The sequence below is a fragment of the Neltuma alba genome, unplaced genomic scaffold, assembly GCF_004799145.2.
Source record: "Neltuma alba isolate B1F8T4 unplaced genomic scaffold, ASM479914v2 tig00008230_pilon, whole genome shotgun sequence".
Lineage (NCBI taxonomy): Eukaryota > Viridiplantae > Streptophyta > Magnoliopsida > Fabales > Fabaceae > Neltuma > Neltuma alba.
Window position 1 is genome coordinate 1 of NW_021634974.1, and position 71,504 is coordinate 71,504.

Below are 71,504 nucleotides of genomic sequence, written 5' to 3' on the forward strand. Positions count from 1 at the left end.
TGTTCAAGAATGATCTCTTTGTAAGAACAATGCACTGAGTAGGGAATCGCTTGCATGCTTTTTCTTCTTCTTCTTCTCCACCACCATTCCACTTTCCTATAACCCACAATTGCATTAAACATTACTCATCATCATCCTTTTGAGAATGATGTTATTTCTTTGCATTTTAGATAACATATTGTCAGTTATTCATATATACATCAAGGTAGACACGGTTATTTTCTTCATGTGATTATATATAGAGGTCATATAAAATTTGTACTCTTGATAGGGATGGAATACGGATTCGTCATACCTGTGCAGATAATGCTGCTACTTCTGCTTGAACTTGTCGGTTGAAATTAGAAGACTTGTATGATTTCACAAGCATTTCTATTGCTTCTTCTGTAGGTTTCCTTTCAGATCAGGGAGCCCAATTCAATGTCCTGTTAAACCAGTAAGAATCTCAGTCAATTATGTCTGAGTTTAGTTGCATAATGGCTAACATGAAGCAGACCTGATCATCAAAATCCTTGTTTATAGTTTTCAAGAAATGATCGGATGGATTCTGGACAGCAGGACAGGGAAATCCATTTGAGGCAAAGAACTACAACATATAACAGCGTACATCAGTATATAATTGAAGCATAAGATCAGAACAAAGACATGCGGATCTAAACCCTGACCTCACTTGCTGCAGAAATAGTAGGACCAAAGAACACAGTTCTTCCGGAAGAAAGAAGACACAGATTATCAAAAAGCTGAAACACTTCAGTACTAGGTTGATGAATAGACGCAATAATGGTCCTCTGAATCCCATCCTTCCGATCAAGGCTGGCGATTCTGCTCATAACATAGTACGAGGCTGCACTGTCAAGTCCACTGGTTGGTTCATCAAGAAACAGAAGTCTTGGACGTGTCAGGATCTCTATACAAATACTCACTCTCCTCTTTTGGCCTCCACTGATTCCCTTACAACCCCAACCTCCAATTCTGGTGTTAATGGCGTCTTGAAGACCCATTTCTCTTATTGTGAACTCTGCTCTCTGCTTTTTCTCTTCCTTTGACATTGTGTCTGGTAATTGAAGCTGAGCTGAATAGTACACTGCTTCTCCAACTGTTAGGGTTGTGAGCAAAGCGTCATCTTGTGTCACATATGCCTGAAACAAACAGGTAGAAATAGATTATTAATTTTAAATCTTATAGGGTTAGCTCTAAATATTCTATCTTTCACATGTAACTTCTCTAGAATTGATATTAGGATTTAAGTATGAGCAAATTTGGCGTCAAGTGAGAAGTTTCACACGGAATGAGATTGGACTTAATAATATATAAGTGGAAGGATCTATAAACTCAACTTAGTTTTGTGTTAAAGTGGTGTCGAATTTGCCACTTATATTCTTCCTCTTGTCTCTCCTCTATCTATTTCGACTCCACTCATTTTATTCAATTCCGGTTGTATAATAATTGATACTCCTTTCAGTCCTTAATATGAGAGTTAGTTAAGTAATTTGAGTAAATTAAAAAAGATTGTTAATTTAGTGATTTTATAATAAATAAGTGTTATCTTCTTTAGAATATCCTTACTAATCATGTGTATTAACCAGAACTACCATTTGATGGAAGTTTTAATATGTGCAACTACTACATGAGATACTTTGAAAAAAAATAAATAAATATGAGAGACAAAATAAATTGGAGTTTGATATTAGAACCAACCTGAATATCAAACTAACTCTTATATTAAGAAGTAGAGGTAATAATATGCTTTTAACTATATTGATAGTCTTCTTCTTTGTTTTTTTAGGTCACTGAGCGTATGACTGTTTTATTAAGTTTACAGAGCACAAGTTGATATCATCAGAAGGATGTCTTTCAGTTTTCTAACCTTTTATTGTTATTTAACTAGATATTATCTTCTCCATTGTTCAATTATCTTCCAGAAGAGTTAGATATAGACAGAGATAAAGAAAGTGTTGAGATTTAATTACTATAATGTAGAGATTTACGTCTAAATTTTAGGGGAAATAATCGTACCAAGGATGAAATGATGAATTTAATCAAAGTGAAAATTATGCTCAATGACCAATTTAAAAAAATTAATTATTGAGAAGAAGCACAAATTTATAATTTTTTTTAAAGATCCTTGGCCCTTTTGTAATTAAAATTTAAAAAGTTGGGATAAAAAAATGCACCTTCAATGATTTAATGAACAAAAATTCTCTCATTCCTTACTTCGTTCTGTTGCCGATGATGGAAGCACCACCATCATTGGTGATTTTTCTGGCGTTGGTGCTGCCACCGGCAACTTCTTTGGTGATTTTAGGGTTAAGAGATGAAATTTTATACAAGTTTTTCTTTAAAAAAATTTACAAGTCAATCAAAGGAAATTTAATAATGACAGTGAGAGAATTTAACAGTCTCACAAAGCAAATTTTTATAGTGTACCCCTGGCAAAAACCATTTTATACACTGAAACTAAAGAATCTAACACATATAAAACACAAATTTACAAGTCAATGTTCGAGAATTTAGTACTCAGCGACTACAAATTTACATATACTTTTAAGAAAATGCAATAATCAGAGAACACAACTTTATACGTCCAAGTTCAAGAATTAAAGATAATAAATTTACAAGTTTAGCTAATTTCAAAAATTTATCAAACTTCTTTGTTTTCATGCGTAATAGTAACAAATTAAATTAAAACATAGAGAAATTGAAATAGAAAATGAGAGGAGGAAGCTAATTTTTCTTAATTAATGGATGAAAAAAAGTCGATGTACCGAGGTCCCATAGGCGAGTACTTGTTTGTGGCCGTTAATAAGAATCTCCCCTGCCTGCCTTGTTTTTGGACCTAATCTCCCTGCAAAATAAGTCATTCAAGTCATAATATTGTTCAGAGTTTAAATCCAGTAGTTTCTGGAAAAGACGACATCAAATTAAAATATTTTTGCACTCATACAGATCAAAACTTGAGATTTTGTGCTTAAACAATTATAACTCTTTTTTCTTATACGCAGAAGATATCTTACTATTGCACGTAATTCTCATTTTGATGAGTACGAGCTCCTTTGTTTTCAAGAAGATTTTTACTCCTATCTTTCTATTTTTCAAGAAGATTTTTACTCCTATCTTTCTATTTTCACATAGTAAATGTTATGGCCCTATCTATCATTTAACCGACCTTTAAAATTGGAGTTCCATCTAATCATGAGGTTAAGCATGCTTGGCATTTAGTTGAGTTTCTTAAGCATTTAGTCAGAAGTACGATCCACATCAGTGTGTGATAGTACGAGGGAATTGATCACTGTTACCGGTGATAGATATCGTGGGCTCAACCCAAAAAAAAAAAAATAGAGTGGCATCTTTTGGCTTTGTTTTCGTCATTTAGTTTCAGGGAGATAAAATTATGCACGCAAAAGGTAAATGAAAGAATATCACCTGCTAAAGTATCCAGAAGAGTGGACTTGCCACAGCCAGAAGGACCCATGATGGCCAAAAGCTGACCTGGTTTGGCATAACCAGTGAGACCTGCCAGTATTGTTCTGCTTCCATTAATCCCTTTCTTCTTCTTCTTCTTCTTCTTCTTCCCACTTGAAGAAGCTCTCACCCATACATCCTTCCACGTCAGCCATATCCCCTTCTCTTCTCCCCCATCAATAACGTCATCACTCTTCTTCTTCGGACCGCTTGATGCTTCTTCTTCATCTATCCTCGTCGTTTCAATCTCTAGCCCAGATGGGCATGGAGGATAATGAAGGGAAGCCATTGTTGGAAACTATGGAGAGAGCATAAGGGAGGGAGAAGGAGAGGGGGAGGAAGTAGTATAGTTGGATTTGGCTTATGCTGATTTAATTTATGTCCTTGAAGAACATGTATTTATAGAATGTTTAGCAACATTATAAACATGTTTCTCAGATTTCCCCTTTCGTATCCATGTGGTCTTCTTGGTAATAATTTTGTATGTTTCCATTATTATATTATATTGCAATAGTCCAACGAAGTTGACAGCTTAATCATCTATCTACTAACTTTCTAGAGCTTTCAGGGAATCTCGGTAAAATTAAAAATAAATAAATAAATAAAACAATATCTAAGCTGATGATTTTCTGCTAATGAACTCGTACATTCGTTTTTATCTCCCTATAAATTAACATGATTAAAAATAATATTCCAATTCCTAGCTAAAAAGAAGTGCAAATCAAAAAGCCTGCTAAACTAATAAAAAAGTTGTGTCAACTTAATCAGGGGTATATGTTGAATTCAAACTTTAGCTACGCACGTAATTGTGCTAAATACTTGGTGATAAAAGTTAATTATCACGTACTCTTGTGGTCCCACTTAGCTCAAAGTCTAATGTGTCCCTTGATCTCAGGTTCATTTGTGGTTATAGTTGAATTTGGACTCTAACTCCTTTTAACCAATATATATTTTAAATGTAGTGACTTGAGTTGATGTGGGGAATCTGATGTGAGATAAAACTGAGTTTGATAAGTGTTTGCGTGTGTATGTGTCAGAAAACATATCTTGTTTAAATCAAATTATGAAATCCTTATAACTAAGTCCAATCAAACATGGTCATCATCTTCAAGGATGAAAATGAGATATTTGTTTTTGTCCAACATTTGCTTCCAGAGAAAGCTCCCAATTGTGAAAAGACCAAAGGAATATGAAGACCTTAAAAAATTAGCTTCACTTTTAATATCTAAATTGTAATTAACATTTTGTTGGGAAAATGATTAAAAAGTGCCTTCCAAAATGCCAAATTATGGAGGCTGAGTTTCGAATACCAAAGTGGTGCAGTTGCACTAATTTGATACTTTGAAATGTTGCAAAATGATGTCCTTTGTCTTTTATTATTGACTACTTTTATTTTTAGAGTTTAAGTAATTATTCTTATTTAGTTATTAACTACTCCAGTTTCAATACTGACTACTTTTGTTTTTAAAGATCTAGTAACTACTTTAGTTTTGTTATTGGTTACTTTTATTTTAAAAATTAAAAAAAGCATATTAGCAGCTAATGAAGATTTAATTATTACTCTTAGTTATTTACCACTCTAATTTCTCTACTTATTACTTGTATTTCAAAATTTTGAAAAATGTATTAGGAGCCTCAGTATTACTTTTGAAGAACAAAAGTAGTCATTAGTAAAACTAGAATAATAAATAACTAAACACTTGTAACCACCGGAGCTCAGAAATAAAAAATAGTCAATATCAAAACTAAAATAGTAAATAACAAAATAAAAGTAATCACTAAAATTATCGGATATTGGTATCATTTCTCAACATTTGAAAATTTAAAAATAATATCGTAGCTTGATTTAATATTTTGAAATTTAGCCTCTTCATTTATCATTTAGTATTTTTGAAAAGGTAATTTTTTTTTGTCATCTTTCCGTTTTTACATTTATAATTGTTTAAATTAATTTTTTAAAATTTAAATATCGTTTTTCTAAAGGAAAAAAGTAGAAAAGCCAATTACTGTAAGATCACGAGCCGTTTTAGTCAAGTTCTTCAATCATGTCCAAATCAAATCATATTCCCTTCTGCTGATCAAGATGAGATTTCTTTTGTTTGTGTGGATCTAAAAAATAATGGGTTATTAGAGTAACGGAAACTTATGATTTCTTTCACTGACTACGGTGATTTTAAAAAAGAAAGAAAGAACCAATGTAACCAGTTTAGCTTATTCAATTGAAAATCGAGGAGCCGCTTTTTGTGAAATATTTTATAAATATTATTAAATTATTAATAAAATAATATAGATATTTTATTAAATTTACTGAAAAATTCAATCAATAGCACTTTTCGCAAATTTTTATAGGAAAGTTTTTGAAAAATCCCTTATTGTAAACTTTATTGCAAGAACCTGAAATTTATTTAAGTACTTCAGTGCAACTTATCTTTAATTATGTGTAACCTATTTTTAGGTATGTGCAAAATAAAAGACATCTGTATAATTATTAGTAATAAATCTTGAAAATAAAAAAAAAATAACAGAAAAATTGCCTTTCTCAATTCAGCTCTCCAATATCAAGCCAACTCTTTTGTGACTTAATGACAAAAAAATTCTTCTATAAATAACCTTAAATTGTTAGTGTGTTCTCTTGCCATGGAAAAAAGGGGTCTCCGTATCTGACTTGGCTTCTCTCCTACCGATCTCTCCACCTCAAATCGAAATTTTAATGGTATAGATTAAATGTTTTTTAAAACTATTTTAAAATATTTTTTATTGTAATTTTAAATCTTTATGAGTAAAGTTTAGCAATTTTGAATTTATTTATTTAGTTTTTAATAATTTGACATTTTATTAGTACATTAAAAAAATTTGGACCACTAGAGCTTTAATCTAAGAACGGAGAGATGGCCAGATGGGTAGTGAAGAGGAAGTGAATGGGAAGAGTAGAGAAGAGAAGGTAAATCGATGTCCTTATCTATTCACCCAAAGTGCAACCTGAAACAATATACTATTCCGTCTCTTATTATAAGATCTATTTTTTTAAATGAGTTTATCCCTTTTTACAATATCTTCTTTGAGTTTGTCTAAGTATTTAATACATTATTAACTATTTTATCCCTAATTTAATGTATTTAAGACATTCTCTTTCTTCATTTATCTGATTATTACTTTCTCACATTTACCTACTTATATATAGAGATATATTTAGAAATAAAACTCTATTTGTTACATATTAATTGTTTTTAACTAATTTTAATTATTTTTTTAAACCGTGTAATTTAATTAGAAATATATTATAATAAGGGACAAAGGGAGTACCTTTTTGTCCATAAATATAGTGCTTAATTTTTTTAAAGTCTTTCTCCTTTTTTTAACACATCAAGTGTTTGCCTCTTTTAACTATATATTGCTCAAAATTCGAAGAAAATTTTTTAAATGTAGTTTATATCTAGTATGTGTAATTTGAGAATTCAACATACTAGATATAAAAAATTTGATATAAGTATTTTACAAAAAATAAAACCAAACGGCAAAAACTAATAACACAATAACCTTTAAATCTGATAAAAATTTCTATATTAAGATAAATTATGAATATTATTGATGGATTTAATTTCATTGATCTGAATTTGAAATATATTTAAATGAAATTGTTGTTGTCATTTTTATATTATAATTATTTAATTATATATCTTTAGTAACCATTCATTAATAAAATTAAACTCTTAAAAATTTAATATTTAACTCCATAATCCGAGTTTACGCTCTTATCTTTAGTCTGTTTAAATTCATGAGTTTGATTGCCTTAGTCTAAATAATAATATTACGTAATAGATGTATAAATTATACTCCCCCTGTCTGCTGCTTTTGAAAGGTGTTATTGATACTTTTTATGAGGCATTTAATATAATTTCAAGGAGTATTAAATTTTTTTTTGTATATAACCATAGTTAATAAGGGCTGTGAGAGACAGTAAAAATTAACATAGGGTTAAAGTACAAAAATACTCACCAATTTTTCTCAAAAATACGTCTAATACTGTATACATTTCTTAGGTACAAATCTATTAATGCAAGTTCACAATAGGTGCAAAAATATCAACTCCGTCAAAACAACCTAACGGCTGTTTATTTTGATGGTAGGGTCCACATAATTTTTATGAAAGGACTAGAATGCCCTCAATTAAAAAAAAAAAAAAAAGGGAATCCCCTGCACCCTCTCCTTCCCCAACCTCTCGAATTCATCTAACTTTGGACACCTAGAAACCACACCCGGAAAGGAAATAATGATTGAAACGGGTACAATGACCCTTCAAAACTCATAAATGGGTTATCAATTGAGATTCCACATACGAAGATAAAGCATAGACACACGAAGGATCTTCAAAAAGTGAGCTGCACCACTCTTAGCCGTGAGAAGGGCGAAAGAACAAGTGAAGTACAAAGTTCACTAGGAGAAATAAAGAGATAGAAATGACATGGGAATCAACAAAACAACAATGTTTCTCCAGCCCATTTCGTGAACTCAACCTCTAGTTAAACCCTTCACCATTAAAGATTCAACCTTTGATATAAAAAAAAAAAAATTACTTGAACCCAATCCAAAATAATTCATTGATCGAGGGAAGGAGGAGAAGGAGAAGGTGGTAATTGTATCTCCAAAGAGAAGGAAGAGAAAGAGTTGGCACATGGAGGTAACAACTACACTATTGGGATGCAACAGAGGTAGTTATGCCATGGTTCTGCCGTCTTGATCTCACCGTCGTAGCCCGCATTCTATCATCTCAGATCTCGCTATCATCACCTACGGTATTCTGCCGTCTCAGACCTCGCCATTGTCGTCAGTGTTCTGTCGTCTCCGACCTCGCCTTGTCATCGACATTCTACTGTCTCAGACCTCACCGTCGTCATCGGCATTCTACCTTCTCAGACCTCACCGTCATCATCGTCATTCCGCCATCTCAGATCTCAATCAGAATGAGGCATAGTTGCTCTGAGATTAGAGATGTTGGAGACGAGATTCTGGCAAGTGAACCAGAGGTTGGAGATGAAATGAGAGGTTTTTTTTAGCTGGGGTATTATTGTGCTTTCATAAAAATATTGTCGGCCCACCATTCAAATAAACGGTTGTTAGCTTGTTTTAACGGTCTTGATATTTTTGCACCTATTTTAAACTTGTATTGTTAGATTTGTACCTTAGAAAAGTATAAGGTGTTATGCGCCCTTTTGACAAAAGCTAATAAGTATTTTTGCAACTTAACCCTATTAAATATTACTTGAATTTTATGACAAATTTAATGGTTTCAACTATATTTATTAATGCATATGAATTAAAAGAAAGTAACAGAAGTAGAGGGAGTACTAATTACATACTACTACTTCGTCTTTTATTATAAGATCCTTTTAATTAAATTGTACAGTTTAAGAAGACAGTTAAAATTAGTTAAAAGCAATTAATATGTAGCAAATGTAATTTTTTTCCAAATATACCCCTATATATAAATGGGTAGATGTGAGAGAATAATAGTGAGATAAATGAAGAAAGAAAATGCATTAAACTAAGGGTAAAATAGGTAATAATGCATTAAATGTTCAGATAAACTCAAAAGGGATCTTATAAAAAGAGACAAACCTATTCAAAAAATTAGATTCTATAATAAGTGACAAAGGGAGTAATATTTTAAGTAGAGTCCAGTACATTGATCGGAGGCATACGCATTGACCTCATTCTAATAACTCATTGGATTTAATTTATGCAAAGCCTTCTGTAAAGGTGTAGCATTTGGATTAGCCATGACCTGAATGCTTCTCTTAGGAGTTCCAGAAAGCAAAGAAGCAACTACAGGCTTCATCTTCTCAGTGCCCTTTATGATTATCAAGAACACAACTCTATACACAACGATCATCCCCAGAAGAACGGCAAGGTCAACCCACTTGGAATAGCTCATGTTGACTTGCAATTCGTTTCTCAGAATCTCTTCCCCAGAATGATTATCAAATCTGAGTCCTTCAAACTCGTTCTTGAACAGTCCTTGGTAAGCGTATCTATGGAAGGCGACATAGAAGAGAGGATACTTCCAGAAGATTCTGGGAAGATCATTGGGCAATCTGAAGAAGCCTCCTGCGAGGATCATGATGCCTTGAAGACCAGCACCGGTTATGATTCCCATGAGGAAGTTAGGGACGATGCTAGCCACTATCATCATCAGGCTTTCAACTAACATCAGACATGAAAATAGGACACTGCAGAAGAACATGAAGTGTTCAGCAGAATTTTGAAGGCCTGGGAGGTAATAGGCTATGGCCCCAGGAATGAGAGTCACGAGCACTAGGTATGGGATTGAAGATAATGTGTTTCCTATCACATAGGCTGTCACTCCATAGTGCCCATTTAGCCTTTCTCTTTGAAATACCTATATCAGTAAAATTGAAGGACTTGTCAGTAAAATATTTTAACTTAAAACCTTAAGGCTCGTATATGGATCATTTCAATGAAGGAGGATATATACCTTCATATCTTCTACAAATGAAGGGAATCCACCAATGGTCATGAAAGTTATGAAGGAAGACACAAACGCAAGAAGTGAAACTCTATCCTGAAACAAGGATAAACAAATGCAGACAAAATTGTTAATTAGTATTGTAAAGTGGATCACCTGCTTGCAATTAAGAATGTCACGAAGTCTCAAAGCACGCTCCAATAATATGTTATTCTTTCTTACTTGAATAGACGACCTTTTGCTCGTGCCCAAATCATAGAACACAGTGGCCAGACCTAGCGCCACGGCGACGTATATGACAAGGCGTAGCCAGTAATAGCCTACATCACGACGCATGTTCACAAATGATCTCTTTGTAAGAACAATGCACTGAGTATGGAAGCTTGCATGCCCTCTTTTCTCCTTCTTCTTCTCCACCATTCCAGTTTCCTGAAACGCACAATTGCATTATAGTTACATGTATATTGGTTATACATAGTTCATTATCTTAGCTTCTTCATTTGATATATATTTATATATATATGTATGTATAGTTCCTATAAAATTTATGCTCTTGATAAGGATGAAGTATGGATCTGACATATATACCTGTGGAGATAGCGCTGCTACTTCTGCTTCAACTTGTTGGTTCAAATTAGAAGACTTGTATGATTTCACAAGCATTTCTATTGCTTCTTCTGTAGTTTTTCTTTGAGTTCCAACGAAGCCCAGTTCAATGTCCTGCTAAACCAATGAGAATCTCAATCAATTGATGTCTGAGTTTAGCTACACAGTGGCTAATACAATGTTTAACTCTATATAGTGCATGAAGCAGACCTGATCATCAAAATCATTATTTATAGTTTTCAAGAAATGATCGGATGGATTCTGGAGAGCAGGACAAGGAAACCCATTTGAAGCAAAGAACTACAACATATAACAGCGTACATTAGTCTATAATTGAAACATGAGATCAGAACAAAGCCATGTGGATCCAAACCCTAACCTCACTTGCTGCAGAAACAGGACCAAAGAACACAGTTCTTCCATAAGAAAGAAGACACAGATTATCAAAAAGCTGAAACACTTCAGTACTAGGTTGATGAATGGATGCAATAATGGTCCTCTGGATCCCATCCTTTCGATCAAGGCTGGCGATTCTGCTCATGACGTAGTACGAGGCTGCACTGTCAAGTCCACTGGTTGGTTCATCAAGAAACAAAAGTCTTGGACGTGTCAGGATCTCTATGCAAATACTCACTCTCCTCTTTTGGCCTCCACTTATTCCCTTACAACCCCATCCGCCGATTCTGGTGTTAATGGCATCTTGCAGACCCATTTCTCTTATTGTGAACTCTGCCCTCTCCTTTTTCTCTTCCTTGGACATTGTGTCTGGTAATTGAAGCTCAGCTGAATAGTACACTGCTTCTCCAACTGTTAGGGTTGTGAGCAAAGTATCATCTTGGGTCACATACGCCTGAAAGAAACAATGTAGAAGTGCATCATTTTTTGAATCTTTTAGGGTTATTGACACTGACTATTTGCTTTACTATTTTCGCCTACTTACCCTAAAATTCATCAGAAAGTGGCTAGTTTTCCTGTGATGAAGAGTATGTTATTTAACATGATCTTTTTTTACTAAATTCTTATTTAACTGGACATGTGTCTTCTGCAGTCGTCCAGTCAACTCTAAGAAGGGAGATAAAGAAAATTTTGAGATCTAGTTATCTTGTGGCTTTTTTTTTTTTTAATCGATAGATGTCGTTTTTTTTAATTTCTTGAATATTCTCGGTACTCTCTCTCTCTCTCTCTCTCTCTCTCTCTATGTAAAATATTCCCTCCCATCCTTATTTGGTTAAGTCATTAACCTGGCAAACTTTTAAATGCATCCATATTTAATACCATGAATTACATTAAAAAAACAATCAAACTTTTAAATATTAAATAAGGGTTAATCTTAAATCAATATAATTAATACCATTTAGCAATTTATAACAGAAACAACCAATTTTCTTCTTCTCTACCAAGTCGAACCTCTGACTATTTGGTTGCATGCATAGTGCACACCAATTTTCTTAAAAAGATGTCTTGTAATAAAAACGAGTGGAGGTAAGTAGAAACATTTTGAAATTTTAAACACGCACACACATATTAAATTAAGCACATGCTTGATAATAAAATTATTCATTATCGTAACATTCCATCAATTGTCTCTCTTAAAGTTTCCCATAGAATGTGACCACGTAATAAAAAGTACCCATCTGACCTTTAATTTTCTCTCTTCTTCTTCTATTTGATTATTGTTGAGAAAATATCAATATGACTAATTTGAAAAAAAATTGTCTTGTATATAGGACTAACATCAACCCTCAAATTAGATTTTACATTAAGGACTGGGGGAATAACAAATTAAAACATGTAGAAAATTAAACATTATATCTGCGAGGAAGAAACAATTTCTTCTTAATGGATGAAAAAAATCTACGTACCGAGGTGCCATAAGCAAGTGCTTGTTTGTGGCCATTAATAAGAATTTCCCCTGCTTGCCTTGTGTTTGAACCCAATCTCCCTGTAATCATAATTCATTTGAAAGTTTTGGTCAAACACATCTTAAGAAAAGAAAAAATATATCAAAATCTTTCTCCCTAGCAAATTCCGATTTGAATTCTCTCTATTCATCATTTTATTAAAAAATGTATTGTATGTATTATACTCCCACGATTACTCATTATAAAACCTACTTTATCTAAATTTAGATACAATGGAAATTGGGGGAAAATGAAATTTAGTTGACGTGTAAATTTTTTTAAAATTATTTTCGCCCTTATTTGAATGCCATCATTTTTTCTAAACTTCAATTAAATGATATGAGAAGAAAAATATTATCCTAATTACGTTTCTAACTTTATAGTGGGATACTACCCTGATTCTTAATATAAGAGTTTTTTGGATATTGAATTTGATTATAAATATGAGATCTTTTCAATCTATTTTGTCTCTCAAATTTATAATTCATTATCTAAAGTATTCCTATTGATTATACATGTTAAGAGAGTTTTCATCCAAGGACAGTCATGATTTAAAAAGATACTTTAGGGAGATCAACCCATATTTGTTATAAATAACAAACTTAACTAATTTTTTTAACTTAATCAAATTACTTAAGTAAGTCTTGTATTTAGAACCAGAATAGTATAATTATTGACCCAGAGAGTATAATTATCTTGTTTTCTATTCAACTAACCCACCTAGTTGATCAAATTAATTTACAGTGTGAAACGAGCCCTAACGGAAGTTTCCCGTTTATTATCTACTTTGGGGGCAGTTTTGACTACTAGGAAACAACAGTCATATATATCTAATCAGTTTCTATATGATAGTTGCAGCTTTCAATATTATGAAACGATAAAGGAGGGTTCGTAGAAATTATGGTTTTAGACTTGTAGGGGTCTTTTATGAACCGCACAGATGTCTCCAAGCTGTAGACGCATCCATAACATCTGAAAGCGATATTTACAACCAAGTATGATAGGTACTCCTTGGTTTAAAATCATAAAGCATTTTTAACTAAATTACACCCAATCAATAAATTAGTTAATGTCATTAAAAATACATTCTTTTTTTATGTATATATCCTGATTTAATAGGGTGTCTCAATTAGTAATTAATTAACGGTTGATCCTTAAATTTTTATATTTACAGCTTAAAAACCAAAAAATGCCATATATATTTTTAAACATATTATTTGACGAAAAATACTTTATAATTTAAAAGGAATGAAATACTTTGGACCAGACAATAACGGTCACATATTTAATGAGATGTTTATATGCAGTTGTAGCTTTCAATGCTATGCAATAATAGAGGCCGGTTTGTGGAAAATATGGTTTCATGGGTCTTCTGTGAGCCACGCGTCTAACGTCTTCAAGTACTACAATAATTGCAAGTGGAAATCCATAATAATTTAAAGTGATATTTGTCCCAAACATAATTTTTTAGCCAAATTTGTACCCATAATGATATACTTAAGAATATATATATATATATATATATATTTGTGTGTGCGTGCGTAAGAATACGTAGTTCTACTAATCTTTTTGTGCATTATAAAGAAATTTTATTCATCCAAGATGCCTTTAACTCTGTAGACAAGAAAATTTTCACTAGCTATCTTCATTCATTGTTTAGTATGCATAATGGATGTGATACACATCAAAACAGACAATACAGAAGATCATTTTGATAGCATTAGTCATCATTTCACTTAAGGCAACAAATCATTTTGACAGAATTGGGATATATGCATGAAATCCAACTTACTACGTGAACTATATCAGTATATCGATATACTCCAGCCAATCCTATATATCTAAATGATTTACATAGATGAAGAAAATTGGCTAAGTTTATTATTTACAAAAAAAAATGTTGATTTTTTTAAACTATCCCCATGTGAAAACTGTCCTCATTGATTGTAGCCATTAGTGTATGTAATCAATGGAGGTGGTTTGGGAGGAAAATAATAAATCTGAGAGACAAATTGAGTCAAAGTTTTACATTTATAGTAAAAACTTACTTTTTAACTAGTTCTTATATTTAATACAGGTGGGAGTATCATCCTATATACGAGCAAAAAAGCATGTAGAAAGTGAAAGAAAATTAATTATTACCTGCTAAAGTATCAAGAAGAGTAGACTTGCCACAACCCGAAGGACCCATAATGGCCAAAAGCTGTCCTGGTTTTGCATAACCAGTGAGACCTTCCAGTATTTTTCTGCTTCCATTAACCCCTTTCTTCTTCTTCCCACTTGAAGAAGCTGTCACCCACACATCCTTCCACGTCAGCCATATCCCCTTCTCCTCTCCTCCATCAATATCATCCTTCTTCTTCTTCGTCTTTGTTGGACAACTTGATGCTTCTTTTACATCTAACGTCGTCGTTTCAATCTCTAGCCCAGATGGAAATGGAGGATAATGAAGGGAAGCCATTGTTGGAAACTATAGAGAGAGAATAATAAGAAAGGGAGAGGGGGGAGAGCAAGGGGAGTAGTTTAGTTGAATTTGGCTTAAGCTGATTTATGGCTTTGAAGAGGTAGTATTTAATAGAATGTTTGTGTGCCCTAGCTACATTATAAACACGTGTTTCAGAGTTTTCCTTTCATACACGTGGTCCTGCCAATAATCTTGTGTTTCCATTATACCACGCATTTAATATGAAAGCTAGTTGGAGATTTAATTTGTAATTGGTCCTAAATATAATAACTTAATCCACTTTATCTCTAATATTTATCCATTTCACTCTCAAGTAATCCCTATAATGATTGCACATGTTAAAAAATCTTATCAATTGGTTGTTTCAACGCATATAATTGATATAAGTATTTTAGAAAAGACAATATCTATTTATTATAAATAACTAATTTAATTAATTTTTTAATATTTATAAATTAGTTATCTAACTTTTATTAAAGATTGGAGGTAGTATCATATTGTAACAGTGCAAGGAAGCTGACAATTGATTATCTTTTTTTTTTTTTGGCCAAAGACAATTGATTATCTAGGTACTAACTTTTTACAGCTTTAAAGGAGTGTCCAAAAATCCCAAAAAAAAAAAAAACAATTATATCAATACGACGTGAGCTGACTGTCCAATGGAATCGTATATTCATTAACTTTCCTATACATTGCCGCGGTTAAAATAAGGATTCATACAATTTTTGTCTCTTAATATATGGTCGCATGATTCTATTTTTAGCATATTTTATACAGATTAAGAAAAATCTTAAATTTCATTAATTCTCATTTAAAATTTAACAACTTTTCAACACTATCCATATTTAATATATATTATATCTGATGTAAATAAAGTCAATACATTAATAAATAAGACCAATATTAATGAGGGGTAAAATTATACATTCATACAAAAAAAATTCTCTTAATGTCCTATAAATAGGACAAAAATATCTTCTCTCTCTACCGTGTAAATAAGACTAAAGGAATATATAATAATCAAATCAATAGCTTCTATGTCACCATTTAACTTAAAATTTTTGGCCTGATATAATGATGGATAATTTCCATACTTGTTTTTTTTATACTTAATTTCCATGCTTGTTAACACAACTATATTTATTCCGAAATCATTCGTGGTTCAAATGTTCCCCCAAAGTGGAACTCGGGCTCTTAGTCTAAGCTCGTTTTAATCAATAAACTCGTTTTAATCAATATGTACATGTTAGGATATCTAAGTATGGGTAGACTCGAGTTGATGTAAATAGTTCCACATTGAATATGTGTGTGTGTATAAATTGGAAAGATCCATTAATTTAAAGAAGTTCCAAGAAAGAAATTTACTTACCAACAAATCTTAATAACAAGTGACCAGTATGAACTTGCTGTCATTCCTTATTCAGGAACTTATCATTACGTGCTTTTCAGATATCAATAGACTTTAGGGTAATTAAATTCTTTTTTATAAGACCTAATTGTCATTCTCTCTCAATTTAAGTTTATGATTTTGAATTAAGAGTGGTCCTTTTCACTCTTCGTGGTCCATTATTTGTTCTCTCCCCCCATTCCATCCGGCTCTCACTTCTCAACAAGCGATGATGTCAAAATCATTTTTTTTCTGTTAGAGAATAATTCCAAACTGAGAAAAGATCAAAAGAATATGCGGCCCTAAAAAATCAGCATCTTGACTTTTGACAGCCACATAATTTCACGTATCATATATCATGTTCATTGTACGAATAAACGTGTTTTAGTCAAAAATTCCAAACAATATTTCCCTCCGATATGATGATGCATTGGAGATTCCCATTCAGTACGTATATTTCCATTATAAGCGAGAAAATTATATTATTAAAAAGCACAGTCATTCATAAGCCAAATTAATATATCTCACTTCCTTAATTTCTTTATGTAAGGGGAAATCTCATCTAAATCCAACCAAAATGCTCAAATCTCAAATTAGTCTATCAAATTCAACAAATCTCCAATTGTACCAGGAGAACAGATTTGGGATTTGAGTAATGTGTTTTTAAAACATTTTGTATCACTTTTTTTTTAAAAAAAAAAAAAAGCTAGCCCCCTCATTGGCCGAAGCTACTCTAACGTCGGTATTGGCAGTGACTTTGTGGGGGGAAAAATTGTTGTGAATAACTAATGGAGACTTGTGAATTGTTAAATTGAACTTTTCAATTTTATAGAGGGAGAATTATAATAAGATTTCAAGAAAGAAAAAAAATTACAAAACAAGTTCTAAAAATTATTATTTTTCACTCTAAAACTTGTCATTACAACCTATTTAAATTGTTATTAGGATCTTTTAATAAATATTTCTCTTTCTTAGGATTTGATTTTAATTCTCCCTTTCATATATCCATGTCTTATGGCTGAACAACAACAGAGATTTATTTAATGGTGCGACTTTTTTACAAAAGTCTTGTCATAAATAGCTAATGGGAACTTATGAATTTTAAATCACTATAACAAATAAGATTTTTAGTCGTGACTTTTAACGGGCTCTAGAAAATCGTAGCTGAAAGTATATCCTTCAGCGACGGCAAGTAAGTTGCCATTCAAAGTCTTTAATAGTGACAAGTAAGTTGCCACTCAAAATGAGACTTTTGGTGAGGACATGGCATCTGGCTTTTCTCCGGAGACACTTTCCGTTGAAAGTCTTTTTTGGGTAGTGAATCAAACTTGTTGATTTCTAAACTCAAGTTGTTAATGTCTAATCATATCTTGTGAATCACAATACTACACGCAAAATATATATATTTTTTCTAGGAAAATAACATCTCACAAAACAATAAATCATGAATAACATACTAAATAACTTATATTAAAAAAAAAATCTCTCTCCCTGGAACCTCAGAAGTAATGGTGTACAAATCTATTCATTCCCTTCGCTTGTGGGATATTTTAATCGTACATCTAGTTACCACAGGTTGTTGGTGCATGCCTTGATGCTAATTATATATATATATATATATATATATATATTTATGTTGTCATTTTATTGAGAGTTTCTCTTTGACCTACGTTTCTTTCATGCACGGTCACAATTCTAACAAACAAGAGGCGAAAATGCATTCACAAACCTTGCATGTGCAGTGCCCTTGATGAAGACGAACGAAAACGATGGAATGGAGGATGAGAACCACGAAAAAGATAGAAATCGAGATATCCTTTTTTGTAATTATTTATTATTGTTCACTTATAATATGTATTGAGGTCTGTTTATGTAAATACTACTTCTAGTTCTTAATATGAGAGCTAGTTGAAGATTCGATTTTATTTTAAATATAATACTCTAATCCACTTTATATCATATATTTATTTATTTTACCCCCAGGTAATCTCTATATTGATTGGAATAATTAATTGTTTCAATACATATTATTAATAAGAATATTTTAGAAGAGACGGTACTTATTTACTACAAATAACTAATTTAATTAATTTTTTTAATATTCATAAATATCTAACTTAACTAAAACTTTCTCAGACTACTTTTCAGCTAGAAAGGGAATTCGATAAACTCAAAAATTCTCAAAATGCCAACTTCATCGCACAATGCATATTTCTTCCAAGTCGTCTTCTTCTTGTATTCTTCTTCATGCTCTTTTTTTCTCTTGCCAACATTCTTCTTCTTGTTCTTGCTTCTTATATTCTTTTAATCTCACCGTTGAAACTTGATCTCTTGTAATTATTTACAATGACTTCTTTTCAGTTGATAAATCTGAATGAAATAAGTTAAAATTATTTGTGACCATCAAAACATTTTAATAATAGCGGATTGAAATCAAATAAGGTTTAATTCTAACATGCACGATGGACATTAAAAAAAACAAGTAAAATGAATGGGGAAGAAATAATATGAGCGTATGCCTTGCAATAAGCTTTGTGCCTCTTTTTTTTTCTCCTTATTATTCCCTAATTAATACAGATAGTAAGGTATAGGTGAAAGTCAAAATTTTAAGTCTTCCCAATATATTCTTCAATAAAATATAAACAAAAAAAAAAGAATAAGAAGAAGAAGATATTTTTGGATTAGAAAATTTATTTGGTATGTAGGAAGAAACTGTGCTTTATTTTTTATTTTTAACGTTGAAAGTTTGGTATGAAACAATAAAGAAATAAGTCGAAATAAGTCAAAATGCCAAAATGTCATAAATAATTAAATATATAGCAGTCATTAAAACACCGAACTTGAGTTTTTCAAAATTATGGACATTATCGCAGTATAAAAATACGGCGCTAATATTTTAAATAGAAATGACACTTAAATAGTTTATAAAAATAATCGCAATTATACATATTTATATAAATTAGTATTTATTTTGAAACATTTATAAATTAAAATATTTTAAATGAAAAGGGATAAAATAGATAAAATATTTTATAATCTATAGGACAAAATTAGCAAGGAATTTTTTGTTCGCCAGTTCTACGTGAATAAGTAGCTAATATATTAAGATAAGAAATTATCAGACCCTCCATTTCTTATTCTTGAAACTCGTTTTCTTCTTCTTCTGGCCAAGGTGAAGCTTGTTTTACTCACTCCAAACATCATCCAGTCCAACTGAATTCAGTCACATCAACATCATCTTAAAATGAGATTTTTCTTAGAAATTTGGTTTGATGGCAATTTTTAAATGGTGAAAAAGACTAATATCATGCCGGCTGACAAAATAAACGTACCAAACTTTACGAACCTGTAATTTTCGTGGCAAATAAACAATAGAACCACATATTTTTGGGAGAAGTGTTCAAAAAAACTCCTCATTGCAAAATTTCTTATCCAACGATATTTAGAGACTTAAGGTTTCGGTAATAAATTTTGGAATGACATGATCATATTCATTGTACTAGGGCGATAAAAAGTGATGCTAACATTATAACCACAATTCCATCCCCAAATTTGACCCGGCACGTACGGTTTCTATTCATTATGCACGACTTTGGACATCGTAGGTCCCAAAATTGAATGGGGCCAATAAATTATAAGCTTCCAACCAAATGGTTGTTACATTTACTTTTTTTCTTCGTATGAATTACAAATTTATGATTGAATCAATTAATCAATTAATTACAATTTTTTTAGAAAAAATATCCCATTAATCAGTTAATTGAATCTGGATTCATGAGTAGCATCAAATATCAAATAATTGTTGCATGAAAAAGGGTATCCAATCACGAAACGTGATCCCAATATCACATTGTGAAAAAATAACTTCCAGCTTAAATGAATGTTTGGGTATCATCCCAAACCATGGTTTAGAGACCCAAAACAAGGTTTACCCCTAAAAACATCCAAACACCCCTTTAATTTTTTAAAACCATGGTTTTGTCATGAAAGCATGCATGGTTTGCCCATCAAAACTGTGGTTTTGTGATAAGTGAAAATTTTTTGCTTTTGGAATGAAAGATGGACTGTGGACATTGCTAGTGAGGAGCCCCATCATTTCACACCTCACGTTTCTCCTTCTTTCTCCTCCCTAATTCTTTGTGTCTTTTGACCGGTCCTCTTGCTTTTAAAATAATATTTTTCTATTGAATTTTTTTAAAAAAAAAACATATTTATTCTTATATTTTATAAATATATGTAAAATTATTGACAATTAATTAATACACATATTAACAATTAATATATATTATTAATTATATTGGTAAAAAAATATTATTAACCATTTTATTTCTTCAAATTAAAATATATCATAAAATCTATCTTTTATGTAATTATCATATTAACTTATGTCTTTTTTAGTAATTTGTATATATAAAAAGTATTTCTAATAATAACTATCCAAACACTCTTATTTCTTAGAATCACTTTTTCACAAAATCTATTCTCCCCATAATCTATTCTCTAGAAGCTATTCTCCAAACCATGATTTGGTTTGACATCTAGAAAGATAAACTTATGATAGACTTCTGGACTAAAAGCTAAAAGCAATTTATAGGCCTATTTGTTAACATGATTGAAATTACTTATAAGCATATTTCATATAAGTCGAGGCAAAACCCCTCTCACAAATTTACCTTGTATTCTGTAAATCATGATTGAAAAACTATTTATAAGCTATTCCATAGTTGGTCTAGCCTTTGACTTCTTCATCTTCACTTCTTTTTCCCTGTGTTTTGAGTCTTCATCTAAATAAGCTTTTGTCAAACTGATTTTTGTACAAAAATTGTAAACATAAATCACATTACCCTATCTAATTACTTAATTTAATTTTTGTAAAAGTCAAATTAAAAAAAATTACTTCTACCATTGTTGATACGGACACATATTTAACATTTCACATTTGGTGCCAAAATCAAGACAGTTTTTGTGAGAGAGTGGAATGCATTATTTTTATTGAAAATACATTTGAAATATAATCCAAATGCAATCCGTCAATTGACTGAGTTTGATGTAACACGAAATTTTAACAGTTCAAATCTAATCATTACGGTTGACATCTTTTTTTTTTTTTTATGTTTTGCCAACTTTTTCCAGGGGAAAAAAAAATTGTACCTCTTATTCTAATCCTACGAAGAGACCGCCACTCGCACGCCCAAACTGAATAAATCCACACTTTCCCTTGACCACACGGGATTTGATCTCCCAACCTCCTTAACAAGATCGAGGAGTAAGTTGATGCCCTTTGAACTAAGTCTCATTGGCTTTTTGGAAAAAATTTTTTTTAATAGATACAAAATATAAAATAAAGATAATATCATAACTGTCAGCTTTTCCAAAAATAATTTGATCATTTAAAAATTTTGAGTTAAAAATTTTAGATTTAAATTATTTGTACAGCAATGAGTAGTAACGTGATGAGCACAATAGTCTTTTGTCAACTCAATATTCTCATAAAAAATTTTCAAGTAGAAGATACATACAAAATTGAAGTTTAATTCACATATGATTTAAAGCTCCTGCAGCTTTTGTTTTCCTTGGAGCCGCCACAATTATCTGAGTACTTTTGCTTCTAACTTTTGGACAATTAACAGTAACTTAAAAAAAGAAAAGAAAAGAAAAGAAAGAAAAAGCTTTCGAGACCCACTTAATTTTTTTTTTTGGACTCAGAGACCCACTTAATTACTGCCATATAAATTGGGAGGTGAAGAACCACAAATCCATTTTCCGAAATTGAAATTCGGCGTCACATGAATAACAAAATACTAACTTTTTTTTTTTTTGGATTCTAGTTTCAACAGAAAAAAGCAAGAGGATTGTGATTAATGTAAGTGCTCCAACTCAAGCAAACGATTACATGAATTAGCGTACCCATATACTACCTCTAGTCTTTTATATATAAGAACTGGTTTGATATTTGATTTGATTTTAAATATAAGACCTTAATTCACTGTATCTCTTATACTTATCTATTTTTTCTTAAGATAGTTTTTTTAATAGCTGTACATGTTAAATGTTTAATCAAATGGTAATTATAATTAATACATATTATTGGAAATAGTATTTTAGAAAAGACGACATCTATTTATTATAAATAACTAACTAACTAATTTTTTTAATCTATTTAAACTAGTTAACTAACTCTTATATTAAGAACTGTAAATAGTGTGTGTATGAAACTCCCAAAGATTATGTTATGGGACAACCATGGTCGTGCACAGAAGAAGCTGCAATTTGTGGCGGAGGATGACGTAGTATTTCAACATTGTTTTATTTAAAAAAATTTAAAAAAAAAACATATTAGCGGCTAATGCAGATTTAGTGACTACTTACTACTCTAGTTTCTCTCCTTACTACTTGTATTTCAAAATTTTGAAAAATGTATTAAGAGCTTCAGTTATTACTTTTGAGGAATAAGAGTGGTTATTAGTAAAACTAGAATAATAAAGAGCTAAACACTTATAACCACCGCGCCTAGGAATAAAAAATAGTCAATACCAAAACCAAAATAATAAATAAAAAATAAAAGTAATCACTAAAATTATACGATGGTGGCATTATTTCTCAACATCTGAAAATCCAAAAATAATACCGTAGCTTGATTTAATATTTTGAAATTTAGCTTCTTAATTTATCATTTAGTATTTTTGAAAAGGTTTTATTTTGTCATCTTTCCATTTTTCCATTTATGATTATTTAAACTCATTATTTAGTTGCATTTTTTGAGACTAAATATTATTAAATTAATTTTCTAAAATTTAAATATCATTTTTCCAAAGGAAAAAGGTAAAAAAGTCAATTACCGGAAGTTCACGAGCCGTTTTAGTCAATTTCTTCAATCATGTCCAAATCAAATCCTATTCCCTTCTCCTGATCAAGATGAGCTTTTTTTAATTAAATTATTAAATAAAATAATATAGCTATTTTATTCCCTTCCCCAAATTGAAATTTTAGTGGTTTAGATTAAATTTTTTTAAAATTATTTTTAAATATTTTTTATTGTAATTTTAAACCGTTATGAATAAATTTTAGCAATTTTGAATTTATTTATTTATTTTTTAATAATTTGACATTTTATTAGTACATTAAAAAAATTTAGACCACTAGAATTTCGATCTAAAGAACGGGGAGATGGGCAGTGGAGAGCAAGTGAATGGCAAGAGTAGAGGAGCGGAGATAAATCGATATTCTTACATGTTCACCCAATGCGCAGCGCAAAGCAATATACCTTTTTGTCCATAAATAATTAAATATAGTGCTTAATTCTTTTTTAGTCTTTGTCCTTTTTTTAATACATCAAGTCTTTGTCTCTTTTAATAATATATTGCTCAAAATTCGACGAAATTTTTTTAAATGTAGTCCATTGCTATTAAACTCATATAAAAAATAAGATACATGGTCATATGTAATTTGAAAATTCAACATACCAGATATAAGAAATTTAATGTAAGTATTTTATGAAAATAAAAACCAAATGGCAGAAACCATTAACATAACCTTTAAATCTGATAAAAACTTCTATATTAAGTACGATAAATTATGAATATTATTGATGGATTTAATTTCATTGATTTGAATTTGAAATATATTTAAATCAAATTATTGGAGTCATTTTTATATTATAATTATTTAATTATATATTTTTAATAACTATTTATTAATAAAAGTAAGCTTTTATAAGTTTAGTATTCGACTTTATAATCCGAGTTTACGCTCTTATCATTAGTCTGTTTAAATTCATAATTTTGATTGCCTTAGTCTAAACAATAATATTACGTAATAGATGTGTAAATTATACTCCCTCTGTCTGCTCCTTTTGAAAGGTCTTATTGATACATTTTATGAGGCATTTAATATAATTTTAAGGAGTATTAATTTTTTTTCATATATAGCCATATTTAATAAGAGCTGTGAGAGACAATAAAAATTAATATAATGTTAGAATTTTAATGTATTTAATAAGAATAATGTTAAATATTATTTGAATTTTATGACAAATTTAATGCTGTCAACTATATTTATTAATACATATGAATTAGTTGAAAGTAACAGAAGTAGAGGAAGTACTAATTACAGACTAATATTTTAAGTAGAGTCCAATACATTGATCACAGGCACACGCATTGACCTTATTCTAATAACTCACTGGATTTAACTTATGCAAAGCCTTCATGTAAAGGTGTAGCGCTAGGATTAACCATGACCTGCATGCTTTTCTTAGGAGTTCCAGAAAGCAAAGAAGCAACTATAGGCTTCATCTTCTCAGTGCCTTTTATTATTACCAGGAACACAACTCTATACACAACGATCATCCCCAGAAGAACTGCAAGATCAACCCACTTAGAATAGCTCATGTTAACTTGCCAATCTTTTCTCAGAATCTCTTCCCCAGAATGATTACCGAACCTGAGTCCTTCAAACTCGTTCTTGAACAGTCCTTGGTAGGCGTATCTATGGAAGGCGACGTAGAAGAGAGGATACTTCCACAAGATTCCGGGAAGATCATTGGGCAATCTGAAGAAGCCTCCTGCAAGCATCATGATGCCTTGAAGACCAGCACCGGTTATGATTCCCATGAGGAAGTTAGGGACGATGCTAGCCACTATCATCATCAGGCTCTCAACTAACATCAGACATGAAAATAGGACACAGCAGAAGAAGATGAAGTGTTCAGCAGAACTTTGAAGGCCTGGGAGGTAATAGGCTATGGCCCCAGGAATGAGAGTAACGAGTAATAGGTATGGGATTGAAGAAAAGGTGTTTCCTATCACATAGGCCGTCACTCCATAGTGCCCATTTAGCCTCTCTCTTTGAAATACCTGCATCAGTAAAATTGAAGACTTATTAGCAAAATATCTTAAAACCTTAAGGCTCGTATATGGATCATTTCAATGAAGTGAGGAGGATGTATATACCTTCATATCTTCCACAAATGAAGGAAATCCACCAATGGTCATGAAAGTTATGAAGGAAGACACAAACGCAAGAAGTGAAACTCTATCCTGAAACAAGGATAAACAAATGCAGACAAAATTATTAACTAGTAATACAAAGTGGATCACATGCGTCCTATTAAGAATGTCATGAAGTCTTAAAGCATGCTCCAAAATATGTTATTCTTTCTTACTCGAATAGACCCTTTGTTCATGCCCAAATCATAGAACACAGTGGCCAGACCTAGGGCCACGGCGACGTATATGACAAGGCGTAGCCAGTAATAGCCTACATCACGACGCATGTTCACGAATGATCTCTTGGTAAGAACAATGCACTGAGTATGGAAGCTTGCATGCCCTCTTTTCTCCTTCTTCTTCTCCACCATTCCAGTTTCCTGAAACCCACAATTGCATTATAGGTACATGTATATTGGTTATATATAGCTCATTATCTTAGCTTCTTCATTATATATAGTTCCTATAAAATTTATGCTGTTGATAAAGATAGAGTATGGATCTGACATATCTACCTGTGTAGATAGTGCTGCTACTTCTGCTTGAACATGTTGGTTCAAGTCAGAAGACTTGTATGATTTCACAAGCATATTTATTGCTTCTTCTGTAGGTTTCCTTTGAGTTCCAATGAAGCCCAGTTCAACGTCCTGATAAACCAATAAGAATCTCAATCAATTGATCTCTGAGTTTAGCTACACAATGGCTAATACGATGTTTGACTCTATATAGTGCATGAAGCAGACCTGATCATCATCAAAATCCTTGTTTATAGTTTTCAAGAAATGATCGGATGGATTCTGGAGAGCAGGACAAGGAAACCCATTTGAAGCAAAGAACTACAACATATAACAGCGTACATCAGTATATAATTGAAACATGAGATCAGAACGAAGACGCGTGGATCCAAACCCTGACCTCATTTGCTGCAGAAACAGGACCAAAGAACACAGTTCTCCCAGAAGAAAGAAGACACAGATTATCAAAAAGCTGAAACACTTCAGTACTAGGTTGATGAATGGATGCAATAATGGTCCTTTGAATCCCATCCTTGCGATCAAGGCTGGCGATTCTGCTCATGACATAGTACGAGGCTGCACTGTCAAGTCCACTGGTTGGTTCATCAAGAAACAGAAGCCTTGGACGTGTCAGGATCTCTATACAAATACTCACTCTCCTCTTTTGGCCTCCACTGATTCCCTTACAACCCCAACCTCCAATTCTGGTGTCAATGGCGTCTTGAAGACCCATTTCTCTTATTGTGAACTCTGCTCTCTCCTTTTTCTCTTGCTTGGACATTGTGTCTGGTAATTGAAGCTGAGCTGAATAGTACACTGCTTCTCCAACTGTTAGGGTTGTGAGCAAAGTATCATCTTGGGTCACATATGCCTGAAAGAGACGATGTAGAAATACATCAATTTTTTTAAAAAATCTTTTAGTGTTATTGACATTGATTAGCTACTTTACTATTCTCGCCTGCTTACCATAAAATTCATCAGAAAGCGGCTAGTTTTCCTGTGATGAAGAGTATGTCATTTAATATGATTATCTTTTTTAAATTCTTATTTAACTGGACACGTATATTAAGCAGTCGTAATTGATAAATGTCGTTTCTTTTTTACATCTTGAATATCCTTAGTGTTGGAAATTGTGCCCTAGGGGCCAATCATTATGTTTTGAACATTGTTAATTTATGAATTCATTAATTACGTTATCATATTATTTGCATGTTTTCTGTGGTAACTATCCTTGGATAACTCATGGTTTATCCTAAATGTCCCTGGTCGGTCATCTATGTGGGAGCAAAGATGAAATAAGACCAGTATGACTTTAAAGATATATAGAGATATAAATTAAAGTCATAGGCACATGTAAGAGTACAAGGTGTTGGACCGACCCGCTATGAGAGAGCTGCATGGGTTAAGTCATAAGCTTCTCTCATATACAAACCATGTCACTGTGCCCTTTGACCTGAGATCATCATGGATTCATACATGAGAAACGCTTAGCTTTGACCTAGTCAAAAGTCACTTTTGACCGAGTGATCATAAAGACTATGTTCAGGCTTAGTGGTTTTTCATGCGTAGGAATGTGAATGGTCAAGATGGAATTTGTCCCTCACATTCGTAGAGAGACATTACTGGGCCCCTCGATGAGTGAGTCTGAGAAATGTATGGCCATACTATAATGGAAAGGTAGTTCCATTTCTATACTCGGACTACTCAGGGATCGAGAAAGTAACGGTCATGGATAGGAGGATGACGTTCTCCATGCCTCATCCATGACCAAAATGTCGTGAGACAAAAGGGACGTGATATGGTTGTATGAAAGGTTGCATCGTTCAATGATCCTCATATGATTTGGGTAGTCGTGATGTCTTGCTAGAGACCGCTTACGACTTGTGGGTCATTATAGTTAATGGCCCACTGTCAACTTCATATGGGCCTACAGGGTCGCACACAAAATAGCCCGACACGAGTTATGATGTCCAGATTCATTGAATCTAAGATATGTCCAGATTCAATGAATAATATAGGGTGGACGTGTATATATATATATATATATATAAATTCGTATATATATATAAATATAAGAGATATTAATTGTTAGATTTAATTTATAAGGATAAATTAAATATATATACAAATTAATTCCGTCATCTCTTTATTAAATAAATAGGAGAATTAAATCTGTGAGACGGATTTAATTTAAACCATATTTATTTAATTGTTCTCTTATCTGATTAGGCAATATTTGATATTGTATTAATTTCAGAATTAATTTAGAGTTAATTTCGAAATTAAATATTATTAATTAAACCTATATAGCATCCTATATATTTGATATGAGGAGCTAGGGTTTAACTAAGAGAGAACCAACACCTAAGAGACGGCCAAGGAAAGGAGAGAGGACGGATTCCTAAAACCCTAAACGGACATAGGCGCTAGCACGCCGTTCGAGGTTGAGGGCTACTCGTGTGGATACCGGTAGAGGAAGCCGACCGGAGTTGTCGACTTCGAACGACACAGGAGGCGAGCAGAAGCATCCTGAACGGCCGAATCATCAAGTCACCAGGGAATCGAACGCCTAAAGGTAATGCTTCTTACTACCTGACTTAAACGCGATCGGTAGATCCAAAAGGGATTGAAAGTTTTAAAATTTTTCCGCTGCGCGTCGTCTTTCAATTCCCTACACTTAGTGCTTTGCACCTATATATAAACTACTCCCTCCAATCCTTTTTAGCATTTCTAACTGCCTTATCAAATCAAATAGAAGTAGTTTAAGTCATTAACTCGGTAAACTTCTAATGAATTTATCCATATTCAATACCATGAATTACATTCAAGAAGTCATAGAAGTTGCAACTAATGAACTATTAAATATGGGTAATCTTGAAAAAAATGTATAATTAATACCCTGCTTGATGATTTATAACAAGGACGATCAATTTCTTCTACAAGGTATCTTATAATAAGAACCAGAAAGAGTAAGCAAAAACAATTTGAAATTTTAATTATATATATCAAATATAATCTTGATAATAAAATTATTCACTATCTTAAAATTCAATAAATTGTTTCTCTTAAAGTTTACCATATGATGACCAAGTAATTAAAAGTAACAAATGAAAACAGAGAAATTGACGAATAGTTGGACAATTTATACGAGAGGAAGAAAGTCTGACCAAGAAAAAAATACGAGAGGAAGAAACTAATTTTTCTTAATGTATGAAAAAGATCTACGTACCGAGGTCCCATATGCAAGTGCTTGTTTGTGGCCATTAATCAGAATTTCCCCTGCTTGCCTTGTGTTTGAACCTAATCTCCCTGCAATTATAATTCATTTCAAAGTTTTGGTCAAACAAACCTTAAATGCATTTTTTTCGAAAAGAAAAAAAAATATAGTTATTTTTATCCCTAGAAAATTCAAATTTGAATTATATCTATTCATCATTTTTGGGAAAAAAATGTGCTCTTTGTTTTATGCTCCCACTACTCCTAATTATAAAACCTAATTTATCTAAATTTAGATACCAAGGAAGAAATGAAATTGGTTGATGTGTAAATTTTTTTTATTAGCTTTCCCAAGTTAAATGCTATATTTTTTTTCAACTTCAATTAAATGTTATTAAAAAAAGATACTCATTTGATCCTTAATATAAAACATATTTCTAATATTTATTAAGTTGTCTTATATTATTTTATTAATACTCCTTCAATCATAATTAAGTAGGGGGAGAGAGAGAGGATATTAAGGAAGATGATTATAAATTTTAAAAAAAAATTATGTTATATTTTTTATAATTAACTAACTTACTTAACCTTCTTAATATAATTAAATTAGTTAAATAGGTCTTAGATTAAGAATTAGGGGAATATTATCTCAATTACTCTCAGAACTTTGTAAGGCGACTTATAATTAGAGACACCAAAATGCTAAAAATTGAGTCTTATAAATAATTATTGACGGAGAGAGTAAAAATTCTCTCGTTTCTCTTCAACTGTCCCAGTTGGTTGATAACATTAGTGTAATTTACAATGCCAAGAAAGCCCTTTTGGTACAAATGTCACTTTCAATTATTATGGATTATTTCTACTACTTGCAATTATTGTAGTTTGAAGACATGTGCAGTTCCCAGAAGACCCATGAAGCCATATTTTCCACGAACCCTCTATTGTCCGTAACCAAACATGACAGATCGATCCTCAGTTTAAAATTACTCCCTCCGTTTCTTATTATAAGAGACATTTGATGCTTATGGCATGTTCCTATATATAAGAGACACTTACAAGTTGTCTCTACTTTTTTGTGTTGATTTACTATTTTACCCATATTTATTATCTCCAACTCACACTCTCTCTCCCTCCCACTTCTCTTTCTTTTAATAATTTAATTGTTCTCTCTCATGCTCTCTCTCCTTATTAATGAGGGTATTTTTGGAAAAAAAATTATACTTTTTACACATTAATTGTTCTTAACTAATTTTAACTGTTTTTTTGATCAACGTATTTCGGTTATTTGTCTCTTATAATAAGGAACGGATGGAGTATAATCTAATTAGTTGATAATGTCATTAAAAAAAATGAGACGTTATGGATGTGTACGCCCACAGCTTGGAGACATCTGTGTGGTTCACAGAAGACATGTAAAACCATAATTTCCACGAACCCTCCCTTATCATTTCATAACATTAAAAGCTGCAACTAACGTATAGAAACCTCATTAAATATTTGACAGTTCTTTCCTTGTAGATAGTAAAGAGAAAATTTCCTCTTTTTTTTGCCAAATTTGTACCCAATATAATACCTCCAGTTCAAAATATAAGCTAAACTTTATCTATTTATATTTATCAATAAATTAGTTAAAATCAGTTTAAAACAATAAATATGCAAATTATGCATTTTTTTTCCTAAATAAGCCCTTATTAATGAAGAGAATAAATAAAAAATGCAATAAATGAATTAAAGAAGAAAGAGAATATATGGAGAAAATTGAAAAAAAAAAACCCATGTTTAGATAAAAGTAAATGTTATCTTATAAAAAAAATCAAGCCCCTCCAACAAAGTTTAGCTTATATTTTGAATCGGAAGGGGTATTTAAATAATATATATTTGTGTGTGTATAAGAATGTATAGTTCTATTAATGTTTTTGTGCATTATGGAGAAATTTTATTCATCGAAGATGCCAAACCAACTATACACACACACGGACTAGGTTTTTTAAAATTTGGAGTCGCTTCGTGAGTTATTGGCAATAGATGCGACAGATCAAAACATACAATTGAGAAGATCATTTTGACAGGACTAAGCATCATTTCACGTAAGGCCAACAGGTTATTTCGACAGAATTGAAATATGCACGAAATACTACTTAATACATAGACCTTTTTTTTTTTTTTGCCATTCTACTTAATACATAGACTACATCAAGTATACTGACTCACTTCTATATTCCTGTTGGTTCTATATGTGGGAGCTAGATAACTCATTTATATAAACTAAGAAAATTAGTTAAATTAGTTATTTATGGGAAAAAAATGTATGTTGGTTTTCTTAAAATGCTCAAATATGAAAATTACCCTCTCGATAGACGAATTGAACCTACCTTCAGTCGGCTTCTATATTTAAGACACGAGGGAGTATGGATCAGGTTACAAGCAAAAACATGTAGAAAGCGAAACAGAAAGAAAGAATTACCTGCTAAGGTATCAAGAAGAGTGGACTTGCCACAACCAGAAGGACCCATAATGGCCAAAAGCTGGCCTGGCTTGGCATAACCAGTGAGACCTTCCAGTATTGTTCTGCTTCCATTAATCCCTTTCTTCTTCTTCCCACTTGAAGAAGCTCTCACCCACACATCCTTCCACGTCAGCCATATCCCCTTCTCTTCTCCTCCATCAATATCATGATCACCCTCCTTCTTCTTGTTTGTTGGACCACGTAAGTCTTCTTCCACATCTAACGTCGGCGTTTCAATCTCTAGCCCCGATGGGCGTGGAGGATAATGAAGAAGGGAAGCCATTATAGAGAGAATAAGAGAGGGGGAAGAGAGAGAAAGGAAGTAGTATGGTTGAATTTGGCTTATGCTGATTTGTGGCTTGGATCGAAGAGGTAGTACTTATAGAATGTCTACGTGCCTAGCTGCATTGTAAACATGTGTTTCAGATGTTTTCCTTCCGTCCACGTGGTCTTGCTAATAATTAATCTTGTGTTTCCATTATACTAATTTGAATACATTGATTGAGAAATTTTGTTAAGTTAGTTATTTATAATAAATATGAGTTAAATTTTCTAGAATATCTTGCTAATCATGTGAATTAATTAGAATTATTAATTGATGAAATATTTTATATTAGCAACCACTACAAGGATTACTTTAAAAAGGTGGATAAATATAAGAAATAAAACGGAGCGATCTTATATTTAGGATCAAATTGGTAATCAAACTAATTCTTATATTAAAGACCAGATGTAGTATTACATAAGACCTTGTTTGACTTTTATTTTGATCCTAAATATAAGACATCAATCCATTTTATCTCTCATATTTATGCATTCTTCCCAACATAATTCTTTTAACAATATTAGTTCTAACCAATACACTTGATTAGTAAGGATATTTTAGTAAAGACAACACCTATTTATTTCAATTAACTAATTTAACTTATTTCCTTAATCTCCTCAAATTAGTCAACTAACTCTTATAATTAGGACCGGAGGTAGTAGTAATATTAGGAAGTTGACACTTAATTGTCTAACTTTCTACAGCTTTAATGGAGTGTCCGTAAAATTAGGGGAAAAAACAGTTATATCAATATGACGTGAGCTGATATGCCAATGAAATCTTATGCATTATTCACTGACCTGCCTATACATTAACATGATTAAAAATGATATTTCAATCCATAAAATCTACAAACGCATAGCTCAACTAGTACAACTGTTGTGTTAGCTTATTCACAGGAGTATTGATTCAAAACTTAGGTATAAGTTATTATATTATCTTCAGTTCTAAATATAAGATTTAGTTTATAGTACAAATTGTATTACAAAATAGATGATATATAATCAGTATGAGATGTAAATATTAAATACTTATTGGCAACCGTTTGTCATGGTTGTTCAGATGGAATAAGTTTCATTGGTAAGGGGATTGAGGAGCACCAAGAGTTCATTACCACCGCGCATTTTCTTGAGCTAACTACTTGGATGGTCCAAGTTATTTTTTTTCCTCGGGTATGAGATATTTCCCCATTAGGTACATATATTTTAATTATAATTAAGAAAATTATGCTGTAAAAAAATTGGAGTCTTTCATAAGGCAATAAGATATTTCACTTCCTTAATTTTTTGAGAGAATTTGGGAGAATTAGAGAGAAGGATCAATAGGGAGTGATATTTATGTGAGAGGATAAAAAAATTCAAATAATTTAAAAAGACCAAATATTCAAATATAAATCTAAAAATACCATATTGTCTATATTTAAATCTCCTACATTTTCTCCTATATTTCTCCAACATAAAAATCATTCAAAAAAAAAAACGCAAAAATTCTTCAGTCAAGTAAAAACTAAAGTTTTATTTTCTTTATAAAAAATAAAAATTTATTTTTAAAACCATCACTTTTTTTAATTGAAAATAAAAGTTAGATCATTTTACTAAAATTTATATTATCATATAATTTATTATATCACAATTTTAAAAAATTTAAATATTTATAATTTATTATTTTATTTATACGAAATTTATATTAAATCTGGAAAAAATTTATGTAATGATAAGAAATTTAAATAATTCAGATAATATACTATACTTTTATGCAAAATTTGTAACCACGATTGCCTTTATTAGAGAATACTTAATTGTAATAAAAAATATTGTCAATACAAAATTTCAATAAATCATAATATAAAAAATGATAATAAGGTTTTCCTTTCTTTTTCTTTTTTGTTTGGATAATGTTGCTTTTTTAATAGGGAAAATTCTAATTAAATCCATTTGAAATAGTAAAATTCTAATTTAAGCCTACACTTTTAACAAATTCTTAATTAGGCCAAGAGGCCTAACTGGGGATTTCTAAATGTTGCTAAAAGACCAAAATGCCCTTCATAATTAAAAAGCCTAATTTTAGTTTTAATTCTTTTAATTGAATTTAACTAACATGTTTTTTTCTTTAAACATTATCACATGAAAATTTGGCCAAAAACATTATCATATAAAAAACAAAAAAAGAAAAATAACGATTATAGCCCATAAAAAATAATTGAAAATTCAAGATAAAAACATACATAATTTCTAGATATATATAGAATTGCAAAAATATGGGAACTAATAAAAATTTTACGATTTCAAATGTAAAAGATTAACAAGATCAAAGTTTTTTTTTTGTGTGAGAAAAAGACCAAATCAAAGATTCATGGAATTCTTGAATATCTATCAAAATTAATTTTACTATTTCACAACTTAGAGTGAGACTCATTAATTCATCTTCAATTTTCCGGTCTTCAACATTTATTCAATATCAAATTTTTATTATATAAAAAAATAAAAGGCTATAAATTCTAGAGTTGACATAAGGTTCACAATTACAAAACACACATTTGACATAAAATCTAAGAAAGACCACGTCCTCATTAGTAAATCTACTAGAATAATTAAAACTAAAATTAGATTTACACCTACATTCAAATTTTCTTTTTTATTACAAAAAGGCATTCTGGTCTTTTAGCAACATTTGAAAATCCCTAATAAGGCCTCTTAGCCTAATTAAGAATTCGTTAAAAGTATAAGCCTTAATTGGAATTTTATTATTTAAGATAGATTTAATTGGGATTTTCCCTTTTTAATATCTTAATCTACTAACTACTAAAATACTAGGTAGAAAATTTAACATATTTTAAATTAATTTATTTTACAAAAAAATTATTTTTCAGGGATATATCGCCTTGGTGTAATTTTCTTAAGTGAAATACAATTCCTTTTATATTTTTTAATATTTTTATATTTTATATTTTATTTATATTAATATATATAATTAGGTGGCTTTTGTTAAGTGATTTTGAGGAGGGGTCTTATAAAATTATATTAGATTATCTAAATGCTTTAAATTTCTTATCATTACATGAATTTTTTATTTTTAAATCTGATATAAATTTCTTATAAAATAAAACAATAAATTATACAAATTTATAAACTTATATTTGAATATTTGGTCCTTTTCAATAATTTAAAATTTTATGACATTTTTCGTAAATGTTACTCCCTATTGGTTCTTCTCTCTAATTCTCCCTAATTTTTTTAAATAAGAAAAAAAATTGTATTTAAAATCCAACCAAAATGCTCATAAGACAGGAATTAGATACTATTAACTTCACTTTAAAAACTGACAAGTTTAATTTAACAATTCACATGTTCTTTTTAGATATTCGCAAAAAAAACTTTTACAATAAAGTTACATTCTTAAATAAATTGTTATTGTTATGCAATCGCAAGATATGCTTGAAAAAGTAACCATTTCAGTTGAGTAATTAATTCACAAGTCTTTGATTATTCACAATAAAACATTTGCAACAAATTAAAGTCTTACAAATTTTAATGTAAAATCTATATCCTTAGCTGCAAATTTTTCTTTCATTTAAATTTAATTACTTTTTAACTTTATTTTTATTTAATATATATTATTTAAGAAAATAACAATTTATAAACAACATATCAATAAAAACCAGAGGAGCAATGGTTGTTATTGAAACTTATAAGTAATTATTTTTTTTTAGACCTCATTGCAACTCTCCCTTGTGCTTGACCTAGTTTTTTTTTCATGTACGGTTTTGACGTGGCCATTAAAAACTGAGGAACATACAGTACACAATTCAAACAGATAAGGAAAAAAATAGCAACTTTTATAATTATTCATTTTTCTTCATGTTCATGCTTCTTACTATATTCTTTTGATCTCACCGTTGAAGCTTGATCTCTTTTAATTATTTACAATGTCTCCTTTTTCCTTTTCAGTTAATAAATCTGAATGACATAAGTTAAAAATTAGTTAATCATCAAAACCATTTAATAATAGTGGATCAAAATCAAGGGTTTAATTCTAACATGCATGATGGAGATTAAAAAAAAAAAAAGGAAGGGGGAGAAAAATAATACGAGCACGTGACTTACAATAAGCTTTATGTCCATGGTAAACTCATGAATTTAAACAGAACTTATGATAAGGATGTAAATTTGAACTATGAAATAGAGTTGTAAACTCGTAAGAATTTATCAATTTACTTTGATGAATAACTAGTCATAAAAACACATAATTAAATGATTGAAATAAAAAAAATTAATTTAAATATATTTTAAATTCAAATTATCAATTGTTTAAAATAAAAAGTACCTATATTATACAGTGAAAGATAAAATGTGCATAATACAACTTCAGTCTTACAAAGAAAACTCCTTAAAAATTTTTTAAAAAAATATCACGAGAAACTATCATATCAGTGGTTTTTATTTTTCCTTTTAAATTCCACTAACAAGTGTATGTTTGAATCACCTAACTCATAAAAACAAAAAAACTCAGAGAGTCAATCGCAATTTTAATTGAGTTTACAGTTACTACAAATTTAAAAACAAATTGGCATGTTTTTGTTAACTAGAGATATAAAAACAATATTTTTAACATTGAAAGTTTAGTATGAAACATTAAAGAAATAAGTCAAAATGCCTAAATGTCATAAATAATTAAATATATAGTCATCATCAGAACACTAAACTTGAGTTTTCAAAATTATAAATATTATTTCAATAGAAATATATATAGGGCTGATATATATTTTAAATAAAAATTACACTTAAATAGTCATAAAATATTTTATAATCTTGGGCAAAATTAGCAAGTCTTATTCTTGAAACTCTTTTTATTCCTTTTCTTTTTTTTGGGCCAAGGGGAAACTCGTTTTACTCATTCCAAACGTCAGCCAATCCAACTGAATTCAGTCATATCAACATCATCCTAAAATCATGCCGCCCAACAAAATAAAACGTTCTTTGTAACCAAAAAAAAAAGTTCTGAACTTTCAGAACCACATAATTTTGTGGCAAATAAACAAAAGAACCACATATTTCTGGGAGAATATAATTGTTGGGGGAAAAAAATCCTCATCGCAAATTTTGTTATCCAACAATATTCAAAGACCTAGATCACTGAGCGGGTGTGATTATTCTTTTATTATGTACATCTTGCCTTTAATTATAAGTGAATGTCTTCTGTTTATGGAAGACTGAAGATGAAGATATACTCCTCTAGTCTCATTTTTAAATCATTTCTAATAAGTTTTATACAGATTAGGAAAAATCTTAAACTTCATTAACTCTCACTTAAAATTCAACAATTTTTTAACTTTATCCCTGTTTAATATACATTATACCTAATGTAAATAAAATCAACACAATAATAAATAAAAGATAAAATTGTATATCTATACGGAAAAAAAAATTTTCCGTGCCCTATAAATAGAAATATAAGTAAAATAAAAATCTTATTTTTTTACTCTATAAATAAGACTAAAGGAGTACGTTACAAATAATTTGAAAAACGTGTTACATGCCCGTCAAAAGCTAAGTGATACCTGAATAATTCGACAAATTTTAGATATACTCGTGTAATAAATTTTATAATAGGAGATTTTTCGGGCATTTGCCCAATGTCATTGCATCCTAGTATCATATTCATTGTACTAGGACGATGAAAAGTGATACTAAGATTATAACCACAATTTCATCCCCAGATTTGACCCGGCACGTACAGTTCTTATTTATTGTGTACGACATTTGGACATCGGAGGTCCCAAAATTCAATGGAGCCAATAAATTATAAGCTTCCAACTAAAGGGTTGTTATATCTACTTTTTCCTGCATGAATTACTATAAATTTCTGATTGAATCAATTAATTGCAAATCGTTTTCAGAAAAGTATGAAATGATTAAATAACTTTCCGCATTTAGCACAAAAATCGCGACAATTTTTTGTGAGAAAGAGGAATTGGTAGTTTTTGATAGTTTTTACTGAAAATAATTCTGAAATATAATCCAAATGCACTCTGGCAACTTAATGTTCTCATATAAATTTTTCAATTTGAAGATATATACAACATTAAAGTTTATTTTCAATATGTTTTACACAGATCAAGAACAATCTTAAAGCTATATTAATTCTGCATTAAAATTCAATAATTTTCTGACTTTATTTCTAGATAATATACATTATATTAATAAAAATAAAATTAACACAATATTAACACAATAATAAATGAAGGATAAAATTATAAATTTATATGAAATTTTCTTTTTCTCCCTTATAAATAAGACTAAAAAAATTTATTTTCTCTCTATCATATAAATAAATATATAAGAGTATGATTTAAATCTCCTACAGGTTTTGTTTCCCAAAAAGTGGAGCCACCACGGTCATTGCTTCTCACTTTGGATTGATTAATAACTATAACTGTTTTTTTCCCCAAGGCCTTCGAGTAGAATCACTTTCATATAACTTGGGAGGTGAAGAACGTACTAGAAATCCATTTTTCCGAAATTGGAATTGGCCGTCACATATGAAGAACAAAATACTCCTCCCATCCTAAATGTAAGACTTCTATATACACACACACTTGTATAAGGGTCTTACATTTAGAATCGGTAGAGTACTAACTTTGTTTTGTTCTTATTTTTTGGGTTTCAACAGAAGAAAGCAAGAGGATAGTGATTAATCTACCTGCTCCAGCGTCGTTTTTGTGGTTTTCGAACTCGTCCTTTCAGCTTCCGTGTCTGTTTTATTTCAGAAGTAATAATACAGTAACACTTTGATAAAACCACAAAAAAAAAAAAACAGAAGAATGACGACACTACTAGGAAAAATTGGAGTGGTAGTGCTTATGGCCTTGTTTGGATTCTTGTTTTAAAGACAATTTTGCTCTTAAAAACAAAAAAAAAGAAAAACGAACCCTTGTTTCGCAATTTATTTTCAATTGGTTGTTTAAAAAACAAAAAAAAAATGTTTTTAAAAAGAAAAAAATTAGGTTAAGTTTTTCTCATATGTGTTATATCAAATTCTTCAATCATATACAGGCATACGTCCTTTTTTATTTCATCTAAATTTATAATTAAATACTAATATTTTAAAAATGCAACACATAGTCACTCGTAATTAGAAAACTTGACATGATAGATATAAGAAACTTGATATAAATATTGTTTTTAAAAATTGAAAAAACCTTCTTTCTTCTTACCCATTGCCCCTCACGTATTATTGTTGGTGACAGCCACTGCAATTTTTTTTTAAAATAATGGGTTAATTAATCCGCAAGTCTTTATAGTTTCAACGAATTTTGAATTAGGTCTATATAGTTTTTTTTTATTAGGTCCTTATACTTTTACCTTTTTTTAATTAGGTCCTTGTATTTATTTTTCTTTTAATTAAGTTCTTATAATTTCACTAAATTTTTAATCAGGTCCATGTAGTTTTAATTTTTATTTATTAATTAAATATAATCTTAATTAAATAGATTAATACTGAAATATAAAATATTAATAATTAAATTAAATTAATAATTATGTAATAAAAAAGTAATAGAATTAATTAATTCAGGAAAATTTTTTAGAACAATTAATTTTTTTGCTGAAAAAATTAAAATCATTATAATAATTCAATATCTTTAAAATATTATTTTTTATAAACTAATATTAAATAATATATACTATTTTATGTTTATATAATAGTACTATTAGAATTTATAAAATAAAGAATAAAAAAATTCAGGGACTTAATTAAAAATAAGGTGAACTTATAAGGACTTGATAAAAAGAAAAATAAATATAAGGACCTAATTAAAAACAGGTAAAAGTATAAGGACCTGATAAAAAGAAAAAAAACTATAAGGACCTGATTCAAAATTAGTTGAAACTACAAGGAGCTGTGGATTAATTATTCCTAAAATAATTATCTAAACATATTTTTTCATTTTCCATTCTCAAGACTCATTTTAAAAAAAATTTTATAACATTGTTTTTAGGACAAAAAAAAACCCAATATTTTTTTTAAAAAATTATTGGTGATGTTTTTCAAACGCTATCTACTATGTTTAGACCTTAGATAGCTCCTTGAATCTATGGAGTTGAAAAACAATGGTGGCAAAATTAGTTCCACAAGAAGAAGCTCAAGTTTGTGGTGGAGGATGAAATTGCATGTCAACCTTGTTTTATTTATTTCATTGTCATTCTTTTTTAGTGAACTTCAATATAAAAATTAGATAATTAATTTGCAGATATTAATGAAATTATTTGTTTATGATAAATATGCATGTGCATTGAAATTGCCATTAATGGAAAACTTTCTTATTCTGTTCAATTAATATGAACACTTTGAAAAAAAATTATAAATTTATGAGACAAAATAAATTTAAATCCTATATCTAAAATAAAATTTAATTCATTATCTCGTTTTTTATATTTAGAAATTCAACCCCTTTACATCAAGCCTGGGCATGCTTTTATACAAGTTGCAATTGATTGGGCTGGTCCATAGGATTTCTTAAATAGTGCCCAGTGTTATTGGTTTTCTGGACGTAAATGTACGAGCTGTGTGGGTTTTTTTTTTTTTGGTTGTGGGCTTCTTATTTTACTCTATTGCATTGGTGGGCTCTTTCTGATGCCATTCCGGTCGTTAGCCATCCTTTAGGCAATTACAAAATAAGTTACCAACAAGAATTGGTTTAATTAGTAAGGAGTCGATTCATAACCTACGAAGTCGTGAATTCAAATCCTTCTACTGATGTGAAGAACTTGTTGGTGGATAATCTGTAATTGTAAGTACCTTTGTAAGAGCTTTCTGAGCCTAGAGGCATGTCCTGGCCCTGGTAAGCCTCCAGACCCAACTCACCTAAACTTTTTTATATCAAAAAAAAAATTACAAAATAAGTTTTCTACAGTGCTGGCCCATTTTCCCTCCCATGTATGTGTTGATGGGCCGCTTACAGCTCAGTTTTACATTTGACCTGTTAACTATGACAGTGATTCCTACAGGATATCCCAAATTGTTGTGTGAGGTATTTTGATTCGGGGCAGGGTCAAGTAACCCAGTAAACTGTGACGTTTTTGTGCTGAGTTAGGTAACTACCTTTTGTAACCCTCAAGCTCCGGCTTGCCTTTTAATCTCAAGGAGGCAAAAAAAACTATGAAAGTGATTACCAACAAGAATTAATGCAATTGATAAAGAGTCAGCTCATAACTTATTGAGGTCATAAGATTGAATTCTGCTATCAATATGAAGAGCTTATTGGTGGGTGATCTATGAGTACTACTATAAGCACTTTCTAAGCCTGGAAACTTGCCTTGGCTCTAGTAAGTTCCCGAGACTCAACTCACCTAAATTTTGCTATATCAAAAATAAAACTATGAAGGTGATTGCTAATAAGAGTTGATTAAGTTGGCAATAAGTCAGTTAATAATCTACAAGGTCATGAGTTCAAATCCTACTTCTAATATGAAGATCTTATTTGTGGATGATCAAAAGATGAATCAAGTTTAAATTCCTGTTAAGAAATATGCTCACATTTATTACACATGTATATTGGACTAGTTTTAGGAGGTGTTTGAATTTTGAAAGTGATTTTATAGAGTTCCCGGATGAGAGAAATTTTCTTGTCAACTTACATGAAAATATATTATTTTAAGTGCTTGTGAGATTCCCAAACTGCCCCTTACTTTACAAAAGTGAGCTGGGAAAGTGATTTTTTTTGGTAATTTGACAGAAGTTGGAAAACAGGAAAAGTGAGTTCGGACGGAGTTATTTGGCACGAGTCAATCCTAATCCAAACAGGCAAAGTTTCACCGTCGACACTTGCGTTTGTGCCCTACTCCTTTGTCTACTCCTCTTCCTTCAATACGGCCGCTGCACCTCTTCACGTAGCCTCCACTCTCCGTCAGCCTTTTGGTCTCTTCCTCTCCAGTCTCCACTGAAGTTTCTCTCGGTGTGTTCAATAGAAATATTTCTCCAGGTAATATCGATCCCATCCTCCTTCTTTTTAATTCACTCCCAAATCCAGGTTTCAGAAAGATTTCGTTTTCATTTTCATGCTCTCTGTTGTTCACCAAATTGTTCCGCTATCACTTTCAGTACCCATGGAGAATTACTGTGCTTTTGTTTGTTGTTGCTGCAATCTAAAATTTCTCAATACGCTCTTGCTTGTTTGTGTCGTCCTGCGTGTTTGCTTTATTTGAACTTGGAGCTTTTGTAATTGAGTTATTAGGAGATTAATAATTTTCATTTATTTCTACGACCTTTTGGTTTTACAACTGGAGTCAACATGTATTCCTTCTCTTTTAGCACACAGCCCCATTTGGCAACTCCCTCTTTTCTGGAATGGGTGTTGTGATCTGCAAGCTATTATATATTCCGCTTGGTGGCTAAAATGAAGAACTTATATCTTGACATCTTTGTGTCTTGATTGGAGTTTTCTATAATTGTTCACATATTTTTTCAGTTTTCTGTGTTTCTTTTATGTTTGTATCTCTTCTCTCTCTCTTTCAGATTAAAAACTCCATCTTTTTAGTTCGCGCAAAAAGATAAAATTATCTTCTCTCAAGTGTCTTGTTTCCTTCATGATTATTGGTGTGGTAATGCCAGAACCGATTTCTGAGTGCTTCCTTGATGAATCAGGAACAGGGTAATCAGTGGGGTCATTGGCTTTGGAACTTGCGTTTCTTTTCTTTTGTTTTTCTCCTGGTTTTCAAGGATTTTCAGTTCTTTATTGTTGTAGTGGCAACTGTTTCATAGGCTTTCGTTATTATGTTCGGATTTTGGGGTAAATAGTTTTAGATTGGTGTAACAAAGTTGAAATTGATACAATGACTGAGTTTTAGCTTTTGGGTTTGCTTGCTCTTTCACTCTTCTACTTTTTTTCAGATAAGTTCTAATAAAAATGGCACTGGTCTCTTTTCTTTATTCACAAAAGCCCTATTCCCATGAATACGCGAGTTCCAATTGCATCTCCATATTAATGTCTTTGCACATATGTTGCTTTAGCTTGTTTGAGCTTAAATCTAAACTTGCAGAACCATGAGGCCGATTTTGATGAAAGGCCACGAGAGGCCGCTGACGTTTCTCAAGTACAACAGAGATGGAGATCTTCTTTTCTCTTGTGCTAAGGATCACAATCCCACCGTCTGGTTTGCTGACAATGGTGAACGCTTGGGCACTTATCGTGGACACAATGGCGCTGTTTGGTGCTGTGATGTCTCAAGTAAGTTCCTTTATTTACCGCTTTTTCTCTGATATTTTTAGGTTGCTATTGACAAAATCTTTTTATAGTTAATAGTGGATTTTATTAACAATATCTGTCACTATGCAGGAGATTCAATGCGTCTTATAACTGGAAGTGCGGATCAGACAGCAAAGCTATGGAGTGTTCAAACTGGACAGCAGTTGTTCACATTCAATTTTGATTCTCCTGCTAGGTCTGTGGATTTTGCTGTGGGCGACAAACTTGCTGTTATTACAACTGATCCCTTCATGGAATTGTCTTCTGCAATTCATGTCAAACGCATCGCTAGAGACGCCAGTGACCGTAAGCTCAATCTTTATGTTCCTTGGTTTTGTGGTTTGACTTCTTTTCATTGTTGTTTCCACGTATCTATAGTTTAGGGGTGTATTTATTGTGTGACAAAAGCCTTACTTTTGAGGGTTTACCTATCAGGGGCCAAATCTCCCAGTATGGTTCTTTCAATTATATGTAAAGAAGCAAATGATTTTATTCAGGTTGCTGGACACGTATGGTTGATATTTGTGTGGAAGATTCCGTCCCTGTTTGAGCATGATGTTTTAGTATCGGTATTTTTTAATGCAGTCATGATGTTTCCTTATTAGGCTATTATTATAGGTAAATGAATTCTTCACATGGCAGCCTATCCAGAGCAATTGCCTGAAGACTATTCGTGGCTATTTTAAGTATTGGGAGGTCGATTTTATTGTGCTTCTTGCCCTGCTCTTCTGTTGCATCTGGCAAACATTTGAAAATATGCTCTTCTTAGTCTGGTGCTTCCATTATGCACATTCAATGTATTGTGAACTTTGTATTACAGCTAAATATCACAGTACCGCTAAAAATAATTCATGCCCTACTTTCCAGAGACTGGCGAGTCTATACTGATCATTAAAGGCCCTCAGGGAAGAATAAATAGAGCCATTTGGGGGCCACTAAACAAAACCATTATTAGTGCTGGAGAAGATGCAGTGATCCGCATATGGGATTCTGAGGTTAGTGACCTTGATATTTATATGGTCATATGGTGATATTGCTATCTTGAAATCAGAGATAGTATTGTCAACACCAGATTGAATACTGTAGAAGCTTGTAGTTTGATGTTATTTTCCTTCTTTGTTCTATGAGAATACCTGCCCACAAAGTTCTTGCAGTGTTTCCGTTCATCCACTCTGATTCTTTCATGATTTGGCAGACAGGAAAGCTACTTAAGGAGGCAGACAAGGAATCTGGCCACAAAAAGACAATAACATCTCTTGCAAAATCCGCAGATGGCTCACATTTCCTGACTGGCTCCCTTGATAAATCGGCTAAGGTATTAAAATATCCATTCCTTATGTGCTTCTGTTAGTGGTAATTTTTTAATTGATTTTTATGAAGAACTTGGGATAATATCTGTTAAATTAATTGTTCTTTTATCCTCTGTTGGCAATGTCATAGCTTTGGGATGCCAGATCGCTGTCTCTTATCAAGACATATGTAACAGAACGCCCAGTCAATGCGGTGGCCATGTCGCCTCTTCTTGACCAGGTATGCATGTTTGTTATTTTAAATTTTGTACTCTTCTGGTCCTTAATAAAAGACCTATTTTGTAATGCAATTTGCACTATAAAGTGGGTTTTATATTAAGAACAGGAGGAATACTTTTTATGATACTTTCATGTTTTGTGTAATTTTGTTTCTGGTATCTCTCACTGAAGGAGTAAAGTTTGGTTTCAATACTATGGCGTTGAGATGGTGATGGATATAATTTTTTTTTTTTTTTAATTTCTATGGCACAAGCTTATACTCCGGAGATTTCCATTTTCTTGTATTATATTGCTGTTTTTCGCCCACTAAAAAAGTATATGGACTTCTAAATGACCTGACAATCTTAGGTGAAAATGATCCAGCTACTTTACTTTCCCTATTCAATGTTTTTATATGAATGATGCATTTGTTCAGTTTGTCTATGGTTTTCTTAAGCTCATGCATTGTTTTTTCTAGGTGGTGCTTGGAGGTGGTCAAGATGCATCAGCTGTTACTACTACTGATCATCGTGCTGGAAAATTTGAAGCCAAGTTTTTTGATAAGGTTGATTTATCTGTCCCTTTTGTCCTGCTTAGATTTCTCTCTATGGTGTACCATGGACAGACTGTTCTGCTTTTGTATCTCATATTTCTTGTCGTCAATTTAGATTCTCCAAGAAGAAATTGGGGGTGTGAAGGGACATTTTGGACCAATTAATGCACTTGCCTTTAATCCTGATGGCAAGAGGTACGCCCCTTGCTTTCTCAACCCTTTGGTTTCATCATAATCATTTTTGTTGTGAAGTCTCTCTATTAAGTGGGTTTTCAATGGCTGAGATTACTAACCTTTTGCTGCATGATTTCAGTGGAGAAAATAGGATACTATTTGCTCTCCATTTAATTTATTGGTTTACTAGTCTCCTTTCCTTTCTTACCCTGTGTTAGAGTATATAATTACTCGAGTTTTAGAATATTTTTGAGTTACTGTTGAACTGTATCTTTTAATGTGTGCTGAGTTCAAGATCATTCTCTCATTGCAGCTTCTCAAGTGGAGGTGAAGATGGTTATGTAAGGTTGCATCACTTTGACCCAGATTACTTCAATATTAAAATTTAGGCCTGGAGAGTGTTCTTTTTCTTTTTTTTTTTTGAGGGAAGGGATCAGTCTTTTTTTTTTTTTTTTCAAAGCAAGGGATCAGAGAGGAATTTAACTTGTAATTTGTGGCACTTTATATTTTTGTAAGCTCCAGCGTGATTATTAAAGCTTACTATATTAACGTCGCTTTGAGGCAATTTGTGAGTTTTATGGATTAGGTGATTTATTTACGATTGTTGTTAATTCCATCGTCAATTTTGAAGTCTTTTGAGGGTTTTGCCCTACTTAGAATAGAATGAAAGAGGAAAAAATGGTGATTATTGTTGATTGATGATAATTATAAAAAATAATAGTGATTGGAACCAAAAAAATTATTATTTGCGACTAATAATATTAGACTAGATGATGAAAATAATACTTTATAAAATTAAAAGATAAAACTAAAGTAAAGGTGTTTGCACTTTTGCCAATTGCAAGTTCTTTTATCCTTCTTGCTTGTCTGGAGGAGGATTTCAAATGTTTCAAACATCTAATTTCAGTATGAGTTATAAATTTATGATTGAATCAATTAGCTACATTTCTTCCATTCACCATCATTTCCTCTCCATTACCATTCACTCTCGCATTCGCCTCATCTTTTCTAATCGCAACCTGCTACATTCACTTCTCATTTTTCCCATATTCGACTTCATCCTATATTTGCCTTCACTCTCCCGCCCAAATCCATCTCAATCTCCGCCCACCTGATTCTCTTCACTCATTCTCCCAAGCTCGTGTTCAACATATATTCGAAAGCATCAATGGTATTGGGTTTAGGCCAGTTTTTTGTAATGCGACGAATTAAAGTTCGAATCCCTACCGGAGAGTATTCATATTTAACGCCTAATAGTATCTTGAACAGCACTGTCTCTATTAACAAGATACCAATGCTTAGCAAAAAAAAACATGCATCCGAAGGCATAATAGCATCTGATGGAACTGTACCAATTGCGATGAGCGGCTATAGTGTCTCCGACTCTTGGATGGGACATCGATGTACCTGACCTTCTGGCTCTTCAAGGAAATAGCTAGTCTTTCAGTCTTCTATTCTTTTCTTTATATTTACATTTGCTGTTTCTGGATTAACAAGACCCGCATCTTGTGGATTGAGGGAAGTTGTATTTGATTTAATACATTAGTAGTTTCAAATAACTTGTTGATTTGATTCTGTTTGTGAGCATAATTCTGGAATTCCATGATGTTTGAGTTTTACTCTCTCCTTAATGAAGCTTGGAATAGACTGATGTCATGATTATGCATAATTTGTTCCTTGATTAAGCAAGCATGTGATAAGGCTTGTATTGATCAGTTTGTGTCCTAAAGCGTAAGCTAAGTTTGCAAGCGGGATTAAGTCGCACATTAGGTAACCTTAGGTGGTGGTTGGAGGCTTTGAACACTGACTAGGATTATAGAAGGTGTCTAGGACTTAATTATCACTAACTTGGCAGATTTGTTGGGTTCATTCAACCCAGTGGGAGGGCCTACTCTAATTATTTAAGAAGGCGATGACGTATCCCCCAGTTCCCTGTAAGAATTGACTCTCATGTCGAACCATTCACTAGATCATTCCACCTAAAATCTGAGAGTCTATAAACAAAATACTACATCTGGTGCTTAGTGTAAAGTTTAGCTAACTAATTTGGAAAGATTAAACAAAATAACTTACTATAAAATATGTATATTTATTTATTTTTTCTAAACTAATTTGACCGACTTATACACTAATATATAATCTAATAATATATATATAAATATTTTAGAAATATCATGTAACATATGCTATAATTAAGTACTTGATTTAAATTTTTTAATTTTCTCAAATTAATCAATAATATTTTATATTAACCACGAGAGGTAGTAGCATTAGTTGTCATTTTTGATAGGATAGCCCAGCTAGTTTTAAGTGAACTCCAAATTGTGGCAATATACGTCTCTGTTCATGCTTCTCAACATGACTGCCAATGAGATGCCTAACAGAGCCTATAATCTCATGTAATGTGAATTTTACATCTCCTATTACAAAATCTCGGAATAAGATCAAACGGCTCTTATTCTTCATCTGCATCAAATCGATACAGATGCTGGTAAAAAAAAAAAATCAAATCGATACAGATGAAATAATTGAGCGCATTGAAAAGGCAGCCAAGCGTTAAATCTAGGGCGTGACTTCCTCAGTCATTCCTCTGCATCAATTCACTTGCCAAAGATATCGAAAGATACAAACCGGTTCAATGTTTCTGCATTTCCGGGAAAAGTCCACAGGCACATTCTAATGCAACAGTACTGATTTCGATCGAGTGGGATAGATGTTCATAAAAGTCTGCAAGCGTTTCGACCGATCATACAATTCACAACTTTATGATTAAAAATGCATACACCAGCCTTGCTTATTTCAAGCTCAAGTTGGAGACCTGTTTCAAACACATGCTTATTTGATTAAAACCTATTCTGAATCAGTAACAAGTTGTAGACCTTTGTTTCAAACACATACTTGTTTGATTAAAATCTATCCTGAATTAACAAGTTATCAATATTATAATTTATCTTAATTATTGCTGGAAAAATACAATTTTAGTGCATATTTGTATTGCTATTACCATCCACATTACACACTGCATGGAGTGTGCATGCATCCTAGCGTGCGCAAGACTCAACAACGTGGACAACAAGCATTACTAAATAGAACGAAAGCCAATTCATCAAACGGAGATACTATCTTCTTAGTCTTGGCAAGTCCCTGCAGGCCTTGGCATCAATATTCCACTTAACTAGTGGCATTTCAATAAATAAAACTAATGTTACCACGCCATATGGTCACAAAATTCATTTGAAAGTAAAACCTCAAACATAAGATCAAAAAACACTTTTAAGCGTTCAACAAACACATTCTCTCAGAAAGAGGCCTATGCTGCGACGGATTGCTTGGCACTAGAAAGCTTGGACCTCCTCTTAGCCAGACTCTCACTTCTGCGCTCCCTCTGCTCCTTCAACCTCGAGGCAAGAAGTTTCTGGTACTCAGCTGCTTCAGATTTGGCCTTGGCAATTCTCTTCTTCTTCTGCGCAATTCTTGCACGCTTCCTTTGGAGGGTCAAAGGTGTGACTAGTCTTTGTATCTTAGGAGCCTTGCTCACCTTTTTGCCTGCAATCAAACATGTTGATCAGCAAAACCATATTCATCACCATTACGATCAATTCTGAATCTGAATGATCTAAAACAGTTATCTATTTCCAGAGACTACTCTCATCCCCCAGTCGTCTTAACTAAATGGAATCTTCTGATCCGTAACGTAATTGTTTGACTTAACGTTGCACCACAAAAGCCATGTGATCAAATTTCAGTCGCTAGGAGTGTTTCTTAACAGCAGAAGCTCATGTTCTATCAAGGAGCAACGTCAGACAATGAATACTCTTTTTTTTTTTTTTTTTGAGCAAGTCAGACAATGAATACTCTGTTTATCCATTAAAATATCCAAAACAATAAAATTTCGCAAACCCAGCATGATTATCAACAGTCAATGCAACCTGCAAGGCTGCAACTATAAATTTGCGACAAGATCTGGAAGCAGAGTCACCGTCAAAAATTTGAATTGAAAATTCGAGAGCAAGAGTCCAATGCTCAGAATATTATTCACCGTGAGTTTGACTTCACCACCTCTTAAATTGTCTCCATCTATAAAGATGGAAGTTAACTAATCTCTATAGAAAATACCAGAATTAGAACTAGCTATGATATTGAAAGCAATGTGAGATACCATCCTCAAATACATTTGACCACCTATCCTCCTTTTATTTTATTGACATTGACAAAAGTAAACAAAGAAGTAGGAGGCATCCAAGACTTTACCAGATTTTGTTGTAAAGGTACGACGATAGGTGTTGACATACTTCCTCACATCATCCTCCTTGGAGAGGTTAAACAGCTTGCGGATTTTGGAAGCTCTCTTGGGACCTCTCATCCTTGGCTTCTCAATATCAGTGAGTCCAGGCAAATCATTTTCACCCTTCTTCACAATTACCAAGTTCAGAACAGAGAGATCTGGGCTCACAATGCACCCCCGCACAGATTTTCTCCTGCGTTCTCCATTGCGCCTTCCATATCCTCTGAAGCAAGGAGTTCCTGCTCAGATCCCAATCCCCAAAAAAAAAAATTAGCACAACAATAGTAAAATGAACAAAAGCTCTGAATGAGGAAACCAGCTCCACTGGGAACAATGGGTCCCAAAACAAAAAAGAAAGTAAAGCAAAGCCAAAATGTAATGAAAAGATAATACAGTATGGCACTAAAAATTTCATTTTAATTCTGACGGCAATGGCAGGAAAATAAATGAAAACACTCAGAAAACTTTCAGGCCAATTAAATAAAATGTATACTAATGACAGCCAATACCTAAATCTACCGCACATTAATAGGAATCTAGCACTGAAACAAATCTAACCTCTGTGGAGCAAGAGACGAACACGACCAGGGGTCAGCACTCCTTGCTTCATTGGAAACCCTTGTTTGTCACAACCACCAGTGATCTTGAAGACATAGCCTTTGAATTCCTGTAGACCGAGAGGTATAAATAATCAAATGGATATATACACACACACACAAGTTTTTACTTTCCCGCAAATTCGAATTTGAAATTGGGGGGGGAAAAAAAAAAGGGATGGCCACAAGCATACCTCACCCAGAGCATCACCGCTAACCTCCTGTGAGATGCGCTTGTCCCAAAAAGCTCGTCTGCATAAAATGATTTGTCAAACAGCTCAATCACATATCAACACCAAAAAATATATATATGATTCACAACAACTAAAGTGAATTAAACATTGGACCAAAACAAAATCCTTAACGAGAACTATCATGACACTTGTCACGCAAATCACAGGACACGTAATTAGAGTTCTCGATGATATTCATGTTTTTTGAGGAACCTAAAGGCCACTAAGGAAGACCAAACGGTATGGCCAATGATGAATCGTTGGAATAATATATAAAGAACCAGACTTAGATTACTTCTCCTAAATATGAATTGTCAAGGAAATGTTGGACTGTTCAACTAACGAACCAACTATTCCTGTACACGCGCAATGAAAACTTAGATGAAAATCGAAACATATATATTAGAGAAGCAAAAATCTTACAGCTTCTGATCGTCATCAATCTCCAGCTTCTTCTGGCATCCAGTGGTGGGATTTGCAATGTTGAACTGCAGAATCGCAGGAGATTCAGATACAAACACAAACAGAATATAAAAGTACAAACAAACCAGGAGATCAAATCGCTGAAGATAAAGGTTTGGGATGAATGTGAACCTTCATGTTGCTCCCCTTGCTCCAGCCGCAACAAAGTCGCTGTAAGAGTGTCGACTACTTCGAACGCGCGCCTGAGCTGCGAGAATTAAAACCTAGGGTTTTAACATGTATGCCTTTAAAGTTCCGCTTTGCGTGTCATCGGACCCTAATATGGGCTGGACCGCCCCAAGCTAAAACGGAATAATTTGGGCCTTCTTGCACCCAAAAAGAGAAAGATTTGGGCCTCCACAGTCCGCAATAACAATCAGCACAAACAGTAATACTACCTACAATCCTTAATATAAAACTCTATTTGATTTTTATTTTAGTCCTAAATATAAGATTTTAATCCACTTTATCTCTCATATTTATAAATTTTTTTTCAAAATAGCCCTTCTAACAATAATAGTTCTAGTCAGTACACTTGATTAGCAAGGATATTTTAGGAAAGACAACACCTATTTAGGACAAATAACTAACTCAACTTACTTCTTTAATCTCCTCAAATTAGTTAATTGGCTCTTATAATTAGGACCGGGGGTAGTACTGATTAAAAGACAATCTAGTTAAATTAGAGACCCAAAAACATTCCATTAGGGGTGATTTTGTTTTATTGTCTTTTTTTTCTTCAGCATGATTTTTTTTTTAATTTATAGTTATGTCCTCCAAGTTCAATTAAATATAAAATGTTGCTTAACTGCTTTGTGAAGTAATAATTAATGGGGTTGAAAACTAAGAAGAAAGAACTACAAGTGAGGCGTTAGGAGCCAACCTCTAACTAATAATTAATGAAAATGAAAATTAACAATAGTGTATGAACTACATTTTCTCAAGCCATCTAAACTTTTTATCAAACGCTTCTTTCACTGCTTAATATGGAGTTAGTTAAGAATAGGATGTAGTCCTTAATTTATTTCATCTCTCACGTTTTTTATTTCTTTTAAACTAATTCATCAAGCTTATAAACTGATATGTAATCTAATATTATACATGATAATTTTAAAGAGATAATGTCATGTTTATCAAATACATTCATATGATACGTAAATTTAATTTTTTTAATTTACTCAGATTATTTAAATGGCTTTTGTATTAAATATCGAAGAGAGTATGAGTCTTTTTGAGAGGCTGAGACGTTGACCATTTGTTTAAGTTTAACTTAAAATCATTTTCAAATTGTCAACAAACAAAAAAAGAAGAATTGATAGCACACGAAGCGCAAACAACTAAAGAAAAGAAAGACAAGACGGAAGAAGGAGTCTGCAAGCATGTGAAGAATCATATAAGGTTTATTTAGAATGGTTTATAAATAATTTTTTAATTATAATTTATAGAATACAAAGTAAATATATGAGAAAATTTTTTATCTCAACTTATATATAATATGCTTATAAGTAATTCTAAATGTCATTCTAAAAAGAACCCTTAGTAGGCACAACATTGCCCACTTTATGCCAGCTTAAAATCCATATACATATCAGATAAAGGTGTGACTAGCACTGAGGAAACAGGCCGGTTAGTCATGGACTTGGGCCTAAATGGGCTGCTTGTTTAAGCCTGAGTCCTAAAAATAAACAATTTTTCCAAACCCGGCCTATGAGATGACGGGCTTATCGCCGACCCGCAAGCTTTTGGCTGTTTAACGAAAATGCAATATTTTTAAATTTTTTTGCATATTTTATCAAAATAATAAAAATGAAATAATAAATTACTAATAAAAAGTATAAGTATAAATATAAAAAAGTTAAGTCACAAAAATCAACATCATCATATCTAAACATCTATTACAGTGTAATAGAGTCTATTGAATAAATAAACTAAATGGAAGACAGACATAAACAACTAAATAGGCACTAAGTTCAGTAAATAATTATAATGTGGATGATCTGGTTTAATTATAAATAATTAACACAAAGGTTGAACTAACAAACATAATATACATAAAGAATAATCATTCGTCTTGCTGGAAAAAAAGAAAATAGTCCATCATCCCTAGTTCTAAATTCATTTCTAACTATAAAAATAATATAGATCTTTATTTTAATTCAAAAGATTCTTTAATTAATTCTAGGGAAAATGACAAAGAAAGACTATTGAATTACCAAAATTACAAAGAGGTTACCTCAATAAGCAAAATTACCATGACGAACTCAGTCCCATATTACAAATATGAAATTTTGATGAAATGTCTGAAATGCCCCTTAGCTTAGTTGTGATTTGATCTACTGAAGTTGTCATTCGCTAAAGTGAACTTGTTATTTTCCATAGTCAACTTGTCATTTGGTATACCCTCAGCCAAGTTGTGATTTGGTCTACTGAAGTTATCATTCGCTAAAATGAATTTGTTATTTCTTATAGTCAACTTGTCATTTGGTTGAGAGGCATTTCAAACATTTTATTAAGATTTCATATTTGCAATATAAGACCAGGTTTTTATTTGTCATTTTTCAAATCGAGGGTCACAAATCGTAATTTCACATATTGGGATCTTTATTTGTCATTTCCCTTAATTCTATTTCAAGCATAAAAATATGGGAGAATGACAAATAAAGATCATAACAACTACGCATACAATATTTTAACAGGTTTTAACAATGTATAAATAATAATACATTTTTGTGAATATACCTAGTTTTAAATTTTCTAATTTTCACTTTTTTTGGTTATTTTTCTAACAACTATAGTGATTTTTTTTTTTTGTGAATGCTGTCTGTGTAACTGATAGAGTAAGTGAAACTAAGAGTGTGTTATGTGTAAAAAAAATAAAAATTTTTAAAAAAATTGATGGCGGGTTTAAATGGGTTCAACTCGTTTTTCCGGCTCTAATATGACTAGTCATGTGGATCACTGTCCAAAACAAAACATACTCCCTTCAGTCCTCGTAATAAAGATATTTACAATGTTTCGTAATGTAATACTCCTTTCAGTCCTAAATATAAGATATATTTTTTAGTAGAATTTACACTATAAAATGAATCTTATATTTAGAATCGGAGGAGTAATATGTTTTTGTTTATGTAAACTTGAGGGTGATTTTAATATTTTCCAAAAATAATTAATTTATCTAATTTTACTTGTCTATGTAAAATTGTTATTAGGTACTTACAAATGGAGTGTTCAAAAAGAACCCACAATAATGCTGAAATCCACATGCAAATCTAACATGTATTGCAATGGATCTGAGCAAAAGTAACAGATAACGGAATAGCTAGCATTTCTTAAGGAAAATAGAAGACATAAGCGTCGTAAAATTATGTTGCATGTATTGTGGACCGTGTTTTGTCTCCTGTTCATGTAGTGTTACTCGTGTTTTGCTTTTTACTCTTGTCTTGGTTTAAGTGTGCGCATATGTGAACTTTTGTATTGTGACTTGAAATTGTCTATTTCTAGCATTCCAAGTTCTACTCAAATGAAATGCTGAAATGGTATGGGTTCGATTGCCCTCTTATGATAACATGGGTGTCATAAAATGATGTTGCATGAATTGTAAATCATATTTTGTCTTTTGTTCATGTATTGTTGCCATTTTCTCGATCATACATATTTACAAAGGCATTTTCAAAGGATGTCTAAAAGGTATTACATGTTGAATGATGTTGCTCATAAAAAATATATAAATCAGTAATCACGAGAGAGAACAAAAACCAAGAGCTTCCAAGGTTACTGAGTTCGTAAATTGCAATAGAAATCATGTTTTTCGTCCCTGAGGATGAAAACATAAGGGCGTGTTTGGATTAGTAGTGATAGAAGTAATTTTTTTCCAATATAAATAAAAGTCAGATAGTGTAATGTAAGTTACGTTTGTATTGATTTTTGTAATAAAAAAAGTCAATTTGTAAAAATAGAAATTATTGTTAACAGTTTGAACTGAGTTGTTGATATAACATAATGGCGTAGTGTGATTTATGTAGCTGATCCCACTTAATGGGACAAGATTTGTTATTGTTGTTGTTGTAAAAATAGAAATTATTTGCATTATTGTTATAAAAGTAAGTTTAATTGTAAAATGATTAAAAATAGCATGAATTTTATTAGATAAGCATATGTATTTCTTCTCTTTTTGCGCTAGAATATATATTGTATTTATTAAATAATACATATTTTTCCCAGAATACACATATATATTACTCTTCCGGTCCTTATTATAAGACCCCATTTGACTTTTTATTTGGTCCTAATTATAAGACCCTAATCCATTTTGTCTCTTATATTTATGCATTTTTTTCCAAGATAATCCTTCTAATAATGATAGTTTTAGCCAATATACTTAATTAGTAAGGATATTTTAGGAATGACAATACTTATTTATTATAAATAACCAACTTAACTTACTTCCTTAATCTCCTCAAATAAGTCAATTGGGTCTTATAATTTGGACCGGAGGAGTACTATATACGTATTGTGCTTACATAATATGAAAATTTTAAAAGAAACATGAAAAAACAATAATAGAAAATGGGAAAATCTTCTAGCAGCCACAATTAATGCCTCCTAAGTCCTAATGTTCTCCTTTATCAACATCTTTTTTGGTGTAAAAATTATGGAATATTAACATTATCAATAATTTATTATTCAACAAATAAAATAGTTGCTAGCTGCCACGGTAAAATATTAAAATTACGGGGTGAACAGATGAAAAAAAGGAGACAATAAAAGGGTAGCTTCGCTAAGTTAATTTTCACAGGGCATTGAATGTTGATAAAAATAGCTTGTCGCACTGTGACGTGCTCAGAAGCAGGAAAATTTGACATAATCTTTGACTAAGGGTATGTTTGGATTGGCGTTACGTAAAACTGACTTCTAGCTCAACTGACTTTTGTAACTGAAGTTAAAGTAAAAGTTAGTTAGAGTATGTTTGGATAGGTGCTTTTAAAAAGTCAGTTAAAAAAGTTGAAAGTTGTTTGGATGATGAATAAAAAAGTTAGTTTAGTTGTAAAATGACTAAAAAGGGCATGAACTTTATTAAATAGTAGTTTTTGAAATTTTATGTTTTTAATGTGATAATAGGTTAAAAAAACATATAAAATTATTATGATAATTTAGCTGGCATTTCCTTAATAATAGAGTCTATTACCTCAGTAAAATTTCAATAATACAGCTCATCTTATTTAAATATTAGCTGACATTTCTTAATATAGTCTATTATCTCAGTAAAATTTTAATAACACAGCTTATTTCATTTTAATCTTAGTTGGCATTTGCTTAATCCAGTATGTTATCTCAGCAAAATTTTAATAACACAGTTCATCTTATTTTAATCCTAGCTGGCATTTGCTTAATTTATCCCATTACCCCAATAAAGCTTCAATTATACAACTCACGTCATTGTAATTTTAACTGGCATTTACTGAATTTATTTTATTATCTCGATAAAATTTTAATAATACAGCTCATATCACTTTAATTTTAGTTGGCATTAACCCTTATTCTAGTAAACTCTCTTGGTTTTCTTTAGCCCAGGCGTCCCTTCATGTTCTCCTCCTGATTTGCAGACCGGAGCTCCTCTTGGGTTCGCATGCCTTCATCCTTTGTTCATTTTCTACACGAACCAGATGTCGAGAGAGAAGAGAAGTCGAGCTCAAACCAACGTCGGTGTTCATTTTCTACACGAATCAGACGTCGAGAGAGAAAAGAAGTCGAGACCAAACCAAAGTCGGCTGTCGGTTTTGCCGTCCATTGCCAGCAGACTGGAGAGAAGGAGGGAGGGAGAGCAGTCGGTGACGGTGGAGAAGCTCTACGGAGGGAGTGACTAGTGAATGGATTCGGGGAGAGAGAAAATGTAGGGAGGGTTAAAACTGGTAGGTGATATTAATAATGCCCCATAACAGTAGACTTCAGTTTCAGATGCTCCAGAAGTAGCTCTCCTCAGCGTTGCCAACGTTCACCGTTTGCCATAGAAGTCGATTGGAGAAGATATTCTAGCCAAACAATCATTTTTCTTCATTTCAGTTGCAAACGTTGGTTTCACAATTTCTTAGGCTCTTTCAGCGTTCTAAATGGCAATCCAAACGTAGCCTAAACTTTTGGAACGAAAGTCTTTTGCTGGTAATGTCATCTCAAACACATAGCCGGTGACTAAAGTAGCAATGGCTAATTCCATGGTTATAGCAATGAAATCCAATTCAAGTGTTTTTGGCGGAATTGGATTCCTTGAGAATTGCAGTTGTTGGTTAACAAGCATGTAAAACCATGAGTTTGTTTTCAATTTTGGGGGATATTTGGCTAACCTAATAAGTATTTTTCAAAAATACTTTTTTGTAAATCGAGACAAACTCTTTTGTATATTTATTTCATATGCCGTAAAAGCATTGATCTTACCCAAACACCCCTTTTAATTCCATGAGTAGAATTTCAAGCTGTCCAACAAGGCTTTAGTTTAAGAACCCGTGAAGCCCTTTTTTTAAGGTTTTATAATAATACTATTTTTTTGGAGAGAATCACAAATAAAGACCCTTCAATATACAAAATAACAGATTGGTCACCTAAATAAGTGAAATTACTCACAAGGACCGAGTCTCAAATTGTAATTATGAAATCATGGCCAAATTACCAAAATACCCCTTTTTAATTTTTTTAAAAAAGAAAGCCATTGCCTCACCGGAATCCGGCCACCGGCGTCGGAGCTCCGACGGCCGCTCCCGGCCACTGTCGGCGACCGGACGCCGGGGTCTGGCCGCTGGAGCTCCGGCGCCGGAGGCTGCTTTCGGTGGCCTTCCTTTGTTTTTTTTTTGCAATTGTTTTTTTTTAAATAGTGGGGGAAGTGAGGTTGGGGGGATTTGATCCCCCAACCTAATGCTTCCCAAAATAAGGAACGACCATTGAACCAACAAATTTTGTTAACATTATGATGTAAAAAAAAAAAGTTAACTTATTTACTCTTGTTCCAAGTGATAACAACAATACATTTGGAAATAACAAGTTCTGATTGTAAAATAACATGTCTGGAATAAAAATTTAACAATATGTTTTTTTTATAACAATAAATTTTGTTGCAGGTAATAACGACAATACATTTAAAAATAACAAGTTCTGATTATAAAATAACAAGTTTGGGATTAAAATTTAACAATACTTTTTTTTTTCTTCTAACAACACACTTTGTTTCAAGTGATAACAACAATACATTTAAAAATAACAAGTTCTGATTATAAGATAATAAGTATAGGATTAAAATTCAACAACACGTTTTTTTATAACAATTAATTATTTTATACTTTTAAAAAATAAATTATTTATAACTTATAAAAAATATTTTTAATATATTTATTTCTCTAAAAAAATACTTTTTAATCTGTATATCTATACAACTCATTATAAATCAAACTACTTCTTATAAATTATAAAGTATTTATAATAAGGCATTGTTAATCTATTAATCATAGTATAAATTTTATATTATTTCATTCTTTAAATATTAAAAATAGTTTTGTATATTTAAAGAATAAAATAGTATTTTTAATTATAAATTAGAGATAAATTTCATTTATAAATTTAAGCAGTCAAAAAGTATTTTTAATCCACAATAAATTGTACTATTTATAATTTATAAGAAGTAGTTTGATTTACAATAAGTTGTATAGATATATAGATTAAAAAAAATTTTAAAAAAATTAAAAAAGTGTGTTGCCATTTTCCCTAAATTTTATTTATAAATTTGAACAATAAAAAAGTATTTTTAATCTATAAAAAATTATACTTCAAGTTCTGATTATAAATTCGAGATAAAAATTATTTTTTTAGCAAATTAAATAGATTACAAGTACTTTTTATAAGTTATAAATAATTTATTTTCCAAAAGTATAAAATAATTAATTGTTATAAAAAAAAGGTGCTGTTGAATTTTAATTCCAGACTTGTTATTTTATAATCAGAACTTGTTATTTCCAAATGTATTGTTGTTATCACCTGAAGTAAAGTGTATTGTTATAAAAAAAATATGTTGTTAAATTTTAATCCCAAACTTATTATCTTATAATCAGAACTTGTTATTTTTAAATGTATTGTTGTTATCACTTGAAACAAAGTGTGTTGTTATAAAAAAAACGTGTTGTTAAATTTTAATCTCAAACTTGTTATTTTATAATAAGAACTTGTTATTTTTAAATGTATTGTTGTTATTGTCTGCAACAAAATTTATTGTTATAAAAAAAAGTGTTGTTAAATTTTAATCCCAAACTTGTTATTTTATAATAAGAACTTGTTATTTTTAAATGTATTGTTGTTATTACTTGTAAAAAAATTTATTGTTATAAAAAAAACGTATTGTTAAATTTTTATTCCAGACGTGTTATTTTACAATCAGAACTTGTTATTTCCAAATGTATTATTGTTATCACCTAGAACAAGAGTAAATGAGTTAACTTATTTTTTTTTTTACATCATAATGTTAACAAAAATTTGTTGGCTCAATGGTCATTCCTTATTTTGGGAAGCATTAGGTTGGGGGATTTGATCCCCCCAACCTCACTTCCCTCACTATTTAAAAAAAAATAGTTGCAAAAAAAAAAAAACAAAGGAAGGCCGCCAGAGCTCCGGCAGGTGGCCAGATTCCGGTGCGGCAGTGGCTTTCTTTTAAAAAAAAAAAGATTAAAGAGGGGTATTTTGGTAATTTGGCCATGATTTCATAATTACAATTTGAGACCCAGTCCTTGTGAGTAATTTCACTTATTCAGGTGACCTATCTGTTATTTTACATATTAGAGGGTCTTTATTTGTGATTCTCTCATTTTTTTGGGAGATTAATAATAATAATTTGATCTGTTTAGTTTAGATTGACAAAAATTTTATTTTTTGAACTGGCTGTAATTTTTTTATATAAAAAACACGTTGCAATTTAATAGTTATAGTTTTAATTATTTGAATGTTGAAACCAACAATTTTTTTTGCCAACCAATAATTAAAACAATTAAAACTTTAGAAAATGAGTTGTATTCAATTGAAATTTAAGAATTGAGTTTTTAATTAAATCAGGACTATATCTAAGTGAATGATTTTTTTTCTAAATAAAAGGGGGATAATTCATGAAAAAATGTGCACTAATTGTTCAAAAATTAATAAATAGAAAATTTTAATTCTTAACACAAATTATTACAATAAGAATTCATTATTTGAAAGAAGAATTTACAAACTATTCAAATTTAAAGGAGTTATTTAATTTTGTGAGAAAACTTAAATTTATTGTCATCATCGTCATCATTTTAATAATAGTTGATAATTCATGTCAGAAATTTAATTCATCTTTAATGTTTGCCATTGCTATAAATTTGTTATTAATGAGTTCCAGAGGTTGTTTGAGTGGAAACAAAATTATGGTTATAAAAATATTTTCACGACATATAAAGTAAATATACAAAAAAAATTGTCTCGATTTATGAAAAAATATTTTTTAAAAGTATTTTTTTGAATATTCCAAATATCTCCTCAATCCCATACCATAGCATGCAACCATTGAAGTCGGTTCTCCTTGTGTTCTGTTTCTCTGGGGGTCCGGGCTACAGTCGGTCTTGGAGTCCAAGTTCAATTAGACCCTGATCCACTTAAGTACTATTAACCCGACCCGGAAAAATGTTTGCCGACTTAATCCGTAAATATTTATATCTCGCACTCCGCTTTCATTGAAGGTTTTGTTTTCATTTCATACCAAGGAATTTCGGATATAGAGCAGAGGATTAAACCCTATCAAATCGTATATCGGTAAGGCGCCTTCTTTAATTTTCACGCCTCCTACTTTTAGCTTCTTCGCCTGTTGATATATCTTCACATCTAATTTTGGTTGTTGCGAACTAGAATTATAATTTTTGGCGTATTTTTCAGGAGCTAGGGTTTTGGAACACTACCAGCTTAGTGAGATAGTTTCGTTTTGAAGCTATCAGCCATGGCGTCCGTGGACCCGGAGATTGCGAAGACGCAGGAAGAGCGGAAAAAGTTGGAGCAGCAATTGGCGTCCCTCACGTCGGTGACCTTCGATACGGACCTCTATGGCGGTAGCGACAAAGATTCCTATCTCACTTCTATTCCCGCCAACGAGGATGAGGAGAATCTCGATGCGATGGACAATGAGGTTGCTCGGAAATTGGCGTCTTACACTGCTCCGAAATCCTTGATGAAGGATATGCCCGGAGTCGGTGATGCGGATGCAGATGTTGGGTTTAGGAAGCCGCAGAGGATTATCGATCGAGAAGATGATTACAGGCAGAGGAGGTTGAATCGGATTATATCGCCGGAGCGGCACGATCCTTTTGCCGCTGGAGAAAAGACCCCTGATGCGTCCGTGAGAACGTATGCGGATGTGATGAGGGAGGAGGCGTTGAAGAGGGAGAAAGAGGAGACTTTGAGGGCTATTGCAAAGAAGAAGAAGGAGGAGGAAGAAGCTGCTAAGGCTGCTCCAGAGAAGGGTAAGGAGTCCGATGCGGCGGCAGCGCCGAAGAGAAGAAATAGATGGGACCAGTCCCAAGATGATGGGGCGGCGAAGAAGGCCAAGACTTCAGACTGGGATATGCCGGATACCACACCTGGTAGATGGGATGCAACTCCAACCCCGGGGAGAGTGACGGATGCGACTCCAGGGAGGAGGAATAGGTGGGATGAAACTCCTACCCCTGGAAGATTAGTGGATTCTGATGCAACTCCGGCTGGTGGTGCTACACCTGGTGCAACCCCTGCTGGTATGACATGGGATGCCACCCCAAAGCTCTCTGGCATGGCTACGCCAACTCCTAAAAGGCAGAGATCAAGATGGGATGAGACACCTGCTACTATGGGTAGTGCCACACCTCTGCCAGGCGCCACACCTGCCGCTGCTTATACACCAGGTGTAACTCCGGTTGGAGGAGTTGAGTTAGCTACTCCAACTCCTGGGGCAATCAATTTGCGAGGTGCCATTACACCAGAGCAATATAATTTGTTGAGATGGGAGAGGGACATTGAAGAGAGGAATCGCCCATTAACAGATGAGGAACTTGATGCCATGTTTCCCCAAGAAGGATATAAGATATTGGAACCTCCAGCTTCGTATGTGCCTATTAGAACCCCTGCAAGGAAGCTTCTTGCTACTCCAACTCCGCTGGGGACTCCTCTTTATCAAATCCCAGAGGAGAACCGTGGTCAGCAGTTTGATGTTCCAAAGGAAGCACCTGGTGGCTTGCCCTTCATGAAACCTGAAGATTACCAATACTTCGGGGCATTGTTGAATGAAGAAAATGAAGAGGAATTATCACCAGAAGAACAAAAGGAGCGGAAGATTATGAAGCTTCTGCTTAAAGTTAAGAATGGAACGCCACCACAGAGGAAAACTGCATTAAGACAGCTTACAGACAAAGCTCGCGAGTTTGGAGCAGGGCCGTTGTTTAATAGGATCCTACCGTTGCTGATGCAACCTACTCTAGAGGATCAAGAGAGGCATCTTTTGGTTAAGGTTATTGACAGGGTTCTGTATAAATTGGATGAGCTGGTTCGCCCTTATGTCCATAAGATTCTTGTTGTTATTGAACCTCTGTTGATTGATGAAGATTACTATGCACGTGTGGAGGGTAGGGAGATCATTTCCAATCTGAGTAAAGCAGCTGGCTTGGCCACAATGATTGCAGCAATGCGACCTGATATTGACAATATTGATGAATATGTTAGGAACACTACTGCTAGAGCTTTCAGTGTTGTTGCCTCTGCTCTTGGTATCCCTGCACTCTTGCCCTTCTTGAAGGCTGTGTGTCAGAGTAAGAAATCATGGCAAGCCCGGCATACGGGGATTAAGATTGTTCAACAGATTGCCATCTTGATTGGTTGTGCTGTCTTGCCTCATTTGAGATCTCTTGTGGAGATTATAGAGCATGGACTGAATGATGAGAACCAGAAGGTGAGAACAATCACTGCATTGTCACTTGCTGCTTTGGCTGAGGCTGCTGCACCTTATGGAATTGAAAGTTTTGACTCTGTACTGAAGCCGCTGTGGAAGGGTATAAGACAACATCGTGGAAAGGTGTTGGCTGCATTTCTTAAGGCTATTGGTTTTATCATTCCTTTGATGGAAGCGCTGTATGCTAGTTACTATACCAAGGAAGTCATGCTAATTCTGATTCGTGAGTTCCAGTCACCTGATGAAGAAATGAAGAAAATTGTTCTGAAAGTTGTGAAGCAGTGTGTTAGCACGGAGGGTGTGGAGGCTGATTATATTAGGAATGATATTCTGCCAGAGTTTTTCAGAAATTTCTGGGTTAGGAGGATGGCTTTGGATAGAAGAAATTATAGGCAACTTGTAGATACAACTGTAGAGATTGCTAACAAAGTTGGTGTGGCTGATATAGTCGGGAGAATTGTTGAGGACCTTAAGGATGAGAGTGAGCCTTACAGGCGAATGGTGATGGAAACTATTGAGAAGGTGGTTACCAACCTGGGTGCATCTGATATAGATGCTAGGTTGGAAGAGCTACTGATCGATGGTATTCTTTATGCATTCCAAGAACAAACCAGTGATGATGCTAATGTGATGCTTAACGGATTTGGTGCAGTTGTGAATGCTCTTGGGCAGAGGGTAAAGCCTTATCTTCCTCAGATTTGTGGTACAATCAAGTGGCGGTTAAATAACAAGAGTGCAAAGGTGAGGCAGCAAGCAGCAGATCTTATTTCAAGAATTGCTGTGGTAATGAAGCAGTGCCAAGAAGAGCAATTGATGGGTCATCTTGGTGTTGTGTTGTATGAGTATCTGGGAGAAGAGTATCCTGAAGTTTTAGGTTCAATTCTTGGAGCACTCAAGTCCATTGTCAATGTTATTGGTATGACAAAGATGACTCCACCTATTAAGGATCTGCTACCCCGCTTAACCCCAATTTTGAAGAACAGGCATGAGAAGGTCCAGGAGAACTGTATTGATCTTGTAGGTAGGATTGCTGACCGTGGGGCTGAGTTTGTGCCTGCAAGAGAGTGGATGAGAATCTGCTTTGAGCTTCTTGAGATGCTCAAGGCACACAAGAAGGGAATTCGTAGAGCTACAGTGAACACTTTTGGATATATTGCCAAAGCCATTGGACCACAAGACGTCTTGGCCACTTTATTAAATAACCTCAAGGTGCAGGAGAGGCAAAACCGTGTTTGCACAACTGTTGCTATTGCCATAGTTGCTGAAACCTGTTCGCCTTTTACAGTTCTGCCAGCTCTGATGAACGAGTATCGTGTGCCAGAGCTTAATGTGCAGAATGGTGTTTTGAAATCCCTTTCTTTCCTGTTCGAGTACATTGGTGAAATGGGAAAAGACTATATCTATGCTGTGACTCCATTACTTGAGGATGCTCTCATGGACAGGGATTTAGTTCACAGGCAGACTGCTGCTTCTGCTGTGAAGCACATGGCTTTGGGTGTGGCTGGTTTGGGTTGTGAGGATGCCCTGGTCCATTTGTTGAACTATGTCTGGCCAAATATATTTGAGACCTCTCCTCATGTCATAAACGCTGTCATGGAAGCCATTGAAGGAATGAGGGTAGCTTTGGGTGCCGCGGTTGTACTTAACTATTGCCTCCAAGGACTGTTTCACCCAGCGCGTAAGGTTAGAGAAGTGTACTGGAAGATCTACAACTCACTTTACATCGGAGCTCAGGATGCCCTTGTAGCTGCTTACCCCATCCTGGAGGACGAGCATAACAATGTATACAGCAGACCTGAATTGATGATGTTCGTTTAAAGATGTTGGACACCATGAACAGGCACTATTATATACTAGTTTGGTTGGTAAGTAATGACCATGTGAGCACGTATTCATGACATGAGAATATTTTGACCTCGTTGTATTATTAGGTGTTTCTCTAAACAACAAGGTTTGTCTGATATTTCTTTTTAGCAGGGGCATTCTATTTATTATTTGTGCTTTGTTATCATTTTACACTCACGCCTTAAGTACAACATCTCCCCTAATATTGTTGACTCGAACTGAAGCAATATATCCAATATAGACTTGGGAGGAATTATCTAGCTATGGAAACGCAAGGTTTGTACAACTTTGTCTTATGCAGAGAAAGGTTCTAATGTGAACTATTTTGTATCACCTTTATGGTAAGGAGGTGTCGGATGATTTTCCTGATCCGAGATTTTTTCCCACAAGACCTTGACTAAGATGTGAGCGGACAGATTGATGATGTGAATGGATCGATGCTGTATTAACCCCTTCCAGGTTGGCTTTATTTCAGGCAGATGTATTTAAGACACTATCATTGGTGAGTAGGAAATTGTGCGTTTGAATATTTGATAACAGTGTAGAGGCATTGAAAATTGACTTGTAATTTAAGACAATGTGTTTATCTTAGGGATGCTTAGAACATCCTATTTGTTGGGGAGGCTTCTCAGTAGTAATTGAGACGCAAAACTGCTGTGAAGTTTTTTTTTTATTTTTTTTATTTTTTTGGTCACATGATGAGGATCCTTCCGATGTGTGGTAGTGGGCATTGAGTAAATCTTCAGTTTAGAAGGTACGAATGAAATACTTGTGACACAAAATTACAAACAAGTATAGATAACAGTGACACGACCTAGATCTTGGAAAATGACCGTCACACTTGCCGCACTAGGAATCCCGGGGGTCTCATTCAGCTCGGTGATGATCACACGCTGCGTTTTGTATTTTAAATGCTGAGTCATTCACCTGTGTGCACACTTGTCTGTCATGTAAACATGATTCTGTTTATGCATGTTATTTATAAATATGCTCTCTCACTGTTTTTCTGCAATTCATTGATTTTGCTCCACCATCTTGGAGGACTGAAGGGTGGTTGTTCTCTCAATTTCCCAATCATAACTCGATAGGACTTGGTTCTTGAATTTTTAACTGGCCTGTGGTTTAACCCCTTGTGTGTGTGTCTTTTTCCAAGTACTTTTTATATTATTATTCTTATCATCTATAATTTAATGAGTTGGCAAAAATATTTTCCAATTTAGTTGCAACTCGGCTTTAAACAAAAGAAGGTTTTATATTAAACATCTTCAACTGAGCCGAAAGCTTCTTGTATCTCCGATTCCTTGCAGTCCATTCTGCTTTATAACTTGCATATCATGGGACCTAGGCTGTGAAAAACCATACAAAGCTGTTGAGCACGATTGGGTACAAAGCTTTTTATAATATTTCTAATTTTTTAAAAATATATTTTGGTCTTAAATTTCACTTCTTTCTATTAAAATAATCTAATTTTTTTATTTTTTATTATTTAATAAAAGTTATACCCATTTTAATAATTTTACAAACTACACCTACTTATTCAATCATAATCTAAACAATTTTACCTAATCTAATATTTACAAATTAACTTTTATAACATTTAATTTAAATATAAATCACATTACTCAATCTAATTTTTTTAAGAGTCAAATTTGAAAATAAAAAATTTTCTACTACTAATCCAAATTGACCCATATCCATTGTTAGCTTTAAGGCCGCACAAGGCTCGGGCATTCTCCTGGAGAGTACTGCAATAGAAGATCCTGCGAAATGTTTGCAAGGTGGATCCATTTTTATCCTAATTGATGTAGTCGCCACTTGCAAGTTGTATCGCCCAAGAACAATGTAGGCTTAGAGTAATTTCTGTGTTGTCTCATCTCATTTTTTTTGGATGAAGGCAAAAAGAAAATTTTAGGTTGGTTGACTCAGAAGGATTCATGCAGGCCGACGCTATGTTGAACTTGTGGCTTCTTCATTGCAGTCTCCTTTTGTGCTATTTCATGGTTTCTTCCAAAAATCAGTATAAATCTTCTTTGAAATTTCGCAGAAAATAATCACTATGAAATTTTCTATTTCTATTTATCGTGAAAGAGGAAATTGTACAGGGAAGAAGCAGATGACCCCAAAAAAAAAAAAAAAAATTGCCATTGAGCCTTCGAAAATAAGGCCACCATGAAGGCAGCGAAATCCTAGAATATAAAGACAGATGATTTACGGAGATTCCACACTAAATAACTAGATCAGAGACAATAGAACAAATTAAATGTAGATACACAAAAAAAAAAAAAAAAGTACAGATACACAAAAGCATGAACAAGGAAGGCCTTTCCATCAACCAGAAATCAATGACAAAGGAATCAGCTTCCTCTTTCACTTGCCTTTACACCAGAGCGGACCACCAAACAAGTGATATTTTTGGACAAATGAACCAAACAAGTGATATTTTTGGAAATTTACGAATGAAAGTATAGAATAAAAATCTACACATTCATTAAAATAAATCATAGTTTTACCAATAATCAAGCCCCTTAACGTAAGCTATTCTTTCCCCTGCCAATGCAAGACTTCAGCAATGAATGCTATGGTCATTCCTCACTGAGATGGGTAATTATTTGAAAACAAATAATCTTACTATAATATCCTTTGCCCAAAATATTAATTTTCCCCTTTCACCCAAAAAAAATATTGATTTTCCGTTCTAAATATCCTTTGATTTGACATTTCCAAACTAATTAAACCAACTCATCGCTAACTAAACAGCCCCCCCTAATTCATGAACTACAGAGAGGGTGATTTTGAAATTCTAAAGCATTAACTAATTTCAACAGAATTACCTATTCTGCAGAAAGCAGTTAATGGGTCCTTCTAAAAAAGATCAAAGGGAGTATTTTCTTGTGTTTGATAGTTTCCTTTACAAGCCCTAGGTTTTAGACATTTCGATATTTATTTAGTGACCTTTGCTTGTCCTGTTTCCCTTTTTCCTTATAGTGGTCTTATTTCATTAGCTTTTACCTCTTTTCACATTATTTTGTTAGCTTTTTTTCTTTTACCTATTCACTTTTCAAGGCTGTGTGGAATCTACACAAAGGGCATTAATTCCTGACTCTCTTCCTGAGTACAGTGCTGAGGCTAGGACAGGACAAGTCCACCACGGACTTTTAGCACATTGAATGTCTCAAGCTACTTGAGATTTTGGATACATCATTCTCCTCAAATTTGACATGAATGATATGCTGACTCAAATTTCAACTTCAAATGCAAGAGAAAAGTTATACCACTAATAGTTTCGTGGTTTTTAAGAGGGCTCACTAAGTCAGAATATTTAAATATTGAAATGTTAGGTTAATTGATTAAACATGCAAACCTTTGCCAAAAAGGAAGATCAAATCAGTTCAGACCTTCAATTTAGATTCGTATCAAAATAATTATCCATATGTTGTGGACTGCATGCAATAAAGAAATGATAACCATAAAGATATTGACTAATCGATAAAAAACTAAAAATAGATTTTAATGACTATGGCAAAATGATGAGCTCAATTGTCCTCAAATGGAAGACATGTTCTTTTGGCTGCAAAGAAGAATGGCTGGCTGAAGCGATATTACTTACATTGAAATGGAAAATCAATACAAGCCCAAAAATTTCCACCAGAAAGAGCCTACACCTCCCCAGACGATAGCATTAAAACACGCCATAATGAACCCAATTTTGAATATATCGGGAAGGTCTACATAACCAGCTGTCAAAAAGACAAGAAAAATATAATATCATCAGGTACCAGGCTTTAGCATATCTTGATATTGATAAGAAAGAACGAGGAGGGAAGGGATGTTAAATTAAGATTAGACATGCATTCACAAGGAATACCCTTGTGGCTGAAGGTTACTAATAGAATCAACGGAAGAGCATGGAGAAAATTGGTCTCCTAGAAGATTAACATATTGTCCATAAGATATTAAGATTGATAGATGTATGCAATTGAACCTTGATATATGATGGAACCATAATAATCTTGTAGTACTTGTACAATGAAAGTTGAGATATACTATCTAATTGAAGGTCAAATACAGAATATTGATTCAGATGAATTGCAGAGGAAGAAAAATGACAAAAATAAAAATGGCAGCACACCACACTAGCTTTCAAGTGGCTATGTCACCACACTAGCCCCTGCTCTCCCTAAAGCTGTCCTATATATCTCTCTCTCACTAACCAACCCCCTCTCTTTTCTCCTTGCCAGCTTACCATTTCCTCATGTATGTCTGGGTTCATTTGGTTACTCTCTTTTGTGGGCCATGGCCAATATGCATGGTTCCAAGAAATCATAACTAAATTACTCAATAAACACAAGATAAATAGTTAAACAGATGAAAGGAGAATTCACGAACGAGGAAATAACCAAGGCATTGAAGTGGGGATCATACCTCCATAATATATAGCAGCCTGACCACTGCTATAGTGTGTTATTGAACCAAAAAGATTAGTGACATAAGCTAGAGCCAGTGCTGCCACCACAACGGGAACACCGGCTGCCCGGTTCATGGCAAGAAAAGCAGAGTATAAAGCTCCAACATGTCCTATCTGACTTGCAAAGACGTAGTGGATGGAAAAATAAGATGCCAGAAGAACAAGAAGCGAGGCAGGCCAGCTCAGAGAGAAAGACTGAAGAGACTTGGCCACACAGGTAGACATCCAACCTACAATGCCAAGGTTTGTCAACTGGCCAGCCATCCCCACCAGAACAGCAAACCAAGACAGGGTATCCCATGCTGATTTTTCATTCAAGCAATCATTCCAATCAAGGACTCCAAATACAAGGAGTATTGATAAGCCAATCATTGCAGCTACAGTACTCGGTATACCAAGAGTCCCTCTGCAGGATCAAGAAATATTGATTGCATGCAGTTCAATTACAAGAATTTTCATTAAAAGAGAAGAATTATGTGCATATGTAACAAGTTTCACATTGCTAGAAACATCAATACGGATGTGATGATTAAGTGATGTATAGGTAGGCAAAAAAGTTTAACTATATAATCTTGTTTGAATTCATTATTTCATTATATAAGCCCAGAAAATGTACAGATTGGAGAGTACTTCTCAAAAACTAACTTGAATCCTCTGTTTTATTTCAAATTGTCACATTTTCAGTTTCTAATCATGTGCTCCAGCCAAAGGGCAAACAGATTGAATATATACTCTGTAGCATAGATGAAATACAGTTTTAAATCATTTGCTGGTAAGAGACTCAGAGTTCGTCATGTCATGCTGGCATTATTGGATATTCCTTCTGTGTGTGTAATATCCATTAATACTAGTATAACATGACACAGGCTAACTGTCAAATACATTCCTATAAAATATGAATTCCAACTATATGAGTTTGACACTTGTATCATGGAAATTATTATATTGATCATGCATATAAAATATCATAACAAGATAATTATTTATACAAATAATTTAAATAACAGATAAATTTCAAATGATTTGAAATAAGATATCAGACATACCCAAAGATCCACAAAGAGACTGCAAGCAGCATTGTGCCAATCATAATCCATTCATTTCGAGTGACAGGACCCATACTTTCCAGTTTGACCGCAGCCATGGCAGGCGCCTCTGGTGTGTCTTTCATTTGAGGTGGATATAGTTTGTATAAAATCAATGGTGTAGCAAGAAGAGAAATCAGTGCAGGTAAACTAGCCGCTTTAAACCATGTGATCCATGGATTTGCAATTATCACCCCAAGCTCCTCTGCTAATTTAAGACATAGCAGGTTTTGAGCAGCAGCAGTTAGGAAAAGAGCACTAGAATTACCAGCAGACTGTCACAGGCACAACAGTGTACAAGTCACTTCATCATCAAATGATGATAGATCTGTTTTTATGAGGAAATGATGGTAGATCTCAAAGAAGATGTAACACACATGACGCAGAGAATCCGACAACATCAGAATTTATGATGACCGTTTCTAAAACTCAGAATCACCATAGCCATTTTAAGCGCACTTAGAAAGAAGATGCCATTTTGAAATACAATAAAGCACGCACCCAATCAAGTATGTCCAGGAAAGTTTCCAAGTCGTTTCACAGCAACTAAATTAGAAAAGAAAAATGAAATTTATGTTCTGTTCCCAATTAATTACTACTTGAAAGATAGCAAAACTTAAAATCATTTTAAAGGCATTTAAATGAACAGTTTTCCTCATCACGAAGCATCATTTTCGTACATTTGCATGCTAATCATGAATAGGCCGGAAAAAAAAACCAACCTGTAATTGGGTCTGGACAAGATAAGAGCCCAGCTTTCTGGAAGTAGGATGATTGGGTTCACTCCCAGCTGAGAGGGACAATGACTTGATAATCGGCAAGAAGATGCCGCCAGCCCTCGCGGTGGTGCTGGGCATCGCCGGTGCAATAAGCACTTCGCCAAAAGTCAACCCATAAGACAGTCCCAATGTACTCTTTCCCAAACACTTCACGAAATAATTCGCAATCCTATCCCCCAACCCAGTTTTCACAAACCCACGGGCGAAGAAGAAGGAAATCACAATCAACCAAATGACCTGGTCTGTGAACGCGCTAAAAGCTGCAGAGAAAGTCAGTGTTTTTGTCACGACAGAGGTCGTTAAACCAATAAAAGCCCAAGCTCCCACCGGCAAAGGACTCAGAACCAGACCCGCAATGGTCGATAGAAAAATCGAGAGCAACTGCCACGCTTGAGGAGCAACCTCAACGGGCTTAGGAACCAAGAAGCGAACGATGAGACCAATAGAAATGGAGATAAAAAA

At 32.7% G+C, this 71,504-nt stretch overlaps 7 protein-coding genes across 8 annotated transcripts in view; 2 read left to right on the forward strand and 5 right to left on the reverse strand.

Annotated features, from left to right (window-relative positions):
• Window positions 1-3: 3 nt before the first annotated feature.
• Window positions 4-3,751, reverse strand: LOC114753869 (ABC transporter G family member 11-like). Its single transcript, XM_028942575.1, has 6 exons — window positions 3,424-3,751; window positions 2,766-2,845; window positions 666-1,139; window positions 486-586; window positions 296-395; window positions 4-96 (listed from the first exon to the last, which is right to left on the reverse strand). The coding sequence occupies exons 1-6, from the start codon at window positions 3,749-3,751 to the stop codon at window positions 4-6; spliced, it is 1,176 nt and encodes a 391-aa protein (XP_028798408.1).
• A 5,305-nt stretch (window positions 3,752-9,056) lies between these two features.
• Window positions 9,057-14,980, reverse strand: LOC114753871 (ABC transporter G family member 11). Of its 2 annotated transcripts, none has more exons than XM_028942578.1 (8): window positions 14,596-14,980; window positions 12,415-12,494; window positions 10,932-11,402; window positions 10,763-10,852; window positions 10,535-10,666; window positions 10,169-10,375; window positions 9,956-10,042; window positions 9,057-9,859 (listed from the first exon to the last, which is right to left on the reverse strand). In XM_028942578.1, exons 1-8 carry the CDS (start codon window positions 14,912-14,914, stop codon window positions 9,176-9,178), a joined length of 2,070 nt encoding a protein of 689 aa, XP_028798411.1. In that variant the 5' UTR covers window positions 14,915-14,980; the 3' UTR covers window positions 9,057-9,175. The 2 variants fall into 2 exon arrangements, with proteins under 2 accessions (XP_028798411.1, XP_028798410.1); XM_028942577.1 differs by having other exon boundaries at window positions 10,535-10,669.
• Window positions 14,981-24,496: 9,516 nt separating this feature from the next.
• LOC114753875 (ABC transporter G family member 11-like) lies at window positions 24,497-31,811 on the reverse strand. Its single transcript, XM_028942581.1, has 8 exons — window positions 31,487-31,811; window positions 29,036-29,115; window positions 26,207-26,677; window positions 26,035-26,127; window positions 25,807-25,938; window positions 25,468-25,671; window positions 25,256-25,342; window positions 24,497-25,159 (listed from the first exon to the last, which is right to left on the reverse strand). Exons 1-8 carry the CDS (start codon window positions 31,809-31,811, stop codon window positions 24,497-24,499), a joined length of 2,055 nt encoding a protein of 684 aa, XP_028798414.1.
• A 9,938-nt stretch (window positions 31,812-41,749) lies between these two features.
• LOC114753872 (eukaryotic translation initiation factor 3 subunit I-like) lies at window positions 41,750-45,751 on the forward strand. Its single transcript, XM_028942579.1, has 9 exons — window positions 41,750-41,832; window positions 42,890-43,077; window positions 43,186-43,401; window positions 43,963-44,090; window positions 44,291-44,410; window positions 44,536-44,625; window positions 45,082-45,168; window positions 45,272-45,351; window positions 45,644-45,751. Exons 2-9 carry the CDS (start codon window positions 42,894-42,896, stop codon window positions 45,717-45,719), a joined length of 981 nt encoding a protein of 326 aa, XP_028798412.1. The 5' UTR covers window positions 41,750-41,832; window positions 42,890-42,893; the 3' UTR covers window positions 45,720-45,751.
• Window positions 45,752-48,413: 2,662 nt separating this feature from the next.
• On the reverse strand, window positions 48,414-51,123 carry LOC114753874 (40S ribosomal protein S6). The gene is made up of 6 exons (XM_028942580.1): window positions 51,039-51,123; window positions 50,868-50,932; window positions 50,406-50,463; window positions 50,174-50,282; window positions 49,582-49,854; window positions 48,414-48,876 (listed from the first exon to the last, which is right to left on the reverse strand). Exons 1-6 carry the CDS (start codon window positions 51,042-51,044, stop codon window positions 48,641-48,643), a joined length of 747 nt encoding a protein of 248 aa, XP_028798413.1. The 5' UTR covers window positions 51,045-51,123; the 3' UTR covers window positions 48,414-48,640.
• A 9,513-nt stretch (window positions 51,124-60,636) lies between these two features.
• LOC114753870 (splicing factor 3B subunit 1) lies at window positions 60,637-64,916 on the forward strand. Its single transcript, XM_028942576.1, has 2 exons — window positions 60,637-60,710; window positions 60,831-64,916. Exon 2 carries the CDS (start codon window positions 60,892-60,894, stop codon window positions 64,684-64,686), a length of 3,795 nt encoding a protein of 1,264 aa, XP_028798409.1. The 5' UTR covers window positions 60,637-60,710; window positions 60,831-60,891; the 3' UTR covers window positions 64,687-64,916.
• Window positions 64,917-68,237: 3,321 nt separating this feature from the next.
• Window positions 68,238-71,504, reverse strand: part of LOC114753868 (dicarboxylate transporter 2.1, chloroplastic-like) — a 3,589-nt gene continuing 322 nt past the window's right edge. Inside the window, exons 1-4 of the mRNA XM_028942574.1 lie at window positions 70,986-71,504; window positions 70,225-70,538; window positions 69,136-69,584; window positions 68,238-68,450 (exon numbers count right to left, since the gene is read on the reverse strand). The exon at window positions 70,986-71,504 is cut by the window's right edge and continues 322 nt beyond it. Of these exons, the coding sequence (XP_028798407.1) occupies window positions 68,335-68,450; window positions 69,136-69,584; window positions 70,225-70,538; window positions 70,986-71,504 (1,398 nt within the window). The 3' untranslated portion in view covers window positions 68,238-68,334. The remainder of the gene's footprint in view (window positions 68,451-69,135; window positions 69,585-70,224; window positions 70,539-70,985) is intronic.

Bases quoted from the DNA above. Each gene is read 5' to 3' on its own strand.
- LOC114753874 (XM_028942580.1), bottom strand. The intron at 49,855-50,173 runs GTTAGATTTGTT...GGATCTGAGCAG, and splicing joins TCGTCTCTTGCTCCACAGAG to GAACTCCTTGCTTCAGAGGA. The intron at 48,877-49,581 runs GTAAAGTCTTGG...GTTTGATTGCAG, and splicing joins TACCTTTACAACAAAATCTG to GCAAAAAGGTGAGCAAGGCT.
- LOC114753871 (XM_028942577.1), bottom strand. From the start codon at position 14,914: ATGGCTTCCCTTCATTATCCTCCATTTCCATCTGGGCTAGAGATTGAA. The intron at 10,670-10,762 runs GTCTGCTTCATG...TCATTGGTTTAG, and splicing joins ATAATGATTTTGATGATCAG to CAGGACATTGAACTGGGCTT. The intron at 9,860-9,955 runs GTATATATCCTC...TTACTGATATAG, and splicing joins CATTTGTAGAAGATATGAAG to GTATTTCAAAGAGAAAGGCT.
- LOC114753875 (XM_028942581.1), bottom strand. From the start codon at position 31,811: ATGGCTTCCCTTCTTCATTATCCTCCACGCCCATCGGGGCTAGAGATT. The intron at 26,678-29,035 runs GTACGTAGATCT...CGTCTCTTTCAG, and splicing joins CACTTGCATATGGGACCTCG to GCATATGTGACCCAAGATGA. The intron at 26,128-26,206 runs GTCAGGGTTTGG...TATATGTTGTAG, and splicing joins CTGTTTCTGCAGCAAATGAG to TTCTTTGCTTCAAATGGGTT.
- LOC114753870 (XM_028942576.1), top strand. From the start codon at position 60,892: ATGGCGTCCGTGGACCCGGAGATTGCGAAGACGCAGGAAGAGCGGAAA.
- LOC114753869 (XM_028942575.1), bottom strand. From the start codon at position 3,751: ATGGCTTCCCTTCATTATCCTCCATGCCCATCTGGGCTAGAGATTGAA. The intron at 2,846-3,423 runs GTGATATTCTTT...CTTATTTTGCAG, and splicing joins TCTTCTGGATACTTTAGCAG to GGAGATTAGGTCCAAAAACA. The intron at 396-485 runs GTTAGCCATTAT...CTGATCTGAAAG, and splicing joins GATGATCAGGTCTGCTTCAT to GAAACCTACAGAAGAAGCAA.
- LOC114753872 (XM_028942579.1), top strand. From the start codon at position 42,894: ATGAGGCCGATTTTGATGAAAGGCCACGAGAGGCCGCTGACGTTTCTC. The intron at 43,078-43,185 runs GTAAGTTCCTTT...GTCACTATGCAG, and splicing joins TTGGTGCTGTGATGTCTCAA to GAGATTCAATGCGTCTTATA. The intron at 44,626-45,081 runs GTATGCATGTTT...TGTTTTTTCTAG, and splicing joins TGTCGCCTCTTCTTGACCAG to GTGGTGCTTGGAGGTGGTCA.